Below are 72,089 nucleotides of genomic sequence, written 5' to 3' on the forward strand. Positions count from 1 at the left end.
CTCAGGGAATTTGCACAGGACTCCCCATGGATTCCTAGTTCTTCAAGTGCTCAAGACCCCTGTTTTCCTGATGTGTACCTACTTGTATACTTTCTGTCATCTCTCTTTGATTTCTTTTTTAAATATAGTTTCCTTTTTTAATTAAAAATGTATTATCTTTAAGTAGTTACACAAAGGAGTTTTCGATTCAACACAGTAGTTTGTGAGCCCACTGCATCTTCATCAATGTCTCCCTCTCTCTCCGAACCCCACCCATACCCTCAATTCACCTGGCTCCATTTTCACATGTGTACATGGACTGCCTTCACCCACCCGTCCCCTCTCCATCCACTCTACTTCTAACACATTCCTTGGGGACTCACAAGAAGAAAAATGTCTGTATGTTCATTATAGAGGCCTTGCTTTGCAAATGTTTCCAATCTGAGGTTGGCTGAGTCTGCAGATATATAACCCATGAATACTAAAGAGTCTGCTTCTCAGAGAAAGATTAACATGACTTGTCTATCTCCAGGGCCAAGCACATAGTAGGAGCTTGATAAATCAGAAGTCTGGAAGCTGCCTCCTTACCAGGGCTGTAATAAGAAATCACATCAAATCAAAGCAAATAGTTTAAACCTGGAAGGTGGCATGCCGTGGGCAAGAGGTGTGCAGGGGGTTTCTGGGGTACCTTGGCTGTGAAGGTCACAGGCTTGTGTTGACCTCCACAGCTCCGGAGCACCAGCTTATCCAGACAGAGTCAACCCAGGAAGGAATTGTGACCCGGAAGACGTACCACACATACATTAAGGCTTCTGGAGGTTCGGTATAAAACAACAAGTTTCTTGATTTAATTTGTGTTGGGAAAATCTGCTCTTAAACTGTTGGGTTCACATTTTTATGATCCCTTTAACAATTACTCTCTTTTTGCTAGGGCTGTTTATCAGAGCTCTTATTTTTTCCTTCCTTTAAAAACAAAAGTCTGATAATACAGCCTTTTAAAATGGGATCATTTTTAAAAAAAATCTCCATTAAAGCTTCCGGGCTTGGTTTTCTTGGAGCTGAGTGGGCAGCAGGCATGGGCCAGTGATGGCTCCTCTACATTCTTGCACTCAGACAGCTAAGTACAGCAGCTATCAGCACAGCCCTGTCTTCCACTAGTGGTGCTGGTCTCTCTCCAGTAAGATGGGATTTTTACTGGTTCATTTTCTAGAGAATATGGAGTCACTTCTATTGAAGTGTTCACTGGAGATCTTGTCCAATATGTCAGATGATGTGAAACCATTTTTTTTGGTGGGTCATGGGGCTTGAACTCAGGCCTGACGCTGTCCCTGAGCTCTTCAGCTCAAGGCTACCACTATACCCTTGAGCCAAGCCCCACTTCCCGTTTTCTAGAGGTTAATTGGGGAGGTTCTTTTGTGTCTGGGCTGGCTTTGAATCTTGATCCTCAGATCTCAGCCTCCTGAGTAGCTAGGATGACAGGCGTGAGCCATCCCACCCACCTGGCTGATTTGAACCCATTTTCTAAGCAGGTGGAACACATGTCCCTTATTGGAGTGCCGTGGGCCCGCATCCAGCTAGCTTTAATTAGCTGTGGTGTCTGTTTCTGGGGGTGGGAACCCTTTTCCTGTAGGTTTTGAGATTCCCAAATTCCAAGTGTTGAACCCTGAGGGAGGTAGTCTGTGCCACCCCTGGCATCTATAACCACCGCGGGCCTTGCCCTTCCTCTTGCAGGGTATCTTCTCTCTCTCTTTATAGTGTGCCTCTTCTTCCTGATGATGGGAAGCTCTGCTTTCAGTGCCTGGTGGCTGGGCCTGTGGCTAGACAAGGGCTCACAGGTGAGTTGCCCTCTACCAAACTACGTCTTTGTCTTGGAGCACAGAATGGAGGTCCAAATGTGTCCAGCAGCACGTGATGAGCTCATTGTCTCCCTTTGAACCTTCTCATGAAGAGGAGGTCATTTGCTTACACCGTATCATTCAAATTCCTCTGATCCCCTGCAGATAAGCAGGGCATCTGGATGTTCTGCCATCTGCAGTTTTCCTCCTGATACTGGGGTTTGAATCCAGGGTTTTATACTCACTCAGCTTGCTCACTCCACTGGTGCTCTACTATTTGAGACATGCCTCTAGGCCAGGATTTTGCTGGTCAGTTGCTGACTTTCTTGCCTGCACTGGCTTTGAATTGAGATCCTACACATCTTAGCCTCCTGAATAGCTAGGGTGATAGGTGTGAGACATTGCTGCCCAACTTCATCTACAGATCTCAAAGCATTGGCTAAAATGCCATGCAGTCAAGTACAGCAGTGGGGTCAGCATGTTCAGGGTATTCAGGTCTGTAATCTCAGTCCTGTTTGCTCTGACCAAGGGCAGGAAAGGGCTGAGAAAGCCTAACTCAGACTGATGTCTTCCTTCCTTTGAAAAGAACTGTAATAGTGTCATGAACATTTGCTAAATGCCTGAAGGCCCTACATTGTTTCATCCCCAAAGTCACCACCACTGCAGGCATGGAACATGGAAGATGGAGACTCTGCCCCTGTAAATGCTACAGGTCTACTGGGGCCTTTTTCTCTTGCCTCCTGAGGCTCCATCTCAGCCAGGGCCCCTCCTGGGCAGAACTGATGAGTTTACCTTCCCTGCAGCTCACTATAATCTTTCTCAGCTGCTGGCCAATGATTTCAAAGCTTTTCTCGGAGCCCTGGGGGAATGCTGTGGGGGTTCCTGCCCATTCTCCAAGAATACATTTTGGTACAATTTTGTTGCTATGACAACCAAACTGAGGATATATGAAGGAGGCTTGGGGAAGGAAGAGGCTGTTGGGCACAGCTTTCGGAGGTCATCCCCTAGGGAAGAGGCTGCTCTGTGGCCTGCTCTGGGTAGCTGTCTCTGGATTCTCCCTCAGTTTAAATAACCCTCTTGGAAAATTCCAATAGGGGACGTCTCCAGCAGGCCATTGTATATGCTATAACGGTGGCAGGGTGGCAGAGCCATGTCTTTGTGCCACCTACAGTCCAGGACAGGGTCTTCCAGGAGCTGAGCCTTTTTTCCCGTGAACTCTCCAGGGATGGATTTGCCTTCGCAAATGCTAATCTATCAGCCACCTCTGGTTTACATTTCCTCTATTACTGTAATCAGCAGAATGGCATTTAGAAGAAAGATGTTTGTTTACTCCCCAAAGGCCCACTTGACTTTTAGCACACAGCCTCAGGGAAAAAAAAAATGAAACTGCCATTTTTCTCAGAAGGAAGAAAGATGGCTTCTGCCCAGAAATGCTGGGGAAGTTGTGACCTCTCCCTGGGCATAATGAAGCCGTGATTTCTTCAAAACATTCAAGAGTCCTTTGTATGTGCTAGGTTTCCTCTTTCCTATCTGGGGGCTCAGGGTTGCATGCACCAGCATCCTTCCAGTTGGCCCTTGGAAAGAGCAGGGAGGGGCTATAGAGCTGCTTCATCCTACAGAGAAGCCCATCCATCCACCCTACTCTTCTCCCCATGCCACTCCTTAGCTCGCTGAGGGATGGGTGCTGCTGGAGACTAAAATGCTGTACTGATTTCTGTCTTACCTAAGGGTGACTCAGCCAAACCCCTGGAGTCTAGATTTCCTGTTTGCTCCTTGATCTGCATTCAGCATTCAGCATTCCTTCTGTTCTCTCGAGGCACAGGTGGCTTCTGGAAGAGCTGCCCCATACTTGTTTGTTTTTATTTTCCCCATGGACTATTCTGTGCTCCTAAATCAGGTTCCCCTGGAAAGAAACCACGCAAAGTTCAGAGGTCCTTTGAGGGAGTTGATTGGATTTTTATCGATCTGGATCATCCTTTACATCCTTTCTTCATCCTTTCTTCTCTTGGGAATATTCTCCCGATGCCAGATCTTAAGCTGTCTCTTGTTTGCTCCAAAGATCCTGTGCGGGCCCCACGGCAATAAGAGCACGTGTGAGGTTGGTGCAATCATGGCAGGCACTGGGCATCACATGTACCAGCGAGTGTACGCAGCAAGCATGGTCTCTGTGGTGGTATTTGGCATCATCAAAGGCATCACCTTCACCAAGACGGCACTGAAGGCATCCTCCTCCCTGCATGATAGAGTGTTCCATAAGGTAAATCTAGAGGGTGCTGCAGGCTCATCTCATTTCCCAGTCAACAGGGCTTCAAGGACGCTACTACGTGCCAGACACTGTGGTAGGCCTTGGAGTCTCTCACATGGGAGAGGCAAGGCTACGATCATGGACTCTTAGGCTAGTCTGGGGAAGCCTCTATGAAACAGAGATGTGCAGGCCAAGAAGAAAGTGACTTTGCTCTAAAGCACCTGACTAGACAGACTGCTCAGAAATATTTCTGGCTCCATCTGCCTTCCACTGCTATAGTGAGCATTCGCCATTCAATGGCTGCAAGGGCTCTCATCAAGGTATAAAAAGAGCTGCACTCTTGCTGGGAGTTTGACCTAGTGGTAGCATGCTCATCTAGCATGCATGAAGCCCTGGGTTCAATTTCCTGGAACCATATACACAAAAAAACTGGAAGAGCTGCATTCTTTGGAGGTACAGAGACAAAATGGAACTTAGGTTTCATTGCCTTGGAATACAAGAGCAGCTCCTTCTTTCCACCTTAGATCACCCCCCAAATTTGAAAAGGAAACCTGACCTACAGGGCACCACCTACAAAACACAATTTCCCATATGTTCCCATGATGGGTACAAGAGTTGGGGAGAATCCAGGCTGGATCCTTCCTTCCTTCCTTCCTTCCTTCCTTCCTTCCTTCCTTCCTTCCTTCCTTTCTTCCTTCCCTCTCTCCATCCCTCCTTCTCCTTTCTTTTTTTCTTTTTGCTGATACTGGGGCTTGAACTCAGGGCAAGGGCGCTGTCCCTTATGTTTCTCACTCAAAGGCAGTATTCTACCACTTGAGCCTCAGCTCCAATTCTAACTTTTTGGTGATTAATTGGACACAACAGACTGGTTTCCTACCTGGGCTGGTTTCAAATCATGACCTTTATGTCTCAGCTTCCAGAGTAGCTAAGATTACAGGCATGACCCACCAGCACACGGCTACCCTCAGTTTCTTTAGACTGCCTGGTACACTGTGCTATGCTATACCCTTGAGAAAATAGGCGAGACTCCGTGCCCACACTTCTAGCCCCAGTTGGGGTTTACTAAACACTCAGCTGGAATCCATTTGACTCTCTGCTTTTATCCACAGATCTTAAGGAGCCCAATGAGCTTCTTTGACACCACTCCTACTGGCAGACTAATGAACCGCTTCTCCAAAGATATGGACGAGCTGGATGTGAGACTGCCGTTTCATGCCGAGAACTTTCTGCAGCAGTTTTTTATGGTGGTGTTTATTCTGGTGATATTGGCTGCTGTGTTTCCTATTGTCCTTTTGGTCCTGGTTGTCCTTGCTATTGTCTTCTCTCTTCTTTTAAGGTAATCCTATGCATTAATTTCAGAGGAGAAATTACCAAGCTGCACATGCAGGCACATGCATGTATGTGCAAACTGACATGTACACAGGTCCTATGTACATAGCCAGGAATCAGGTGTGATTGAGCACTTTTGCTCAAGAGCCCATTGATTTTTTTTTGTTTACTTACTAAACTCCAGGCACTATGCTAAGTGCTTCAAATAACCTGGCATTTTCACCCCAGAGAAACCCTGAGAGGTGGATATTATTGAGAGGTGAGATCATGGATCTCAGGCCACGAAGCTAGTAACAGAGGTTGCTGTCTCTCTGCTGATGTAGTCTTATTTTTATTTTTCCCTTTTCTTTTGCATTAGAGCTTAAACTCAGAGCTTGTCCCTGAGCTTGAACTCAGTTCTGTCTTTGAGCTTTTTTTGCTCAAGGCTAGTGCTTTACCACTTGACCTACAGCTCCACTTTGGCATTTTGGAGGTCAGTTGGAGATAAGAGTCTCACAGGCTTTCCTGCATAGGCTGACTTTAAACTGCAGTCAGCTTTACTGATATAATCTTAATAGTCTTAATCTGAGTTCTATCAATTTTGTCAAGGAGAAGGAGGAAGACTTTCTATCCTAAATACCTTAGTTGAGGAAGCTAGAGAAAGGCATGCTTGGCCCTGAGAGTCGTAGTGAGGTAGTTTATTCCCGTCTGGAGGAAGTTGGAGAGTTCATGACCCCTTCCAGGGGAACTCAACTTCCAGGGGAAGTGAGAGTTCTCAGCAGGTAGCATGGGGGTTTTGAGGAAGGGCAGAAGGTTACCAATTGGAGCTCCAGCTCTGCCATTAAACTTGGGAGAAGGGCTTGGGAACAACAAGATAACTACTGCACATCCTGATTTAGTCATCTCCAAAATTTGCCATCACTAAGATGTAAGCTTCACTGTTTCAGAGTTTGGTGAGGGGATCTAATAGGACTAGACGATCAATTTATTCAAAACTGGAGTACAGTGTTACAGAAACTCAAGAGTTGGGTGAGAGTTGACAGGAACAGACATAGGTAACAGCTGTGGGAACAGAAGAGAGGGATGGGTTCAAGGCAGAGTCATAACTGGTAGATTTTTGGCTATTGGGGGAATGGGAGGGTCTAAGGCTGTCTCAAGGTAGAAACCAAGGTACAGAGAGATACTGGTAGGGGAAGAAGCCATTTGAACCAACAAATTGTATGGTTTGTGATGATTTAAATTGGAGGATGGATCCAATAGACAATGGCAATGTGGGTAGGGCTGTGAAGGGGCTGCAGAACTGGATTTGGTACCCCTAAGATATCTGATGTAGCCATGGGAACAGTGCCGCTGGCATGGGAGTCAGGAGAGCTGGATTCTCACTGCAATACTCATTGGTGACTTTGAGAAAAGACATATGGCTTCAGTTTTCAAACTCAACTTTATTGTAACTATAAGAAAAATCATTTCTGAAAGACCTTTACAGAGAGAAGGCACATGGGAGATGTCAGTGTGTCAGGCATTTCCTTGCATCTGTTCCCCCATTTGCGCTGTTAATTGATTTAGTAAAAGCTTTTATTTCCCTGCCCTGCACATCAACTTTTTCCTATAAAAAAACCAGAAAAACCAGATTTGGTCCTGACTGAATTCCCCAACTCTTTCCAAGTAGTATACTTAAACTCTGAGCTAATGAGCTCCCTATCTCTCCTGTTCCTTTGGGTTAGTTTTTGTCCACAGTCTGGAAGTGACATTAGATTCTACTCTGGTAGCCAGCTGATGTGCAAGCAGAGGCCAATAGTATCTGGCCTATTAGGAATCCTGGGGCTTTCAGATAGGAGTGCATTCCAGAAGGATTTTGTTTTGTTTGTGTGCCAGTCCTGGGGCTTCAGCTTAGGGCCTGGGTACTGCCTCTTAATCCCTCCCCTTTACCCCCCATGCTAGCATTCTACTACTTGAGCTACAGCTTCATTTCTGACTTTTTAAATTGGCTAATGGGACTTCAGAATCTCAGACTTTCCTGCCTCAGCTGGCTTTGAACTGCAACCCTCCGATTTATAGCTGTATTCCTAGCTAGGATCCACCAGTGCTCGCCTACAGATTTGGTTTTAAAGCCAGATCCTGGAGCTCTTACGGTGTTTGCTTAAAATTACCTTTGAAAATAAAAGCCTTGCTGGCACTCATGGCTCCTGCCACCAATCAGGAGGCTAAGAGCTGTTTAAAGCCAGCCAGGGTAGGAAAGTCTGTGATACTATTATCTCTAATTAATCACCAAGAAGCAAAAGTGGAGCTGTGGCTCAACTAGTAGAGTGCTGGTTTTAAGTAGAGAAAGCTCAGGAATAGCACCCAGGCCCTGAGTTCAAGCAGAAAGGAAGGAAGGGAGGGAGGGAAGGAGGGGAAAAAGGAAAGAAAGAAGGAAAGAAAGACCTTAGGAAGGTACCATGTTGGCACTCGACAAGCAGAATTCCCTCTTGGTTAGCATAAATCTCTCTTCCTCTGGTTGGGCAGCAAAAAGTGTTGACACATACTCAGGAGCTGCTCTGTACCAACATGTCTGGTCTTCAAAGACTACAAATGCTACATCATTTCTGTTATAAGCAACACTAGAGTCTGAGAGCAGAGTAAGTATATCTACCCCTCAACACTAGGACAGGACATCCATCCCCTGGAGGAGTGACAGAGCCACACAGTGTCTCCCTTAGATGTCACCATCTTGGAGTTACCTGTCACATGTCAGTCCCTGTGCAGAGGGCTAGTTTGCTGAGATCATACTCTGGTCCTCTTGACTCTCTTGTTTTCCTTGCAGGATTTTCCACCGAGGAGTCCAGGAGCTGAAGCAGGTGGAGAATATCAGCCGCTCACCCTGGTTCTCCCACATCACCTCTTCCATGCAGGGCCTCGGCGTCATTCATGCCTACAACAAAACAGAAAACTGCATCAACAAGTGAGTCCCAGGCTCCTCCCCACCAGGCTCTCCCTGCTTCATGATGGCCTGAGTGGGATGGCATTGATTTCTCTGGGCAGCTGGTGTAGACCAGGGGCTAAGGACAGTGCCCAGGTCCAAAATTCAAGCCTCAGGACTGGCAAAAAAAAAAAAGAAAAAAGAAAGGAAGAAAGAAAAAAGAAAAAGAGGGAAAAAGAAAACTATCTATCTATCTATCTATCTATCTATCTATCTATCTATCTATGTCTGGAGTCTTACTGGAAGCTCACACCTGTAATCCTAGTTACTCAAGAGACAAATCTGAGGCTAGAGTTTGGAAGCCGACAAGAGCAGGCAGGTTTGTGAGACTCTTCATTGCCAAGGAATACTAACAAGCCAGAAGTGAAGCTGTAGATCAAGAGGTGGAACATGGATCCTTAGTGAAAAAGCTAAAGGATAATACCTAGGCCTTTAGGCCAAACTCAGTATTGGATTGAGTAGGTGCACGCACATGTGCATGCACCCATCCCCACCACTACAGTCTGAAATCTAAATGACTCCAAAATTTAAAACTTTTTGACATGACACATAAGTGGAAAGTTTCACCTGATCTCATACAACAGGCTGCAGTCTAAACATATGAACACAATAATATACTGGATAAAAATCATGTACAGGTCGTGTAGGTATGGGATAGATGAAACACAATAGAACTTGGTGCTTGGATGTGGACCTTATTCTCAAATGCTCATTCTACATATGTAAATATTTGACAGTCTGAAAACCTACAAAATCTGAAACATTTTTGGTCTCAGGCAATCAGATAAACTATATTCAACCTGTTTCTTTCCAATCATTTCCCAGTTTCTGGTTCATAAGATGTGCATTTTTTTTTTGCCAGTCCTGGGCTTGAGCTCAGGACCTGAGCACTGTCCTTGGGTTTTTTCAAGGCTAGAGCTCTACCACTTGAGCCTCAGCACCACTTCAGCTTTTTTCTATGTATGTGGTACCGAGGCCATATATGATGTACTTAAGGTCATATACGATGAGGCTAAATGAAATGAACTCCAGGATATGGAAACAAGACATGTATCTTTCTGATTGTTGTTCTTAATGTACTATGTGAAGTTATTTCTTTACTCCTATTTTTCTCTTTATGGTTTATCTCATGTTGTTACTGTATCTGACTTTAGTACCTGGTATATTGTGTACACAATTTATTTGTTTATTTGAAATAGGGAACGGAAGGGGAAAACAAGATGATTGGGAAGGGGTGGGTAGAGGGAAAATGGTAGAAAAACACGGGAAGGGGTATCAATGTTCAAAAGTAATGTACCCACTATCTGATGAATGTAACTGTAATCCCTCCATACATTACCACGACAATAAAATACATCTAAAAATAGAAAAAGAAAAAGCAATCAAGCAAACTTAACTCATGCATCTGTATTTGTATTTCATTTTTTTTTCTCACCAACTCCCTACTTTGCCAGCCAGTATCTCAAGGTAGACTTGACCTCACAGATTTCTTTGGATCAGGAGCCAGTCCTATTACTAGTCTGACCTGATGTCAATGTAGCTTTTCTTTTCTTCACTTCTCTTTTTTTCAGCAGAGCAAGTAAGAAAGTGGAGCATATTTCTAGGCAGATTCCTTGGAGGACTTTGAGGCCAGGGTGGGGCAGCAGCACTGGAGGACACTCAAGGCTGGGCCAGTGGAGACACTACGGCTGTTTAGGGGTTTCATTTTCTCCCTGGCAATTCCACCAGGTGTTCTGATCATGCTCCTTACGTTAGCTTGGCATTTTCAATGGCTATTGGAAAGCTGTGTCTTGTGTGGCTGGCTTGGTTTGGTTAACATTTCAGTCTTGGATAAACTCAGTTCTCTTTCCTCCCAGAGGCATGGTTTTCCATCAGGAAGCACCTGGTAATCTTTTCTTTTAAACATCCTTCTTTTATTTCTGAAGCTGGTGCAGGAGCCTTCTAGAAGAGACTGAGAAAGACCTATTTTCAAGTGACTGCCCACCTCTGGGCTGTTCTCTTCTTTTGGTTGCTCCTCTCTGATGACCCAGCTCACTGCACAACTGTGGAGTAGTTTGGTGGAAGCCCTAACAGGGCCTTGATCTCAAGCAGCTCTTCTAGTTTTTTGGGGTTTTTTTTGTGGGTCATGGGCTGAACTTGGCCTGTGCGCTATCCCTGAGCTCTTCAGCTCAAGGCTATCACCCTACCCTTGAGCCAAGCCCCACTTCCCGTTTTCTAGAGGTTAATTGGAGATAAGAGTCTCAGGTCCTTTTGTGCCTGGGCTGGCTTTGAACCTCGATCCTCAGAACCCAGCCTCCTGAGTAGCTAGAATTACAGGCATGAGCCATCGCGCCCTGTTTAGCTCTTCTAGGTTTTGCTGTTGGGTTTTGGCCAGATTTTCTGGGGTTTCCAGGCATCTCTGCCCTGCAGCATGCTGCTTTGTTCCTCAGAGGTGGAGGCCTGCTTGTCTCAGAGGAGGAGACTTTCAGCGCAGCTGCAGCCCAGATGTACTTCCAGCTCTCCACTTTGGGAACTGGCAGGAGACTTCCACAGCCCCCAGGCTGTGCCACCTACCACTTTGCCCTGTACTCTTTCTTCCTCAGCAACCTCCTTCAGTCAGGGGATATGTGGAAGGGCCAGCAGACATCAGCTCTTTCTCCTTGGAAAGACTGTGTCCTAAGCAGTGACTTTGAGCCTTGTCTCTCTGAGGTGGAGAAGGGAACCAGGCAGAGCCTTTCTTCTCTGCTGTCATAAACATCAATGCTCACCAAAGGCGATTTCATCTTCCACAACTCACTTCCCTGTTTTTTGTTTTTGTTTTTTTCCTGGTAGTCCTGGGTCTTGAATTCAGGGAATAGGTAGTGTCTCTGAAGTTGTTTTGCTCAAGGATGGTACTATATTATTTGAGCTACACTTCTGGCTGTTTGGTGATTAATTGGAGATAAGAGTCTCATGGCAGGACATTCTTGCCCAGACTGGATTTGAACTGAGATCCTTAGATCTAAGTTCCTGAGTAACTAGGACTATTGGCACTAGCCAGTCTCCATATCCACTCTTTAAAAAGTCCTTTGTTGAAGCATTTCCCCCAAGTTGGTTGTACCGGGAATTGAAGTCAGGGCTTTGAATTTGCTAGGCAAACCTTCTACCGCTTGAGTCACACTCTCAGTCACCTCTACTTTGTTTATAGATCCAGGGGCCATTGAAGATTCCAAAAGGCCTCTGGAGGGAGGCTGTGGGTTCTTGTTACCACTTGAGGGCCAGAGAGAAAAAAGCTCACTTAGCTTTCAAACGCCACATAGGATTTCTCAAAATATGTGCAAATCAGTTGTTAGAAGCAGGACACATACCTTTGTAAGAGTTACCATTAAGAGATCTTCTCCAAATTAATGCTTCCTTAGTTAATTAATGCTTCTCCAAATTAATGCTTCCTAACTCCAAGTCTGTGAAGCTCCACCTGACCTCTTGTTTTGTCTGATATTCCCCCATTTAGGTTTAAGATGCTAAATGATGAAAACTCCAGCCACCTCCTCTACTTCAACTGTGCCCTCCGGTGGTTTGCTCTAAGGATGGACGTGCTCATGAACATTGTCACCTTTGTTGTGTCTTTGTTGGTTACTCTGAGTTTCTCCTCCATCAGTGCTTCATCCAAAGGCTTGTCATTGTCTTACATCATCCAGGTAATACCTGGCCCAAGGTTGGGTTTGGTCTAAAAGTTGCTGATGTATATCAGAGAGGGTGGTTTTGGATAGAGGCAATAGAAAACACAGCTCAAAGTGTTTAAATACTAAAGAGAATTTAGTGTTTCACATCATTAAGATTTTTAATAGTTGTGGGATTTGGGCATAGCTGGATCATGGCTCTTGGCTTCGTCCTTCTGGGCTGGTTTCTGGTATCTCTGAGGCTTGTGTCAGGCTTGTCTCCATACCATAGCAACTGAACCAAAGAGCTGAAGCTTCACACTATATGTTTTCCTGGTTTTGGAGTTTGAATTCAAGTTTAACTTTCCTGGTTGTGGCTGTCCATCCATCACTTGAGCCATGCAGATGCAGTCTAGTGGACTTTTCTGCCTAGGTTGACTGATAATCACTATTTTTCTTACCTTAGCCTCTTGAGTAGCTAGTGTTACAGGTATGAGACACTGGCATGTGCCTGGCTTGCTTTTGTTTTTTGAATAAAACACATGACATTTACTGTGACTCAGGTTCTGTCCTTTATCTTAGTGAATTCATTTACTCACTAACAACAACCCTGTGACACTGGCTGAAGCCTCATTTTGCACATGTGAAAACTGTCACAGGAAGATTTGCCCAAGCTTACCCTTCTGTGATTTTTTGGGGGGAAATTTACAAATGTTGTTATTATCCTTGGAGCTCTAAATTACTGGACAAGCTGTCTGAGTATGGTATGGCTCTTTTTAATGTAGTCTGCAGGATTCTTTTTTCTCTGTTTCTATTTTCTTGTTTTTTGTTTTTATTCTGAGAATTCTTCTTAGATCTGTCATCCAGTGACTATTTTGAATTTTAAGTTTGACAATATCTATTCACATATATGATTTCCATAAGTTCATATTCTTCTATCTTTTTCTGTTGTTGTTGTTTTATTTTTGTGACAGTCCTGGGACTCAAAGCCTGGGCACTGTCCCTTAACTTTTTTGCTGAAGATTGGTGTTCTACCACTTCAGCCACAGGTCCACTTCTGGATTTTGGTGGTTAATTGGAGATATGAACTTCACAGCCAGCCAGCCTATGCTGGCTTTGAATCTTGATCTTCAGATTTGAGTCTTTTGAGTAGGATTACAACCATAAGCTACCATTGCCCAGAAAAGAATATGAATCTAAATATGTGTATGTGTGAGTGTGTATGTGTGTGTTTGTATATGTTCCTCAGCTTTTTTGATCAAAGCTACAGCTCTACCACTCGAACCACAGCTCCATTTCTGGCTTTTGGGTGGTTAATTGGAGATAATCTTCTCATGGATTTTCCTGCCCAATGATCTTCAGATATCAACCTCCTGAGTAGCTATGATCACAGATATGAGCCACGGGCACCAGGCCAAAAATCACTTTCATATTACATCTGTTTACATTTCCAAATGTTTTTTCAAAAGAACAATTTACTAGTTAACTCAATGAATTATAACACTATCATTAAATATTAAACATGTTGACAAATTATACTAAAGGAAAAGGGATATATTGACATCTTAACACATACCCATTAACCTCTTGTATAGCTAAGATACAGAATACTTCAGAAAGTAGAGATCAGTATAGTCTCATAAAACTAGTAAATAAATGAACCCTGCAGGTGCCAGGAGTTTGGCCTAATGGTAGAGTACTTGCCTAGCATGCATGAAGACCCAGGTTCAATTCCTCTTTACCACATACATAGAAAAAAGCTGAGGCTCTATCCTTGAGCTCTCTATCCTGAGAGCTCTATCCTTGAGAAACCTCAGGGACAGTGCTCATGCCCTGAGTTCAAACCAGGACTGGCAAAAAAAAGAAAAAGAAAAAGGTACCCTGCAAGTATGACTTCTATTTCTGGATGATAAAACATTTGACAGGAAATCAGTAAGGTAAAACTTTGAAAAGTCAAATAAAGCAAGTAGAAAATTATCTCTGTTCATAAAAAGCATAAAAAGAATAAAGCAGAGTGTACAAAAACACCCATTAAACTCTAATATAAAAATATCAACAGCCACAAGATATGAATCACTTCCCCCCTCTCCCCACCCACTCTGGGGTTTGAATTTAGTGTACTTGAACTTCTTTGTGGTCAAGTTTTAACACTCTGCCACTTGAGCCACAGTACCACTTCCAGTGTTTTCTGAGTAATTTATTGGACATAAGTGTCTCATGGAGTTTCTTGCCTATGCTAGTTCCAAACTGCGATCCTCAGATCTCAGCCTCCTGAGTATAAATAGATAATATAGTTAAAAATGTTCTCTGAGGGTATTAATGCAAGTTGCTCCCCCACCCCTTTGTTTGTTTTCACTTTGCCTTTTCTTTCTGTGTATCTAGTTCTTGTGTCACTGCAATTGTTTGTCACACTCTTCCTCTGCTTGTGTGAAGGAAAGGCTCGTTTGGATTATCAGAATTTCATCTGCCTTTGTATATATATGCCTTGCCTTGTCTGCCTTGATAGATTTTCTAGCAATAAATGAGATGAGCACAGGGGGGGTCTTTTTATAGATAGGCTTCACTTTGGTAAAGCTACTAACTGGCCTCTAGGCATAGCAATGCTGGAATTAAAAGGGGTTTTAATTTAGGGTACTATGCTTGTAGAGCACTCCCTCCTCTTTCTTTTGAAGTATACAAGTGATTTTTTTTGAGACAATACCATAGCATAGGTAACAAAAGCAAAAAGATAAATGGAATTATGTACAACTATAAACAGTCCTCAGCAAAGAAAACATTTAATACAGTAAATCCACAATTTACAGAGTAAGAGAAAATATCTGCAAACTATCTTCCAAATGGTTGGTGTAAGGAAATTAAAGTCTCAACAACAAAAATAATCAGTTAGGAAAAGGCAAGTGATAGATGTTTCTCAAAAAGAAATACCAAAAGCAAAGAAAAAGCAAAGAAAAAAGTTCAGCACTTTAAATCAGTTTCTTTAGAAAGTGTGTGTGTGTGTGTGTGTGTGTGTGTGTGTGTGTGTGTGTCTGTGTCTGTGTCTGTGTCTGTGTCTGTGTGTCTGTACATATTCACCCCTGTGCCTAGGGAAAAAGTGTTTAACTACCTCTAGTTAAGAGAAAGAAGAAGATGGAATAAACTTGCTTGCCAGGAGTAGGTGTCCATAGACTGACTGTGGCTTGCTCAGCTTCTTTGTGGAGCCCTTTCCCATTCCTGGATTTCCTCCAGGCTCTGCTAAGCTGAAGGCTGTCTGAACTCTTGTAGCATTTCCGCCTTCCATTTATCAAAAGTCTGTCATCCTCACCAGCTCCCAGAATTCTATAACCCTCCCATCTGGTCATAACTCTTCCTGACATCCTTGATTGTCAAAGATCAATTCTTTCTGAAACCTTCTCTGTTATTGTTTTAATGGTATTTTGGTCAGAAGGAGGAACAAAAATACATTCTTAGTATTCTATCTGAGCAAAGCAAAAGGAATTTTCTCTGGATAGCTAGTATTCCTCAGGGATGAATGTCATCATTTGTTGTTGCTTAGTAAAATACCAGATGACTCTGGATGGTTTCCCTTAATTGGTCCAAGAAAAACAGCTTGCCCCAATGACAGTCATGCTTCCCCACTATAGATATTGTCAGCTTTCTGTGAGGTTGTTGTTCAACACTCCTTGTCAGGTTGAAGCAGGTTTGCACACATTGAGGTCTGAGGGATCGTGTCTTCTCCAGCTGGCTTTGTGGCTTTTTTTGGCATGAGCCCCATTTGGAAAACACAGAATGAAATCACACAGCATCGCTGGAGGATAAACGAGATTCCCTGGGTAGATGAGAATCAGGCGCATAGCACCTTCACTTAGAATAAGCACTTGCTGGGGTCAGTGCCGAGCCCACCCATATGGGGATTCTGGGCCTGGGCCTGTCGGAGCTGTTACTCATTTACCTAAAAGAACACGTAGATGCTGGGTGCTGGCAGCTCATGCCTGTCATCCTGACTTTTCAGGAAGCTGAGATCTGAGGATTGAGGTGTGAAGCTAGCTCAGGCAGAAAAGTCTGTGAGACTCTAATCTCCAATTAATGAGCAGAAAGCCCAAAGTGGAGGTGTGGATCACGAGATAGAAGGCCAGCACTGAGCAAAAGCACTAGCATCATCCACACCCTGAATTCAAGCCAGGAATGATACAAAACATGAACAAACCAGAAGACACAAAGGTACAGAGCTCATGTGCTCAGTCACCAGAGGCTGAACCAGGAGCTGTGCTGCTTGCTGGGATTCGGCAGTGAACTCTTTGACCATGTCCTACTGAAAGCCTTAAGTTATAGGAAGATACTCAGCAGGGCACGGAGAAGCAATATTACATCTAACAATCAGAGAGACTTCTGCTGGGAGGTGACTTCCAAGCTGAGACCCCAAAATGATAAAGAATCACCCATCCAAGGAAGAAGGGGCGAATTGTTATTAATTCTTATTATTTGATGATAGTGGGTCTTGAACTCAGGGTCTGAGCACTGTCCCTTAGCTTTTTCACTAAACACTGTCACTCTATTACTTGTGTCACAGCTCCACTTCCAGCTCTTTGGTGGTTAATTGGAAATAAGTGGTTCATGGACTTCCCGGTCTGGGCTGGCTTTGATTCACAATTCTCAGATCTCAAGCTCCTGATTAGCTAGGATTACAGGTACGAGCCCCTGGCTCCCAGCTAGGAAGAAGGATTCTTGATGCAGAGGGGACAGGCAGGGACTTTGGGGTCTGTCTGAGCTTGGCGTAGATGAGGCTCTGAGAAATCCATGTTTCTTGTAGCTGGGGATAGAATGTATGGAGCCTTAAGTTGGGGCAAGATCCTACTTGTTTAAAGGTATGATTGGGCTTCTACACTTGGATGGTTGGCCACTTCCCTGACCTTTCCCCTGAGATATCCTAGGTTGTTATCCCCAAAGAGGTCTGCAGACTGCCCAGTGGGAAGCCATAGAGCCATGTTTAAGCAGGAGGTGGTGAGGAAGGCCTGCTCCGGGGAGCACACTATTGTCAGCTGTCAGCTGCTCCATGACCCATCTCACCCTCCACTAGAACCCATAGCCTCCTGTGTGTGAGGCCACTTGCTGCTTTCTGAAGCTTTCTTAGGTGGAGTTTGCCTAGGTGGAAGAAGAAAGAATAATCACAAATGTTTCAGCTCACACTGTCTTCCCAGCTATTCCCTTCAAGAGAACCCTGTCCCCATGCCTTTGCCACTCTCCCCTGTTGTCCTGCCCTATCATTCCTGAAGATTCCTTGAGTGTCATCTGGCCAATCCAGTAGGAATGGTAGGTACCCTTACAAATCTGTGGGGTCACCCTCAGACAAACAGTGTGCAAGCTGGGTCCAGTGGCTCATGCCTGTAATTGTAGCAACTCTGGAAGCTGAGTGCTAAGGATCACAGTTTGAAGCCAGCCTGGGAAGAAAAGTCTGTGAGACAGTTATCTCCAGTTAACTAGCTGAAAGTATGGCTCAAATGGTAGAGTGCCAGGCAAGTGAGAGCTGAAAGGCCATCATTTCAAGCCTCATTCCTGGCCCCAAAACAAAACAGTGCCCAACCAGTACCTGGCTCATCAACCCTGCCCAGGAAGAGGGTAGTGAGCAAGGCAGTCCTGTCCCTCGTCAATTGAGGATAAGGCTAGGGATTCCCTTCCCTTCCAGTATGGACCAGTTGACCCTTAAAGTCATTCCATGACTGGCTGCAGGTGTGGGGGAGGGGCTCTCACATCCAATAACAGCCCCAGAAACACCCGAGGGAGTGACTGGATTCAATCAACTGTGAGTTGAAAATACTCAGGAAAAAATAACTGCTTCTGTATTGAACACAGGACTTCTCTTCTGGGAGTTATTCTCTAAGCACTGAGCAATAGCTATTTGTCTAGCGTTCAAACATACATAATCTATATGCATATATGTGTTATATACATAATTACATGTGCATATATATGTAAGGATCTGGCCGTTCATGTAAGGGTATTGAGCATCCGAGGGTTTGGGATATGTAGTGGTATTGTATGTTATACATACAGTCTCCTGGGTACCAGAGGTTCTTTTACACTGGCATGGGAAAACTCTGGGTTTTGCCCCAATGGCATCTCAGAGCTCCCCAACGAGACAGAATCTCAACTGCCTACAGCATAAACTCTTCTGAACTCACCCTGAGTTGGCCAATTATCCCTCTCCTGTCATCTGTCCTTTTGGGGCTTACCTCCTGTATTAGTTTGGTAAGGTCTTGGCTCAAATCCCCACCTCAGCTCCTCCAGTCCTCAGCCTTCTGAGTAGCTGGCACCACAGGCATGAGCTATGAATACCTAGTGTCCCCTCTTTTATTTCTTGTTAAAGCACCTATCATTGAACCACGGCCCATTCAGGTCATCCAGGATAACCTCAAGATCCTAAAGACATGTACAAAGACCATTTTTCTCAATGAGGTAACATTCCCAGGTACCAGGGGTTTAATGTAGACATACTAGTACTGCAGGGCAAGGAGCTTCATTCAACCCACCCTTATGTTTGAGTGCCACTCAGACCTTGTTCTGGCTTCTGGAAAATCCAAGCGTAAAATAGGTCACTTAGCGAGCCACTTCTTCCTCCAGTCTGAATCTTGTCTAATGCAAGCAGAGGGCTCTGTGGCTTTTTGTGGTCTCTTGTGGGCTCTTGGGTTTTAGTCACTTCTCAGCCCTGGGTGAGATAAAGCAGAGCAGGAAATGGTCAGGCTGTAGGACCCCACCAGGGAGTAGCAAGATGATTCCCAGCAGTTGAGTCTCAAAGGGAAAACCTACTTGATAGCCAGGGGTTCAAAGAGGGCGTGGTCAGGTGATTTGGTGGTGGGGTGATCTTCACCCCCTGGAGTATCAAGAAACATGGAATTACCCTTTGTTCCCCAATACAAAGGAAGAGTTTAGCCCAGTAGGAGCATCTTCCATTCAGATGCCTGGCTGGGAAGGCAGGAGAGTGGGAATTCACTGGCTGGCCTGGGTGGTGGGCAGCAGAGCCAGGAGGATAGGGCTCTAACCTGGCCTGTCCCTCCCTCCCCACAGCTCAGTGGACTGCTCCAGGTGTGTGTGCGCACGGGGACTGAGACCCAGGCCAAGTTCACCTCTGTGGAACAGTTAAGGGAGTATATTTTGGTAAGAAATGTGTTTATGAGAGATGAAGACATGTTCTCTTGGCTTGGCTTAAGCATGTCCTAGAAAGAGATCTTTAAAAAACAAACAAAAAACCAAATAACAAAATCTGACTGAGCATCCTTCCTCTTAAAACTTATATTTGTAATATATTGTAAAGCCTATGCTTCCAGTTTTGAACTCCACACTTCACACTTACTGGAACAGTGCTCTACTAGGCTGGCACCGTGGCTCAAGCATGTAATACCACTTACTTAGGAAACTGAGATCTGAGGATTACATTTTGAAGCCAGCCTAGTCAGGAAAGTCTGTGAGACTCATTTCTAATTAATCAGCAAAAAATCTGGAAGTGGAGTTCTGCCTCAAGTGGTAGACTGCTAGCTTTGAGCAAGAAAAGCCAAGTGAGAGAGCAAGGCCCTAATTTCAAGTCCTCCTCCTCCCCCATTCTGCTACTTGAGCCATTCCTCTAGTCTCATCTAACATTCTTGAAGTTCTTTTTTTTCCTAATGATTAAAAGCCCTTTACCTATAGTTTCTATAGCAAAAAAAAAAAAACAAAAAAAACAGTGGCTTACTTTGTTTTATACAAATGAATACTTGATCACACTTGTAAATAAAAACAACACAACTTTTCCATGAAAGTTTTTCTGTTTAACTTAGAAATGCTGCTATTGTTTCAAAACTGAGTCATCACTTTTAAGGGCCTTGGATAGTGTTTGGCTCCACTAGCAAACTTTAAGACATTTTAAATGGCATTTTAATTTTAATACATTCAATTTCCTTTTTAAGTACCTCAATGATCACATTTAAGAAGCAAAACTTCTTGAATTTATATAAATCTAATAAATTAAACTTGTAAATATTTCGAGCCTTAAGTTCTCCTGATAATTCCACCATAAGCAATAAACTTTTAACTTAAAATTATGTTGAAATCAATTATTCAATTATACATTTTAAAGTAGAATCATAAGCCTAAATTCTAAAATATTATAAATGCTTGAAGCCCCAAAGTGTGCAGATACCTCACATGAAAGCTATTGTCGTTATAGCATTGCCTCTCTTAAATATTTTTATTCTTAATTTTAAATCTTCCAGTTGTTGAAATTACTCTGTGTAATTATTTTCTCAGCTAAGTGAAATTGCTTATAGACCTTATATTTGAGCTGGTCAGTCATTGGATGGGGCTCGTGAGGCTTGTATTTCTAGTTGTTAATAGGAATTCAGAAGGTAACAGTGTTGCCAGATTGTTCTCTTCCTTCCTTCCTTCCCTCCCTCCTTCCCTCCCTTCCTCCCTTCTTTCCTTCCTTTCTTGAACTAGGTCTTGAATTTATTACCTAGCACTTTCGTACTCTCATTCTGTTTGTTGTTGTTGTTGTTGTTGTTGTTTTTTGCTCAAGGCTGGCACTCAACCACTTGAAATACACCTCTATTTCCTGCTCTTAGACTTTTCTTCCCCTGGTTGGCTTCAAATTGAGATTCTCAAATGTCAGTCTCCTGAGTAGCTAGCTTTACAGTTGTACTAGAGTTTTTTTAATGTGCATTCTAGTCCTGGGCTTAAACTCAGGGCCTGGGGGCTGTCCTGGTGCTTTTGTGCTCAAGGCTAGCATGCTACCACTTGAGCCACCACAGCTCTACTTCTGGCTTTTGGTGTTTAATTGGAGATGAGTCTCATGCACTTTCCTGCCTAGACTGGTTTTAAATCTTGATCCTCTGATCCCAGCTTTCTGAGTAGGCAGCATTACAAACATGAGCCATTGGTGCCCATCTGCCTGCCAGATTTTTAATTTCTTAAAGGTGCCTTTCCCATTGAACTTGACATCTTGCATTCTTGTCATCTTTCTCCTTGTAATACCTTGATGACTTTAGTAGATACTGAAATAATTGGAATCTGTAGATCTCAAATCTCTGGATTTGTCACACAACCTTAAGGTCACTCTGCTGACACATGCTTGCCTAGTGTAGGTTGTTCTTGTTGAATCTAGTCACCTTTTTTTGTTCATTAAGCTCTAGCTAATTGACTTCCTATTTACGAAACTGTCCAAGTGGTTTGGGCCTCAGGCCCCCTTGCATTAGCTTTCTTCCCTGGAAGGATCTAGACTCAGATATTCTGTCATCAGCAGCTTCTCAGCATTTTTACATCTTGGTTCCTAGGTCACATCTTCATAGATGCCTTCCTTACCTCGCAAGTAAATTCTATTCCACTTGTCCTGCCTACCACACGAGTCATGTTCCATATTCTATCATGGGCCATGCTGCCATTTTCCCTTGTTTATCATTGGACAGTCCCACTGCTATGTGGGTTTCTTGCTTCCAGGGTTTTTATTGGTCTAGTTGACCACCATGAACTCCAACTTTGAGACCTATGTGAATATGTGAGTACATAAATAAACCAATAAGTAAATGGAAGGGCTATTATTCCAACATCGGTTATTCTATCTTTCAGACTTGTGTTCCAGAACGTACTGATCCCCTCAGAGAGGGATCCTGTCCTAAGGACTGGCCAAGCCGTGGGGAGATAACGTTCAAAGACTACCAGATGAGATACAGAGCCAATACTCCCCTGGTTCTCCGTGGGCTGAACTTGAACATCCAGAGTGGACAGACTGTTGGGATTGTTGGAAGAACAGGCTCTGGTGAGGAGAAATCTGCTTTTGTTTCTTTCCCATTATTTTCTTTGAATTTCCCTCGAGTATGTTAGCGAAGGCACACCAGAGAGTCCTTTGTGTGTGAGTGTCTGTGTGTGTGTGACTATTATTTATTCTCAATTCTCTTTACTGTAAATTAGAATTTCAGGAAGAGTGATGTTGGAAGCAAAGACACACTAGCATTTGAATTAATTAATGAGTCATTCTGGTGAAATGATGCCCAGAGGATAAGTTGTGGGCTACAGAGCCCTGTAGAGCTAGGCAGGTTAACGATATTAGGGACTCCCAGTACCCCGTGCCTGTGCCATCATCACACAGCCAGTACTACTGTCGTAGTAAACATTCCCTTGGCTCACACATGGATTATGAAGGATGGACGAAGTGATGTTTGGATTTGTGGTTCTTGCTTTCATGGTTCTCAGGAAAGTCATCCCTGGGAATGGCCTTGTTCCGTCTGGTGGAGCCAGCCAGCGGCACCATCTTCATTGATGAAGTGGATATCTGCACTGTGGGTCTGGAGGACCTCCGAAGCAAGCTGACTATGATTCCCCAGGACCCTGTCCTGTTTGTAGGTACAGTAAGGTAGCTGTTTTTTGATCATCGTGCATTCCTATTTTGTGAATGGTGAAACGAAGCCAATTAGGATCTTTGTGGAGCCCTCAGGGTACCGCAGGCCTGGGCAGGCCTAGGTCAGGGAAGCCACATTCACAAGGAGCTTCGAAGCCCTAGGAAACACAGCTGGTATCTGCTTTTGCATACAGCTTTGGGAGGAGCCAGGGACAGGTCCTGACCCTTACTGGCATTTCAGAAACCGTGTTGTTAATAGGCAAGATGTGTTCACATGGATGGGGAGCGGATATCCACACAGTCCTGGACAGCTCTACCTCATGCCATGAACTTCGTGATGGCCAAACTTGCTGTAGGGTGCACAGTAGAATAAATAGTCCCCTGTTCATATAGACATCTCTTGGGAAATGTATGAATTCATGCACATACAAGAAGAGCAGAGTTGCAAATTTTTTTGGGGGGGGTTAGTCTTTTACTAATGGCCAGATACTCCAGTTAGTACAAACCTGGACCCAAGAAAGTGATCTGTACCAATCAACTATGAGTCAATAATTCTGGCATCAGAAGAAGGGAAGGAGAGAGGTAGTAAGAAGAACTAATAGGTGGTTTACAAAACCAATGCCCTGTCTACGTTCTCAACTTCCCAAGTAGAAAGAAAATCCATATGCCACCATTCCAGACTGCAGCTTAGCCCCTCAACCTACACATGCGCACACATGCATACCCACACATGCACATACATGTACCATTATCTACAAATCTTTAAGGGTTGCAACTTCTTCAGGCTCAAGATCTGATGTGGAAACAGGCAGGGGAGAGGACCATGGCTTCTCAGGTGGTCCAGTGAGAGGGACATTTCCCCCCAGTGATCCCCAGTAAAGTAGGGGGCAGTGTTCACCGCATTTAGTTGTTTGAGTTATGTCTTGAAACATTACTTTTCCTCTTGTCTATGACATGCTCAAGCCTCTGAAAGGTGCTAGGAGCCACAGATGCGCCTCCGGCTTGTGAAGGCCGAGAGAATAGAATGCCAGCTGGTATTGCTTGCCTTACCTATGTCTCTCTGCCAAGAATCTGTGTAAGATCAAACCTGCTTCGCTACTCATAGATATAAAGAAACTCAAGTTGTCTTCTGAGAGCTTTACCTGCCTCTGTGCTCTCTGCTCCTGAACATAACTAGGCCGAGCACTGCACACTTCAACTCTTCTCTCCTATGAGCTGCAGACGAGAGGCCATTGCCTTGCCTTTTTCAGTTTCCAGAGGCGGCTCTTGTGACAGGGCTCACTGTCCTTTCCTGGCATCTCATCTCTTCCCCCTATTCTCATCTTCAGAACACTCGTTCTTGTTCTCATCCCCAGAAAATCCAGCTCCTTCTTTCCTTCATTGCAGGTTCAACTTGGATCCCTTTGGGAGTCACAGCGATGAGGTTCTCTGGCAGGTTCTGGAAAGAACGTTCATGAGAGACACAGTAGGTCTCTGCGGCTCCAAAGGATAACTCAGCATCCCAGCGCCAGTGCCCCAGATACCTAGCCCATTTTAAATTTGACAAGCACATGACCAGGTTTATTTGTGGGTGTCATCTAGGTCAGGAGAAGACAATCTTTGCTTCCTCTTTATTACTAAGGACAACCGATCTAGTTAGGAGCTCCAAATGCATGATTTCTTTTGCTTCTTACCACAGCCCTCCGAACCCTCCCTTTAGACATGCGTAAATTAAACCTCAAGGAAGTATCTAATATACTGAGGTCAGTAAGTAGCAGACTAGAGACTTGAAGCCAGTGCTACCTGATTGTCCAGTGAGAGAATGTCCCACCCCTCCTCAGAGGCACCACAGGCAGATGAGCAGAGGTGGCATGCTCTGGGAATGGCATATATGACTGGTATGAGAACACAGGGTTTGAGGTCATCCACCACCTTTGCAGCCCCATAGAGTCAAGGCAAGCACTGGCCAAAGCCACTTGACCTGGTTACCCTTGCAGAATGCAGACCCTGTCTTGTCCTTCTCAGAAAGCCTACCCTGCTTGTTCTATTTTGTCTGGGGAAATGGAGACTCGGAAAGCCATTTCCACTTGTTTATGTTCTTTGGAGTCATACATGCATCATTTGTATTCTTTTGATGAATTGTCTACAGGGGTTATATGAGTCACACTGTGATGTTAAATTATTAACATCCGCCTACTCCCTGGGCGATGCCTGTGCCTGTTTGCAATATTGAAATGGTGGTTGTTTTGCCCATTCTTTCTTGCAGTAAAATAAAGCAAGCTGATGAATGCAAGAAAAGGGGAAATCAATAGAGACGATGCAGGACAAGTTTATGGATCATCAGCATAAACGTGGCATTTTCTATGTTTTCTAGATAATGAAACTCCCAGAAAAATTACAAGCAGAAGTCACAGAAAGTGGGGAAAACTTCTCAGTGGGGGAACGTCAGCTGCTTTGTATGGCCCGAGCACTTCTCCGTAATTCAAAGGTAAGGAAATAGCACAGAAAATGGATTGGTCAAATTTTGGGCATTTCCCACAGTGCCGCTCAATCTAGGTGATAGAGACATCCTGTGTTTGTCTTTCAGCAAAGACTGAGCAATTGAGGCATTTAAAAACCAATCTGCTTTTCTTAAGACAAAGTTGTGAGGGGATAAAAATTGAAAAATAGGCATTCTTGGCTTCCTCCTAGGGCAGGGCCCCAGGGGATTTTGCTTAGGCGTTCTCTGTGTTTCTTGGTAGTTTGAGTTTGAAATGTCTGCCTCTCAACTTCTGCCCTTTGTTCCTTAACAGTTCTGAGTCCTCAGCAATAGGGCTAAGGTCACCCAAAAGGCCATCAGAATGTTAGCCTAGAAAATTGGTAAAATGTATATGTATTTTTTTCTTCCTCTTCCTCTTTTTCCTCCTTTTCCTTTTTCTCTCTCTTCTCCTTCTCCTTCTTTATCCTGCAGTCAAGTCCTGGGCACTGTTCAGGAGCTTTTTTTGCTCAAGGCTAGAATTCTACCACTTGAGTCATAGCTTCACTTCTAGCTTTTTGATGATTAATTGGAGATAAGAGTCTCACATCATTTCCTGCCCATGCTGGCTTTGAATCACATTCCTCTGACCTCTGAAGACTGCAGGTGTAGCTACCAGGGCCTGACTGTGTATATATATTTTTGGTGACTTAGCTAGTTTCACTCATTGGGAGGAAGAGAATATGATTGTTTTAGAAATACCATCCTCTTTAGAAATGCTACTGGCAGGGGAAAGGGAGACTGGTTGTATTTGGGGTTTGCTGTCATTCTAGTTAACAGCTATGTGGTTGTGAGTTTGGGCTTCATGCTTATAATAAAGTCTAGGTAATTTATTTTTGTCAGTCCTGGGACTTGAACACAGTGTCTGAGCACTGTCCTTTCTATAACTTTGTTAGATGTGTTTCAGCTTTTCCTTCCCCTTTCCTTTCATCTCCCCTCCCCTCCCTTCCCCTCTTTTCTCCTTTCCTCTCCTCTTCATCCCTTGTTCCTCCCCTTCCTTTTTAATAAAATCAATCTGAGACTATAAGTTTCCCTCTTGGCACAGCATTGGCTTAATGTGACATTTCTGCCTTACTTGACAGATCATTCTCCTTGATGAAGCCACTGCCTCCATGGACTCCAAGACAGACACCCTTGTTCAAAGCACCATCAAAGATGCCTTCAAAGGCTGCACCGTGTTGACTATCGCCCACCGCCTAAACACGGTTCTCAACTGTGATGTCGTCCTGGTCATGGAAAATGGGAAGGTGCAGGAAGCTCTGTGTGGCCTCCCCTCCTCAAAGGTTCGGGCTTTATGGTGGGAGGATCATCTAAAAATGTCCATTTTTTTTCCCTCTGACTTCCAGGTGATTGAGTTTGGCAAGCCAGAAGTCCTTGCAGAGAAGCCGGATTCTGCATTTGCAATGCTACTAGCAGCAGAAGTTGGGTTTAAAGGCTCTGGCAGCTGACTTGAGAAGAGGAAGAAGGGGAGGAGGAGGAGGAGGAGTCTGCTCTAATCTCAGCACGCAGCTTGGTCACAGCCTCCCACCTATGGAGCACAGGGGAGCTGGGCAGCTGGGGTCTGGCCCCTTCCTTGCCCAGCCCATGCACCTTACCTCACCTGGCGGGCTTGGGGTTGGTTCTGAGTGGTGAACAGAGGCAAGTGAAGCTACTGAATCAAAAGAAAAAAACTGCCCTTCACCTCCTGACACCTCAAGGGTCCCTCACATGTCCCAATATCATCCTCATGCCTCAGAATGGAAATGCAACTTCCTGTTGAAAAACCAGTCAAAACCATCAGAACAGGGAAAGTACCTATGGATGGATTATCCTTGTCTTGTCACCAGAGGGAAATGAGCAAAGCTCTTCTATTAACTTCATTTGCATCTGTCTTGATATGTGACAAACTAACTCCACACATCTGTAGCATGAGAGATTGATTATAGCGTTTGGCAAAACAAAAAAAAAAGTAAAAGTAAAAAAAATCATATTGTATGTTCCAATTGATCTGTTAAAATAACCAGGAAAACAAAATGTTGGTGTTTCTCTATAAATGACATTTTTATATCTTCTTTATTGGTCATTAAAATGCAATAGGAAATTAAACTACCCTGAAATGTCATCTTGCTTTTTTTTTTTTACTGAAAATATTCTGATTTTTTTGTACTGTTTTTCTATAGACTCTTACTGTCTCCTTTCTCCTTTGACTCAGTAATAAACCCACACAATTGCTCACCAAATAAAAGGCTTTCTTTCCAACCTCAAGGTTTGCTATGAGGGCTGCCACAAAGACATACTCCAAGTAGCCTCAGGAGCTACTTCTGATCACATTAGCAGAGGTAATAATCTGCCAGGCTCGTGCAGTATTTGCCAAGGGACACACCCACAGTTCTGGCTAGTTCTCCTGCTTTGGCATTGAAAGCTGTTACAGTGTTCCTGTGAGGACTAAAAAACCTTGGAGTGTTTCTGTGGATGTGGAAGGTCCCCCTGGTATTTCTGAGAAGGGTGAATATTTCTGAGAAGGGTAATATTTCTGTGGGTGTTGAGGGCCTCTGTAGTATTCCTGAGAAGGTATAGGCCCTGGTGGAGTTTATGAGAGGACTGAAGATGCTCGGGGTATTCTTGATAGAACATAGGCCCTAGTGGGGATCCTGGGAGGACTTCAGTTACTCCTGGAGCTCCTGTGAGGATGGAAAACCGTCAGCATATTCCAGACAGGATGAAGGCCCTGGTGGAGTTTCTGTGAGGTGTAAAGGTTCTCACATGTTCCTGAAAAGACTGAATGCTCTAGGTGGGTTCCCGTGAGCACTGAAGGCCTTTGTGATGTTCCTGTGAAGGCTGTGTACTTTGTTCCCGGCCAAGCACAGCCCTAAGTATAGCACAGAGCAGCGTGGTCAGCAGAGCTTTCCTTGGATCATTTCTGCTTCCCTCCCTTTCTGAGTGTTGGCCACCCACTTGTCCTATCCTTGCAGACTTGGAGAAAGCCAGTGCCTGGCATATGGGAATAGTCAAGAAACACTGTGGCATGCACGATGGCAACCGCTGGCAAGCACGCTCAAACACAACCAAGGAGCGTGGTGAGTTCTTCCCCTAGTATACCCGCATATTAGGGCTTAATCTGGAGATTGTAAGGTTTCTAGGAGAAAGCTAACAGTCAGTCCCTCAAGGGCTGTCTCTGTGGAGTTTACCCTCAACCATTCATTCTGCAACTCACTTCTGGTTAGACCCCCGGCAGGTATGTCCTGGACCAGAAGGGAGGCCACAGTGCGTCCTGAGGTGGAGCTAGCTCCAAGTTTGGTGAGTTAAAACCCTGGTTCATGCAGTCCAGCAGCGGGTGAGCTCTCAGGATGTGGCTTGAGTGAGAGGAGTCTTTATGGGCAACTCTGCGCTGAGTGTGAAGTCCCTACAAAGGAATATGGTGTATTTTTATGGGATTTGTTTCCCTGTTGCAGTGTCATTAGCTTTCACAGGGCCCTTGGACAGGTTGAGAGATGTCAGCTCTTTGATGGATATCCAGTGGTTCCCTTAACATGGCACTCTGACCTGACAGCATCTCCTCCCTACCTCCCACACTGGTCCCAGGAGTCCATGCCATCACTGATTGTGGTGGGAGGAATACTTAGTTTTCTACCAACTTGGCACCGGGCAGACAATCGGTCTGTGACTTCAGTGAGGCTTATCCTCAGGTACCAAGGGAGGCTCTAAAGATCTCAGTTGTTCATTCAAACTCCTCAAGGCATGAGTCATCTCCTGCAGCTCCTTTTTCTGCCCACACTCTCCTTGGCTGTACTGGCAGAAAAGAATACTCATATTGATCTTGTCATCTGCTGAGCCCTTGTGGTATGCCAGACACAGTGATAAGCAGTTTTCTTTCATGAATCATTTCTCTGAATCCTTACTTTACCCCATGAGTTGGTATTTGAGGTTTACTAAAGTTTGAAACTTGGCTCTAGCACTAAGGGAAGGGACCAGACATCATGACCAATTAGATTTCGGGATTCCTATCCTGACCCATCTACCATAAAGCCCTTTCTGCCTGTTCCCTGTCCACTTGCAAGGACAGTGATAATTTCAGCAGTATACATGGGAAAGAGAAAATTCTGAATGGATAGCTTTGGGGGTATAGAATGGGGGGGGGTTCTATGGAACACTGTAGTAAAATCTCCTGACCCTCACCACTTACTGCGACTACAGTATCTATCAGGAAGAATCAGAGCTGAAAAGAATAATGACCATCAAGCCAGGGTCCTCAGAACACAGGTTTAGTTCTCTGACCCTGGGGTGAGTGACTATTATGGTATGAAGATTTGTGTTGCACGTTGAAACCCAATGGCTAGGGTAGCAGCACTGGGAGGCAGCATAACCGAGTCTATCCTAACTCAAACACTGAATTCACAACCCTGATCACTGTTTTTATCTTATTGGGAGAATCTTAGGGTGTTTGCCATATTATATGAAATGGAAAAACAATGAGGAAAATAACTTGAGCAAGGCTCAAGTGAGATTTGAAACCTGGCAGACTGATCCTAAAAATTGTGCTTTGCCATTTCATGTAATATGGCAAACACCCTAAGATTCTCCAGATAAGATAAAAAACAGTGATCGGGGTTGTGAATTTAGTGTTTGGGTCAGGACAGACTCAGTTGTGCTGCAGTAACAAATGAACCTCGGTCTTGGTGCTTATTTCTTGATCATGTCTATGACAGGCAGTCATGCTATGCTTCTTATCACCTTCATTCTGCAAGCCAGGCAGACAGATCCATCTCTGTCTGGAGCATTGCCAGGCTTGGGGCAGAGGGCAGACAGACATGGCATTCAGACGTGATACGTGGACGGTCACTCATATTTCCTGAGCAAAACTGATTACAAGGCTACTTCTAGATCCAGCACTGTGTGGTAGGAACACCTTAGGGACAAGCAGCATGAGGCACAAGAGCCAAGTTGTTCTTGAGGAAGTTGTGTGATCATCCTCTTTGAAGGGGCAGCAATTACTCTTGGTGTTATTTACAAACTGTTACAGCCTAGTTTGGGGTTTGGGTCCTGCTAGCAAATGGCTATGTGGTCTTTGAAAATTAGCTCATCTTTTCTGAGCCTCTATCCCTTCATCTGCAAAATCTGAGTTTGGCCTCTGCCTTTTCAGTCTTGACTTTCAATTTAGCAAAAAGAAAAAGAGACAAAGGGAGAGAAGAACAAGGAGAGGACGAGGAGAGAGAGAGAGAGAGAGAGAGAGAGAGAGAGAGAGAGAGAGAGAGAGAGAGAGAGAGAGAGATCTGAGAGTTGTTCCCAGAACTTAGACAGTGATATTTAAATATTTAGAGCAATGAGGGACCCCTTTGGTGTAATGAAATGTTTTCCTAAATGTTCACTTTGTAAAGTAAATTGAACAAAGTGTAGCCAGGTTCCCAAGTCTTCCCTTAGCATCTACTTTGATGCTCATTAGGAAATGAAGTCTTTGAAGTTTTATTCTCATTTATGGCTATGCTCTAGCTTTGGTTCTGGATGATCCTATGCTCAGGGTATGAATTAGGGCCTCCTGAGTATCATTTGTTACAGGCCAGAGGAGTAGAGGGAGCCAGTTACATCAGTGTTATAAATCAGACTGCCCGTGATGCGTTTCATACCTGACTGTGTCTGGTATTTGAGGAGAACTGGTCTCCAGTGGTGAGTGATTGCAACCCACTTGCTTCTACACATAAAGCTTTATTGGAATGTGTCCAGGCTAGTTGGACAACACATTCATTACCTGTGATAGCATTCACATTCTAAATGTTTACCATCCTGACCCCTTTGTGCTGGATTTGAACTGAGGTTTGAACCCAAAGCTAAGCAAGGGCTTGGCTCTTTCATTTAAGGCTGGCCATCCTGGACTTTTCAGACCAAATTTACTGACTCCTAGTTTCTGGGACTCACACATGTGTGATTCTTGTGAGAGGGAAATGGATTTGTTGTTGGGGTTGGAAGTGGAAGACATTCCATCCCTCACCTGGTTGATATGCGGCATCTGAAGTCAGGGCAGCGAGCTTGGAGCCATTCGGGAAGGGGTCATATGGACAGATGCTGATCTTTGCTTATGAAACTGGGGTGCTGATTGTCAAGTCCACAGTCATTCCTGCATTGTTATAAAAAGAAACTCTGGGGTTTAAGTCAGTCCCAGTTAGGCTTGGGGTTAGTTACCTATAGACAAAAGCATCTTAATGACGCAGAAGACTCAACCTATCTTCCCCCTGGGATGCAACCCATCTTGACTTGAGAAGAGAAGCACAGCCCGATCCTAGAAGTTACCTGTTTCCTGTTCCTTCAACCAGATGTGGCCCCAGCAAGCCTCAGTTCACATCTAGTTCAAATCCTCCTTCCCCTCTCCACACATACCTTCTGGCCTCTCTCCTGCCCTAGGTCAGAAGGTTGGCACTCACAAGGTTTTAGTTTTATTATTCAAGTAAAAAAAAAAAATCTGAAATTGGCTTCCGAATTATTGGGGGAAAATGTGAGCTGTTCTTTGTGTGAAAGCTGGAATAGCTTTGGCCAGTACAGCATGATTTAAAATGAATTGAAAAATGTAGGTCAGTTTAGGGTTAGATAGATGAGTGAAGAATTCACTTTTCTTTTGGCCCCATGTTGCAGGTCATCTTGAATAAGGCTAAATTGAGCACTAAACTCTTCAAATAAATGCTGATTTCCATGGAGAAGCCCAACCTGGCTACATGATGTGGTATTCCTGGCTCTGCTGAAAGCTTTGCTTAGAGGGTGGGGGTGGGAGGTATTAAAGGGCCAGATCAAATCAGCTTGTAGTGTTTTAGTTTGCAACATGGATGAATTGGGTTGGTCTTGACTCTCAGGGTCAAAATGAGGCTCTAGGCCCCCTTCACCTGGCAAAAAAGAAACCTAAGACTAGATTATGGCAATTGTTTTATATTGTCTTAATGTGTAGGTATATACATTATCTATCTGTCTATCTAACTATCTGTCTATCTATCTATCTATCATCTGTAATTCTAACTACTCAGGAAGTGGAGATCTGAAGATCAAGATTCAAAAGGAACCTGGGCAGAAAAGTCCTTGAGACCTCATCACCTTTACTCAGGAAAAAGCCAGAAGTGAAGCTGTGGTTTAAGTAGTAGAGTATCAGGCTTGAACCAAAAAGCTAAGTGAGAGCACAGGCCCTGAGTTCTAGTTCCAGTATTAGCATGCACACACACACACATACACGCACATATATACACATACACATGTATACATCATAATCACATATATTTGCATGTATCTTAAAATTTGCCAATTATTCAATAGCATTACCCTTGTTTGTACTGTGAAACCCAACCTTCTACTCTTAGAGATGTTTTGTTTCTCCAAATTCAAACTCTGTCTCTATCAAACTCCCCATCCCATCCACCTGCAGCTACCAGAACGCAAGTTGAAAGTTTAGACCTACTGTGAGCAATTTGAAGGTAGGATGTTGAAGAGATCGTCTCCAAGTCTCAGTGGATTAGTTCATCTCTGTTTTACACTAATGGGTCAGTGGTTTTCCTCAGAATGAGTCTGTGGCAAAGGTCCATTTGATGCTGTCTCTGGCATGCAGCCCTCTTGCTGTGTGATGCCAAACTCTGCAGGGACTCTGCAGGGTCCCTGCCAGCAAGATGTGGCCTTTCATGGATGTGGCTCCTTAATCTTGAACACTTGGACTTCCAGAACTGTGAACTTAATGAAACATTTATTTTTATTTTTACCAATTACTCATTCTCATTTGGTTTTGACACAAAAGGCACCTACTGAGTTCTATTCTACCTTCTGCATTCGATGATGCCAGTGACTCACATAACTAGCAGGATCTGTCCTTTGTGTTGGCTTGTTTACGTCTTCAGGGTTTGTTCATGTGTCATTTCTTCTAAGGCCACCCCTACAAGTGCTATAATGACTCCATTTCTTTCACTTTAGTTCATTTATTTATTTGGGGGAGACAGAGTCTTGATTATGAACTTGAGTGGCCTCAAATTTTTGATCTTCCTGCCTCAGCCCTCTGAATGCTGGCATTATGAGTACGGGCTAACACCCCTGGCTTCTCCCCTGCATTTCTTTCAAAGGAAGTTTCTCTATTTATCTTTACAGTTACCATCTTATTTTTATTGTGAAGGTGATGTACGGAAGATTATAGTTACATAAGTCAGGTATTAAGTACATTTCTTTTTGAACAGTGTCATTCCCTCCCTCATTTTCTCCCGTCAAACAGAAGTTTCATCTAGCATTTTTGAATGGTTTCTCTGCAGCACTGTGAACAAGAATGCAGAAAGTGTAGTTCTGAGCTATGAACTAAGTATGACATGAAATCTATGATTCATGAGGAAGGAAGGAGTCTTCCCATTTCTTCTGATTGTTGGGTATTTTCCCAAGACTACCAAGGTGGTAGATAAAGGAACCTGAGCTGCTCCAGAGCTGCTGCTTTTAGTGTAATCTCCTCACTTTACGCATTAGGAAATGCATGGGAAAAACTCCACATATTTGAGCCTCAATTTTCAATTTAGTGTATGTCTGTAATGCCTCTTTGTATCAAATTGTTTCCTAAAGGGCCAAACTATAAAGAAAAACAATCATTCTTTGCCTCCAGGAAATCTATAATATTATTAGAGATGATACCAAAGAGTATAAAGTAAAATTTCAGAGGATGCAGTATAAAATCAGGTAATACAACTCATTCATTCACCTTTTCTTTAGTTCACTCACCATTTTGCCAGGTCATTGATTTTTTTCCCTTTCATTCTGGAACTTGAACTCAGGGCCTGGGCATTGTTGTTGAGCTTTTTTGCTTAAGGCTGGCACTCTACCACTTGAGAGCAGCTCCTCTGTTGGCTTTTTAGTGTTTAATTGGAGATAAGAGTCTCACTACTTTATTGCCTAGACTGTCTTTGAACTGCAATCCTCAGCTCTCAGCCTCCTGAGACAGGGGTGAGCCATTTCCCTGCCAGAAGCCCCTGAGAAGGGTGTTCCTGGCCTTGAGGGTGAAGCCTAAGCTGAAGTGGTGATCTAAAATATTGAAGATGCTGAGGATATGGAACATATGCCAGGAGAGCCACAGGCAGAAAATGGAGCCAGCCTAAGATGGAGACAGGTGGGAAACAAACAACAAGACCCCAGCCCTTGTGTCCTGGATGCCTGGGCTCCAATTTACTTTGCTCCCATTCAACCCTCTCATTCCTCCCTTTTGAAATAGAGATGTGTACTCTGTGCTATTACATCTTGCAAGTATATAACTTTTTGATTTTTACAAAGGTTTCTAGCTAAGAGTTTGCTTTTCAAAGGTGACTTTGATTTTAGATTTTTGAACAGTGTTGGCATTGTTAAGATGTTGAGGACTCTTGGAGATGGATTCAATGCATTTTGCGTTATAAGATAGACAGAAATCCTTGGGAACCAGAACCAAATGTCATGGCTTGAATATGAAACTTCTCCTGTTGGCTCATGTTTTGAAAGACTGGTCCCTTGATGGAGGTATTCTTTTAGGTTTCTAGAAACTTTTGAAGATTAAGCCTTGCAGAAGGAAGTTGATTATTAGGGATAGAACCTTGAATCCTCAGTCTACTCTTGTCTTTGCATTCTTGTCTGTCTTGTCTTTCCTCCCACAACGGGCTTCAACTTCTGAAACCTTGAGCTCAAATCAACCTTTCCTCCCTTGTTTTGTTTTTTTTTTTTTGGCCAATCCTGGAGCTTGAACTCAAGGCCTGGACACTGTCTTGGACACTTTTTGCTCAGGGCTAGCACTCTGCCACTTGAGCCACATCATACTTCTGGCTTTCTCTGTGTATGTGGCATTGAGGAATGGAACCCAGGGCTTCATGCATGCTAGGCAAACACTCTACCACTAGATTATGCTCCTGGCCCCTTCAGTTGTTTCTATCAGATATTGTTCCACAACAATAAGACAAATAACTAATAATAATATATTGGCTTTGCAAGGAGAAAAAAATCAAGGAGGGATAGATCTGAGAGTATAGTTCAGCAGCAGCAAAGCATGTACAAATCTTGTTGACTCCTCAGCATCTCTCTCTCTCTTACACACACACACACACACACACACACACACACACACGCACACACACACACACACACACACACACACACACACACACACACACACGGAGCAGAGGGATGAATAAAGACTAGAAAATGGGAAGGATTCTAGAAATGGCCAATATCCATCATCCATGGATGGAAGACTGGAAAGGGTTAACTATCCAAGCAAGACCTCAGAGAGAAGATGAGCCTAGTTTTGGAAGATGGCCTTGATAGCCTGACATGGACTGAGGAGCATTTGGAAAATCGTTAAGTACTTCACTGTTTGTGAACACAATTGGTGACCACCAATGAGTGGTGATAGAAGAGTTTGCTGTGGACATAATTTGGATAAGCACTTTAGAAGAGCTCAGTAACAATAAGAGGAGTCTGGCCAACAAAAAGCCCAGACAGTCTTTCCACAGCAAAGCCAACTCCACTCCCTGGGAGAGAAATGGTGTCGTTCTATGATATCACCACCTGAGCCAAGATACATGTCCTACAGAGTACCACTGCCAGGGACACACCAGTGTCATGCTTGCACTTGTGTGATTCCCTCATAGGGAAGCTCATTCCCGGGCACAGGATGGAAAAGACAGGAAAGCCAAGTCCTCTTCTGGTGTGTGTGTCTATTTAAATCACTTCACTCTTTGCTTCTGCAGTTGGTAAAGTTGCCCAGCAGTATCATTAAGGAAATGATGGGGCCACTCTGGGCAGAGAGCGCATTTGAATTGGCAATCGTGTGGCTTCTTTGGTAAGTGGTCATAATGACTCTATAACCTCCCTCATATTCCTCAGTGGTCTCCAATGTGAGACATTAGAGCCAAGTGTCCTCATTGTAAGCAACAGCAACATGTTAATATCTGGACTGCTGAATTAGAGCGCTTGGAAGAGAAGCATAGAGAAAAAGGGATGGGCTTTAGGATTCTAGTAAACACTGTCTGGAGTCCTCTGCCCAATTTCTGTGCTGACTATGTACTTCTGTGTGTTTCTTCTTCCCAGAGCCATTCTGACCTACTGGAGCCAGGGTGGCAGTAATGTTTAGAAGTTTTTTTTATTCCTTCTAGGCAGCTCTGAGCAGAGACTCAGCTCTGTAGTTTGGAGATAATTCTAAGTGTAGTTCACATGTCCTTGTGGTTTCAGGCTGCAGTTAATCTCTTTAGAACTTTGCTGAAATTGGCCCTTTTGTAGACATTTCCTTTCCCTTTTTCTGCTTGTTTTCCCAAACATTTCCTTGCACTTCCTTGATAAATCAGGAACATATGAATCCTCCTCTCTGGGTAAATTTCTAGGAAATCTCACTCATCACTGTAGGGTGGGAGTGAGGAATCAAAGAAATTGAAGCTTCCAGTCAACCTTATATTTCCCACATCTCTAACACCTTAGGGACCACCACCAATTCTATTCTCAGCCTAGCACCTAGGAGGTTTACTGATAGCCTAGAGAGGGCTGGGGTCTAGAACAGACCAGTAAGAATGTCACATCTCTGTGGTAGGCCTGGTATGCACACCTGACCCAATCTAGGTTACTTAGAGTTGACCCTAGGTGTTAGCCAGCACTAAAGGAGAAAATGAATTCTCTCCAGATGGTGGGTAACTCAAACCTTGAAGATTCTAGATGCCATTTTTAATGTCATAAAGTAAGAATCTTCCTGAGAATGGAGCCCAGCAAGAAGAAGGTGGAATGGAGAAACATACATGATGTGTTTGTATGTCCCGGACATCCTTCATCTGCATGCAGTTCCTTTTTGTTCATGTAGTAGACAGACTTTTTGTTTCTTATTATAATAAACTACCCAAGGTATAACTTATGACAAAAGGTTTATTTTGGCTTATAGTTTTAGAGGTTCCAGCTCAGATTGGTTGACTTGAATCTGTGGCAACGTGAGGAACACAAATCGAAGCCAAACTGCTTGCTTTTTATGGCAAGGAAGAAGAGACCAAGGTTTCATTATCTCCTTTAAAGGCTCTTCCAATGACTTAATGACCTGCCACTAGGCTTTGCTTCCTGAAAAAGCTATGCCCTGTTATGCCCCAAATGGGGTTGAGGACTGAATGAAATGCTGTTTCAGGCCCAAGCCTCCTCTGAACAAAATCTGCTTCTGCAAGTCAGCCTCTGAATATTGCCAGGCTAGGTGGGTACTCCAGCTATACTGCTCCACCCTTGAAACCCACAAATAAACACGGACAGTGCTCGCCATTGCTAGACACTACTTTGAGTAGCTAGAGGAGTAATTGCTGTTGTCATCCATGTTTTGGTGGCGAGGACACCGCTTGGAATTTCTTATTTTCCCTCTGTTTTAATTGGAACACCAGATAGCCTTCTCAGACTGAGATCATGGTAAATGCTTGGCCTCTAGGTGGTGGTGATTATTTTGGAAAAATCTGGAAGCTTTAGTAGTTGGGGCCTAGTTGGAGGAAGTCAGTAGGGGCATCTTTGAAGGCTCGGCCTGGTTTCTGCTCTTGTTCTCTTTCCACTTCCTGGAAGCTACAAAGTGACTGACTTCATTCCTTTATGCCTTCGTCCTGGTGAGTTTTGCCTCACCATGGATCCCAAACACCAATGGAATAGACCTTTAACACTGGGAGCAAAAGAACTCTTTCTCCCTTGATTTGTTTATGTCAGGTAAAAAACAAAAGTAATGGCCAGGAGTGCCTTTATAAAGGAGGCTTGAGTGTGGAGGCTTGTGTCTGTCCACCGCCATGTGAAGACACATGGCAAATTCTGTTTGTGAAGAATGGGTCTTCATCAGACACTGCTCTGGATTTCTTTCTTTTTTTTTTTGTCAGTCTTGGGGATTGAACTCAGGGTCTGAGCACTGTCCTTGGCCTTTCCTCAAGGCTAGTGCTCTACTACTAGCACCACTTCTGCCTTTTCTATGTATATGGTATCAAGGAATTGAACTCCGGTCTTCATGCATGCTTGGCAAGCACTCTACCCCTAAGCCAAATTCCCAGCCCCTGATCTGGATTTCTAATCTCCAGAACTGTGAACAACAAATTTCTGTGGTTCATAAACTCTTTATTATAGTAACCTAAACAAAGACATAACGGTACAGGCATGTTAAGTAACTCACCTAAGGGACTTACATTATTAAGTACTGTGAATATTGCTAGTGATTTGACATTTTTAATTTCCTTTTATTATTGTAATCATTTGGAGGATTGGGATTACCAACCCTCAGTTAGATTAAAAAATTCAAAATATAAGAAGTTGAAGTAAATTTTCCATGACCAACAGTGGTCCTTATATCAGCACTCATGCATAAAAGTATAGGTGATCTGAGCTGGAAGGGACTTTGCAACTACAAAATCTGACTGCTCACTTAACTGACAGCCAAGCAAGTTGGGATCATCATTTTACCATGCCTTGGAACAGTCTCTCTGTATCTATCTCCATGCCTGTTTCTTTCACATCCAGCCCCCAGCCCCCATTCCCTCCTTCCCCCTACCAGGACGTTCTACTCACACTATAACCACCACCACCATTACCACCACCAATCACCTCCCCCCCGGCCCCCCGCCCCGCAGTCTTTCTTTAGATAATGACAAACAGAGGAAAACCATTATTGCCAATAAGTCAGATAATATCTCAGATCAAACCAAAACAACAAAAAGATTTCTGGTTTGAAATTTTTTTCATATATTTTTATTGTAATTAATAGAAGGGTTACATAATATTCACCAGATAGAAGGTGCATTACTTCACATACATTGATACCCTTTCTCATGTCTTGGTCCCCATTTCCCTCCCCCCACTCCCACCCCTCATCTTGTTTTCCCCCTTCCCTATCCAATTTCAAATAACCAAATACAAATATATCCAATATATCAGATAACAAAGTGAGATACTGTAACAATATGAGATAACCAAGGGACAGCAAAAGAGATGAGAGAAAATATAGTACATTAAGGACAACAATCACTCATTATATGGCTTTTGTTTCTATATCCTAGAGTTCCTTTCATTTAGCATCATACTATATGGCCTTATGTATCTAGGTTTTGCTCTATTGCAAATCTCTGCTAGGAGAGCTCAAGGTTTCTACTGATTATGACAAATGAGGGAAACCATTGAGCCTATGTTCCTTTGAGTCTGGAATACTTCACTTAATATGATTTTTCCTAAGTCTTTCCATTTCCTAACAAATGGGGCGATGTCATTCTTTCTGACAGCAGCATAGAATTCCATTGTGTATAAATACCACATCTTGTTGATCCAATCATCAACTGAGGGGCATCTGGGTTGGTTCCATATCTTTGCTATGGTGAATAGTGCTGCAATGAACATCGTTGTGCTAGTTTTCCCTGAAATTTTAAGAAAGAAAAGTCAAAGAAGGGAGCAAGTACACAATAAGGAGCTCTGCCTCATCAAGGAGTGACAAGGGTGGCTCTATCCCATAGGGATGTCTAAAGGACTCTTGTCTTCTTCTGGCCTCATACTTTGGAATGATGAACAAGAGAGGGCTTGATTAGTCACGTTAGACAAGCTGCTATGCAGCTGCAGCCAGCAAGCCCCATGGCCATTACAAGCACAGAGGAGGCATGGTGACTGTCTGGAAGAAGACTAAGAGAAGGTCAGAAAGAGAAAATGCTATAAATCAAATCTCCCATTGCACTATGGGAGTCCTAAGAAAGCCAATCAGCAAAGGCAGTGCAAACTTTTACCAGTGAGGTCAAAGGCTGCTAATACCTGGGGTATACAAGTATCTTCTGACAAGTTCAAGTCTCAGCATAAATGAAGGCAACAGGAATGAAATGTGTTGTATTAATAGACCCAAGCAGAAAACAGGTTAAAATGACTTTTGTAAATGAGTATGTGTATGTGAGTGTGAAGGTGTTGAGAAGACAGGGAGAGAAGATACTGAGAAATGGTTATCCCAACTGATTTTATTTGATGCCCTTAGTGACAGCAATCCCAGAGATGAATTATCTCATCAAGCAATAATATCAACAGCAAGAATTCAAGGGATGAAAGACAAAAAATTCCATGACAAAAAAGAATGAAGACAAATGCAGTGGAGAGCATGCTGTGGCATAGTTATGTTTTGCATTTCTGTGCAAAGTACAGAATTCCACTGGGGATGCTGGGACATTGATGGATGCAATGTTGATGATCAGTTTCTGGCACCACATACTCTATCCGCTTCTCCCACATCCTCTGCCAACCCAAAATTATCAGTCCCCTTGGTGTTAGGGGAGGGACCTTTGAAGCACTTTTGTAGTTTTGAAAGACTGAAGTAGATGCGGTATCTCTCAAGAGGGGTTGATGCATGGAAGTACCCAAACATGCTAGATGTCTCTTCCCACCCATGGGTCACAAATGACATCTCAAATGGTAGCACCTCCATCATCCCAAACTTCCCCTCCTGACTCCTACCACTAGGTGACCTAAGTAGAACAGTTGGAATGAGTGGGAGATACATCTTTATTGGGCTGAGGTTGTTTTAAATAGCAGCATGGCCCAGACTGAATGTGCAGCCTAACAGGTACTCACCACTATTCAAACTGAGGCCAGAAAAAAGAATTCTGACATCAGTAAGCTAGCTTTGGATTCAATAAGCAGTAAGTTCCACGTCTTGTTCTATCTTGGGGCTACTGAACTAAACAAGATTCATGGCTTTCTCAGGCATCTGAGAGGCAGGTTCATGGGTACATAAAAACAATGCAGTTTGAGGGATTTTATGAGATAGCCAGAGAGCTTAATCTCAGCCATTTTAGGGATGTGTGGGGTTCAGGAAGCTCCTTCAGACACCATAGCCTTTGAGCTAGACTTTATGGGAGATGCCAGCTAAGGAGGGCTCTGTGTGGCTCAGGACAGAGAACTGAAGCAGATTAGAACATCTTTGTTGATTCTGTCATGCAGTCACTTACATCCTCCTCCTCGCTCCTTCCCACTATGGTGCCTCCAAAACCCTGACTTCAATATAGGCTGAGGGATCCTTTCATGTGAGCCATAACACGCCCCCCTTGTCATTCTCGTGTGGCTTGCCTTTCTTCCCATTGTTTGGAAACCTCTTCATGGTGAGTCTGACACTATATTTCAGCAAACATCTCAACACATATTAAATAATAAAAACAGTCATGAAAAAAAACAAAACCCTGGAAAAATGATCTAATCCAAATCACTGGAAACTTCATCACAGACATAAAGAATTCTTGGTTTAATGTGGCTCCAGTTCCTTGGTATAAGGAGAAGGAAGAGTGGAGAAGAAGCTACATAAGACAGGAATCCAGGAAGCTCAAGAAAGGGCATCCCAATTGGGAAAAATCAACTGAGCCAGGAGAGGTTTGACCTTTAAAAGTATAGGAAGAACGTCAATTCCATGTGGTAAGGCAACAGAGGGCCCATGAGGTATTGACTTTATGAAATCATTAGTGGATTGGCAGTTGACCAGAAAATAGCATCTCTCTTCCCTATCATTTCTAATCTGTACAAGAGCATTTCTGGGTTTTTGGAATGCATGTGGACACATTTCAGAGACTCAATGGTAAATTCAAAGTGTCAGATTTCCTATTGATGCTTCTCTCATGCTGAGACCTAAAGCAGGTCTGCAGATTGGAAATTACTAGATGTTCCACGAGCCCTTGCCACATACCAGATACCAGGAGAGACAGGACACAGAGGTTGACAACCGACAGGTGAACACTACGTAGCAAGGTGAGCCCAAATTGGAGCCAAGTAAAACTGGTGCTCACATTAGAGGCTCAGGATAACGATATCAAGGATGAATAATGATGAAAGTCAATGTCCATCCTCAAGTACAAACAGGAAGTGCAGGGACAAACCTTTGAGAATTACTTTTCATTGTTATTATGAAGGTGATATGTACAGAGGGGTTACAGTTCTATAAGTCATGTAAAGAGTGCATTTCTTGGCAGGCACTGGTAGCTCATGAGTGTAATCCTAGCTACTCAGGAGGCTGAGATCCGGGGATCGCAGTTCAAAGCTGATCTGAGCATGAATGTCTGTGAGACTCTTACCTTCAATTAACCTTCAGAAAACTGGAAATGGAGCTGTGGTTCAAAATTGTAGAGTGCTAGCTTTGAATTGAAGAGCTCAGGGACAGTGCCTAGACCCAAATTCCAGCCCCACGACTGACCAAAACAAAAAAAATACATTTCTTTTTTTTTTGTGCCAGTCCCAGGGCTTGAACTCAGAGTCTAAGCACTGTCTTTGGATTTTTCAAGGCTAGAGCCCTACCACTTGAGCCACAGCACCACTTTTAGCACCCAGTGGTGTCTAGTGAGTACCACTGCTGCATGTAGTCACCCCCTTTTAGGATTAATAAAAAGGAAGAAGTTAGAAAAGACTGGATAGAATTGGCAGAGAGGACCAAGGACAGAAGAAGACAGGTAAACTAAGACAGTTGTGAATTAGGCCATTGTTCAAATCTCCAGAATTCAGATAATCTGTGTAATTTTTACATTTATTTTTTATTATCATAGTTATGTGTAGAGGTAAAAATTACATTTGTAAGGTAGTGGGTACATTACTTCTTTTTTTTCACTTATTATTTTTTTATTGTAATTAGTAAAAGGGTTACATGATATTTGCCAGATAGAAGGTGCATTAATTCACATACATTGATACCCTTTCACATGTCTTGGTACCCATTTCCCTCCCCCCCCCACACCCCCCACCCGGTACATTACTTCTTGAACATTGTTAGCCCTTCCCATATTTTTCTCCCACTTTCCCCCGCTCTGTCCCTCTCAAGTTGTAGAATTCATTTCCAACATATTGTCTTGTGAATATCCCTGTTTCATTGGTTGGTCATTTGTACTTTGACTCATCATCTTGTTTTTCTCCTTTCCCTTTCATGATTCACATAAGCAAATAACTATTTATATACAATGCACCAGGTACCAAATGCCCCTCAGTAGATAAATGGATCAAAAAGCTGTGGTACATTTACACAATGGAATTCTATGCTGCCATCAGAAAGAAAGACATCGCCCCATTTGTAAGGAAAGACTTGGAAAAAATCATATCAAGTGAAGTAAGCCAGACCCAAAGGAACATAGGCTCCATGGGTTCTCTCATTTGTCATAATTAGAATGTGCCTAAGATTTTCTTAGCAGAGGAGTGCAATAGCTCAAAAGCTATGTACATTAATAGAAGGGTTACATTATATTCACCAGAGAGATGGTGCATTACTTAACAAACGTTGATACCCTTTCCCATGTTTTGGTCCCCATTACCCTCCCCACATCCCTGCCTCTCATCTTGTTTCCCCCCCTTCCCTATCCTATTTGAAACAACCAAATAAACATATATACAATATATCAGATAACAAGGTGAAATACTGTAACCATATGAGATAACCACGGACAGCAAAAGAGAAGAGAGATAACATAGTACATTAAGAACAACAATCACACATTATATGGCTTTTGTTTCTATATTCTGGAGGTCCTTTCATTTAGCATCATACTACATGGCCTTATGTATCTAGGTTTTGTTCTATTGTAAATCTCTGCTAGGAGAGACTAACGTTTCTACCGATTCTGTCAAATGAGGGAAACCATTAAGCCTATGTTCCTTTGAGTCTGGCTTACTTCACTTAATATGTTTTTTTCCAAGTCTTTCCATTTCCTAACAAATGGGGGGCAATGTCATTCTTTTTGACAGCAGTGTAGAATTCCATTGTATATAAATACCATATCTTGTTGATCCACTCATCAACTGAGCGGCATCTGGGTTGGTTCCATATCTTTGCTGTGGTAAATAGTGCTGCAATGAACATCGTTGTGCTAATGGGTAGAATTATATTAATTGACTTGCATATGTTGAACCAGCTTTGCATCCCTGTGATGAATCCTGTTTGATCATAGTGTATAATTTTTGATGAGTTGCTAAAGATGGTTGGTCAGTATTTTGTTGAGAAGTTATGCATAAATATTTATCAAAGAAATGGATCTATAGTTCTCTTTCTTTTATGAGTCTCTGGTTTTGGGATGAGAGTTATGGGGGCTTCATGAAATGAGTTTGGCAAAGAGCCTTTGTTTTCAGTTTTGTTGAAGAGCTTGAGGAGTATTGGTGTGAGCACTGCTTTGAAGACCTTATAGAATTCAGCTGTGAATCCATCTGGCCTTGGGCTTTTCTTGGATGGAAGATCTCTTATTGCCATTTCTATTTCAGTGCTGCTTGAAATAGGTGTGTTTAGTTGGATTAGGTCTTCTTGGTCCAGTGTGGGCATGTTAATATTTGCTAGAAATTCTTCCATTTGTTCTAGATTCTCAAATTTGTTGGCATAAAGATTTGAAAAGTATTCCCTTATGATGCTCTGGATCTTGGTAATTTCTGTCATGATATTACCATTCTCATCAGTGATTGTGTTTATTTGGGTGTGCTCCCTTCTTTTTTTGGTAAGATTTGCTAAGGGTCTGTCAATTTTGTTAATTTTTTCAAAGAACCAACTCCTTGTTTTGTTGATTCTTTCTATAGTTTTTTTTTTTACTCCAATCCACTTAATTCTGCTTTGATTTTTTAATAATTTGCTTCCTTCTACTGGGATTGGGATTGGTTTGTTGCTCTTTTTCCAAGAGCTTAAGGTGCAACATTAAATTGTTTGCGATTTTTCCAATTTATTAATGTAAGCACTTGAGCTATAAATTTTCCTCTGAATACTGCCTTTGCTGTCTCCCAAAGGAGCTGATATTTTGTGTGGTCCTTTTTGTTAAATTCATAAACTGTTGAATTTCTGTTCTGACCTCCTCGATGACCCATTGGTGATTCAACAATGTGTTGTTCAATGTCCATGAGTTACAGGGATTGGTGTTCAGTTCAAATTTGATGCCCTTGTGGTCTGAGAGAATGCAGGGAATAATTTCAGTGTTTCTGAATCAGTTTTATGCCCTAAAATGTGGTCTATTTTGAAAATGTTCCATATGCTGCTGAGAAAAATGTGTATTGTGATGTTGCTGGGTGGAATAATCTATAGATGTTTGTTAGATGTAGTCTATTTTTGCCTGCTTGATCTGTCCATAGGTGAGTGTCCATAGGTGAGAGTGGTGTGTTAAAGTCACCACCAAACACTATGTTTGGATCTATGTGTGGTTTTAGTGAAAGTAAAGTTTGCTTGATGAAGTTTGGTGCTCCGAGATTAGGTGTGTAGATATTTAAGATGGTTATGTCCTCCTGGAGGAGAGATCCCTTTATTAGTATGTAATAACCTTCTTTGTCTTTTTTCACTAATTTTAGTTTGAAATCTATTTTCTCTGATATGAGGATGGCAACTCCAGCTTGTTTATGGGGGCCGTTAGGCTGATAAATTTTATTCCAACTTTTCATTTTCAAAAAATGTTTGGTTTTTTGGGGGCAAGATGTGTCTCTTGAAGACAGCAGAACGATGGATCATGCTTTTTGATCCAACTAGACAGTTTATGCCATTTAATTGGAGAGTTAAGTCCGTTGATATTGAGGGTTAGGATTGAAACATATTGACTAGTTCCTGCCATTTGTAAAAGATTTCGTTAGGGCCTGTGGCTTGACAGTTCTTGTGGTACTTAGCAGGTATGATTTTTAGGTGCCATTTCTTTGTCAGTACCATGTTTGTGTTGGTTTTCAATGTGTAGAACATCTTTGAGGATTTTCTGTAATGCTTGTTTGGCTACTATGTAATGTTGCAAATTTTCCTTGGAGTGGAAGGTGTTTATTGTTCCCTCGGTTATGAATGAGAGCTTAGCTGGGTACAGTATTCTTGGTTGGTAGTTATTTGTCTTAAGGGCATGACATACATCCTTCCAATCATTCCTTGCTTGCATGGTCTCTACTGAGAAATCTCTGGTTGTTGTGATTTGTTTTCCTTTGTAGGTGATTATTCTCTTCTCCCTGGCTGCTTTTAGGGAGCAGCCTAAATGGTGTATAATATAATATAATATGGTGGTATAATATGGTGGTGGGATGTCCTTTTTTTTGTCAGGTCTGTTTGGGGTTCTGAAAGCTTCTTGTATCTGGATGTGCCTGCCCTTCTGGATATTTGGGAAGTTCTCTGAGATGATTCCATGAAGTATATTTCCAATATCACTGACCTTTCTCCAGGCCCTCCTCAATAGCAATTAGCCTTAAATTAGGCTTCCTAATTATACCTTGGAGCTCCTGAAGCTTTCTCTCAAATTTCCTAGATTTTGTTTGACTCATTTTCTGTTCTTTCTCTATAATAACTAGATTATCTTTGACCCCAGAGATTTTCTCTTCTGTATTTTCTAACCTGCTATCAATACTTTATACTTTGTTCTTCATCTCCCTTCCTTTCAATTGGTCATTTTTGATGCCTTGCATCTCCTGTTTTAGATCATGTATGGACTTCTTTTAACAGCTTGATTTCTATTTGAGTGGTCTCTTCGAATTCCATTAGCTCAGCAGCTTACTCTCCTTGGACATTTGTTGGAGTTCATTCAGCTTTTTGTTTGTGGATTCTATGAATTCATCATTTTTCTTTGTCTAGCTTCTTCACGTTCATGTAAATCCTTTTTTATGGCCTCTTTTATGGCTTCCTCATGTTCACATGTCTCCTTTATTCTTTCCTCTAGTTTACATATATAAAGAAAAGAGGAAGCTACATATATGATAGATCAATGATACAAATATTAAAAAAGTAAAAAGAAAAAAGAGAAAAAAAAGGTGGAGAACCCACACAATTGTGAGTTCTTAAAGAAGAAATACTAGGGTTAAATACCAACAGATTAAAAAGCAGGTGACTGTATCAATAAAAATATAATTTGTATCCTAGTCTGTTCCCAGTGCTATCACTAAGTTTCTAGGAATGACTACAATGACAGAAGGAAAGCGAAAAAAAAAGAAAAAAATGGAAAGAAAAAACATAACATTAAAAAAATAAAGAAAGAAAAAAATGGTGGAGGTAAAGTGGCAAAGAAAATAAGAACACATAAAAATGCAAATGAAAAAAGGTAGTAAAAAAAGGAAGGGTATTCTTCAGTTCGTTTTTTGGGGGGGGATGGAGTTGGAAACTTGTGTCTCCACTAAACTCAGGATCCAAACACTTTAAGAAGTCTTTTTCTCCTGGGATTTGACTTTGCAGTTTTTCAGATCAGTTTGCTGATTAGGCAGAAAAAAAGCTGGTAGAGCCCAATGGCTTTGTTTACCAGGAGTGCGGCCCCGCCCAGGAGGAGGAACTTCCGCTATCACCGGAGGCGGACATCCGACTAAGCTGCCTCTGGGAAAACCTTTGCCCTATTGAAGGATGGCATTGCCAGCACCACTTCTCAGGGTCCAGTTGGTTTGGCTGGGTCTTTGCCAGCAATCAACATGGCGCTACTCTCAGCTGGTGAGGGAGGAGATTCCTTCCCAATGCTGTTCAGCAAGCATAGGTGGAAACGTCTCCATGGAGGTACTCACAAATTGCTGGGTTTTCTGGTTCTGTGAAGCTGGCAGGTCCCTTCCGTGGCTGGGTGATGGCTCTGGGCTCGCGCAGGCTCTGTGTGGCTCTGTCTGGAGCCGGCAGGTCTGCGCTGCCGAGAAGCGCTGTTTGCTCAGGTGCTGAAGGGAGGCTTTGTCTCTGCCGTGGCTCTGAGTGGCTGGGCTCCACGCTGTCTTCTTGAGTGGCCTCCTGCCTCTTTCCTCTCTGACTGAGATCTCTGTGGTGCTAAAGCTTACTTAGAGTCAATCTTTGGGTAGAAACTTTCTGCTACAATGCTGGAACTGGTAACTTGGTGAGTGCTCAGAAAGTCTCACACTGAAGCACCGCCATCTTCTGCCGATCCCTATTTATTCCCTTGTGTAAGTTTTTAAAGCCAATCTAGCAAAACCAAATTCTGAGATGAGGCTAAGAGAATCCAGTCAAGCCACCGAAAGCAATGTCCAAGTAAGCACCCCTCTTCCCTACCTGTGTTTTCAGCTTCTTACAGGCCTCTGCTGTGATTTAGTACTTGAGGATAGTCTTCTTGGACATAAGATGGAAGACTCATTGAAGGTCACAGACTGAATGTTTTATTTGTTCACTAGCAGAACTGGCCCTCCACTATGTGTTTGTTCATTGGCAGAGGGAAACTCTGACCTTTTCACAGAACTATTGTGAGAGAAGGGAAAGGCAAAGCCTATGACTTTGCCTGGTATAGCAAAGACCACTCATTCCTCTCCTTCTACCATCAAGTTAAAAGTTCCATTAAGAGCCAAGCCTCAATGGCTCACATTTATAATCACAGTCAGTCAGGAGGCTAGCTGAGAACCATGGTTCAGGTTCAAAGACAGCTCAGCCAGTCCACGACTCCTATCTCCAAAAATCTGAAAGTAGAGCTGTGGCTCAAGTGGTAGAACATTAGTTTTGAGAAACAAACAAATCCCAAATCTCAGGGATAGTGCCTAATCCCTGAGTTCAAGGCCCAAGACAAACAAAAAACATTCCATAAGAAATCCAGCCATGGTGGGTATAAAATTAACCCTCAAAAATCAACTGCTTTCCTGTATGCTAACAATGAGGGGAGCAAGGCAGAAATCAGGAAAGCAACTCCTTTTGCAATAGCCTTAAAGAAAATAAAGTACTTAGGAATTAACTAAGAATGTAAAGGGCCTTTATGATGAAAACATTAAAAACCTGAAAAATGAAATTAAAGCAGAACTGAGGAAATAGAAAAACCTCCCATGCTCCTGGATTGGAAGAAATAACATTGTGAAAATGTCAATCTTGCCAAGGGCTATCTACAAATTCAATGCAATACCCATCAATATCCCAATGTCATTCTTTAAGGAAATAGAAGAAGCAATCCAAAATTTCATATGGATAATAATGACCCCATGTAGCAAAACCAATTCTTAGCAGAAAGAACAGCACTGGAGGAATTTCAATATCAAACTTTAGCCTCTATTACAGAGATATAGTAAGCAAAACAGCTTGGTACTGGCATAAGATCAGGCCTAAGAACCAATGGAATAGAACTGAGGACCCCAAAATCAATCCGCAGATCTATAGCCACCTAATCTTTGATAAGGGAGTAAAAAAAAAATAGAATAGAAGAAAGACAGCCTCTTCAACAAGTGGTGCTGGCAGCACCTGCAGAAAACTAAAGTTGGATCCTTCTTTGTCACCCTGCACCAGGATTAACTCCAAATGGATCGAAGACTTGGAGGTAAAAGCAAATACACTGAAAACTTTACAAGAAGTTATAGGAGATACACTAGGTCTCCTTGGCACAGGTCAAAACTTTCTTAATAAAGACCCAGAAACACAACAAATTAAGAATGTTTGGACAAAATCATATTAAGTGAAGTAAGCCAGGCTCAAAGGAACATAGGCTCAATACTTTCCCTCATTTGTAACATTTGTACACTTCTAGGACTCTCCTAGCAGAGGATTACAATAGCTCAAAACCCAGTATGTCATACAGACATACTAAATGAAAGGATCACTACAGTATGGAAACAAGAGCTTTATCTTGAGTGATTGTTATTCTTAATGTACTATGTTATTTCTATTCTCCTTTGTTGCCCTTTGGTTAATCTCATATTGTTACTGTATCTGACTTTGTTACCTGGTATATTATATATATGTTTATTTGTTTATTTGAAATAGAAAAGGGGGAAACAAGATGATTGGGAGGGGATGGGAAGAGGGAAATGGGGACAAAAATGTGAGAAGGGGCATCAATGTGTGAAAAGTAATGCACATACTATCTGATGAATATAACTGAAACCCCTCTGAATATTACCTCAACAATAAAAAATAAAATTTAAAAAAAAGAAAAAAATTCCACCATGGAGGGCAGCTGGAGCACAGCCTAGTGGTAGAGTACTTGCCTAGCATGCGTTTGATTCCTTGGTACCACATACTCAGAACCAAAAGTTGTGCTGTGGGTCAAGTGGCAGAGCACTAACCTTTTGCAAACAATGTTCAAGGACAGTGCCCAGGCTGTGAGTTCAAGCCCCAGGACTGGCAAAAAGAAAAGCCAGAATAAAGTAATTCAGCCATGGAAGCAGAGTTCTGGTCAAGTGGTAGACAACAGGCATGAGTGAAGGGAGACCTTCAGCTCTGAGTTCAAGCTCCAATACCATGAGAGAAAGAGAGAGAGAGACGGGGGGGGGGGGGAGAGAGAGAGAGAGAGAGAGAGAGAGAGAGAGAGAGAGAGAGAGAGAGAGAGAGAGAGAGAGAGAGAGCAACCAGCCTGTGGTGACTTTCCTGACCTGCCTCAAGCCTCCAGAGAGTTAAGAAGGCAGGAAATTTTTCAGAAGCGTAACTCAGAAAATTGTGCTTTTCGGTTGATAAGAAATAATAGTTGTCCTTTGTTCCCAGACTCAGAAAAATGGATTAGCTCATTGGGAATTTGCAGACTTGGTTTAAATTAATCTCCAAAAATGTGCTGAGAATGTGAAGAAGATGAAACAAAAAACAAAATCCAGACTAACAACGTAAAAAAATTGAAATACTTGTCAGAGAAATATTTCAAGAAAACAAGGAAATCGAATTCCCTGAATCCAAGCATCCTTTTCCTTTTGCTCAATTTCCACAATCAGAACAGCCCAGGGTACCAGAGTGGCTTTATCTCAGTTTACACAGGGCTCTAACACTTACAAATGAGAAAGTCCTTTCCCACAGAGACAGCATTCTGTCCCAGCTCAGGGGACACACTTGCATTTGGGAAGGAGCTGTGAACTGCTTATCTTCCCTCAGGCCCAATCCTTGTGTTCTTTGTTTCACTCAGTATCACAGAAAACTGCATTTCCAGGGTTCCCTGCCTCCCCTCGCCCCCACACACACCTTGCTCTTAGATGGGATGGGGGAAGGAAAATCCAGGATCATTTTCTGTATCTCCTGCTTACTGTGGTCCCTCTGGAACGTCTCTTCCAGAGCTTTAGCTGCCACTGGACAGTCTCTTCCTACATTATTGCTGGTTCTTTCCTTGGCATGTTTAATCTCCCAGCTGGGGTTTCACTGCTCGTTGACTCCCACTCCCCAGGTGTCACTTCTTGTTGTTGCTTACTTCTACCATATCTCATCAACCCATTCTCTATGTTGGACTGCTTTGGTTTGGAAGACTGAAGTAGTTTCTGCTTTCGTGACTGCATCCATTAACACAGTGTTGTATATGTAGGGTAGGCAGAAGAAATACTTTCTACCCTCAGTGAGTCCATGCAGTCTGAAGCTAGTTCCTCAGAACACATGCACAGAATAGAAGCCAGGCTGCCAGGAAGAAAGGTTTGGGTTAACCACAAGAACCCTAAAGGACCCTTAGTACCATAGTTCCCTAGAACATTCTAGGATTCTTGCTATCGCTGTTATTAGTGTATTATATAAACATGGAAACCAAAGCCTGAAGGTGAAATCTGTTGCCCAGGTCTCTGTGGGCTTGAACTTGAGCATTTGACCCCAACGTATGAGCTCCGGTTCACAGTACCACTCTGCTTCTTTGCTATATTGTTCTCTAAGCTGTCTGTCTCCAAAGTAAGCACTACTCAAGCCTTTCTGTCCTGATCAGCTCAGATCTGCCCTGGAATCTTCTGGCTTTAAATGGAAATTGGGCTAGTGAAAAAGTATGCTCTAATTTTGCATCACAAATCTTATTCTGTCATTTAACCAAGTCAAGTCCTGAATCAGATTGGCTATGAAGTGGCATAAACAGTCACCAAGTAGTGAGTGTTGGACTGCAGCCACCCCTACTTGGAGAAAGGTGCTCTCTCTCACCTCCTATCTTTTTACTCTTTGAACAAATACTCTGGAGACACTCGACAGGCACTGAGAGAATGAAAGGTGAATCCACTCAGAACAGAACAAAGCTTGCAACACTATGGCCATGATTCTGGCCTCATTAGTAATCTCTAGACAACTGGGGACCACCACTGACACAAACTCACTCTCTTCCAAGAAAGTTTTAGGCCACAGACTAAAAGCCACTGTCCCTACTCATTCCCTAGGAGCCAGGCCTCATTAAGGAAAGAACTTAGTTGTGTCCAAAAGTTTCTCAGAATGACAAATGAACTAAGCTTTTTATAGAAGGGGGCCTTGGGATAAGGAGGAACTAGGTTAGTCCCGGTGAATCTGCTCCACTCATGCAGGGAGCCTGACATCTTGCCAAGAGCCCCGTACAGAGTGACTGCAAAGCACGAGGGAAGGAAAGGACTTGCAAATATCAAACTGGGCCAAACCTGGTTTCTTATTGGGGAACTATTGTCAGCAATGCAAGGGGAATTTTTTTTCAGGTTCTTATCATCCTGGCCCTTATGACTGTGATCAAACATAACATTTTCTGCTGCACATGGTATTTATTAAGTCTGCCTGGCTAAGTATCTGGTAATGCTAACCAAATAATTTGGAGTAATTAATTATGAAATTTGGTCCACACCTGGACTAAAAATCTGAAATCAAGTTTGTAGATCTCAAGCTCAAAGTCCAGGATTCTTACATTATGTCCTGCCACTAATACCTGTATATCAAATAAAGAGGCATGGTGAAGAATGCAGAAAGGGGATTCATTGTGTGTTATTGTGTTAGCTATAGGAAAATAACACGAGTTCAGGGGGTATGGACACTGGTCCCAGCTTAAATGGTGGAGGGACAAGAAAGGTATACATAATTACAACAGTCCCAAGTTACAGGTAATAGTTGGGGTGACCAATAGCTTAGTGTCTGGAGGCCTGGTGTGTGGTCTGTAGTTTTTTGGCTGTTCTCTTTCAAATGACAAGAAGAAGGCATTGCCAGTCAGAGGGACAACTTTTCCTTTTGTCACAAGATGCTAATCATTGAATCCTGGAGCATAAGGTGATTACAAAGTAGCTTCAGCAAGGGATGGTTCAGGTCAAAGAGCACAGATGCAAAGTGTGTGTGTGTGTGTGTGTGTGTGTGTGTGTGTGTATGTGTGTGTGTGAGAGAGAGACAGAGACAGAGAGGGAGAAAGACAGGCAGGCAGGCAGGCAAACAGACTATCCAAGTTTTAGTTAATGTTATGTTTTCTCTTGTAAGTCAACCATTTACCATTTTCTGGACATTTTGTGCTATGCTAACCAACTGGCTCCCAAGTCTGGATGCACATTAAAATCAAAGATTTAAAATACAGCAATGCCTGGGCTTTACCTCAGGCCAATTATATCCAAATCTCTGATCATGGGACCTGGCATTTGTACTTTTTAAAAAGCTCCACTAAAGATGCTAATATGCAGCCACGGTTGAGAAGAGCTATTATAAGAAATGTGCTGGGACTGTCGAGAAATTAAAGTCTCATTCCTGACCTCTAGTTACTTACTGCCCAGTTAGGGAAATCAGACATAGTTAAATAACAACACTGATGTTGAAGGGTGAAATAAAACAATATAAGATAACAATTCAGGGTAGATTGATGACTGACACTGGTAATCCTCATTACTCCTGAGGCTGAGATCTGAGGATTGTGGTTTGAAGCCAACCAGGACAGGAACAGCTCTGAGACTCTTAACTACAATTAACAGGTGAAATTGTAGCTCAAGTGGTAGAGCCCCAGCCTTGAGTGGGAGAAGCCAAGCAAGAGTGAGAGTCCTTGAGTTCAAGCCCCAATACCAGTACTCATAGGCACAGGCATAGGCACACACACACGCGCATGCACACACACATATACACACGCACAGAGTTCACATCAGATAGTGATGTCTTAAAGGAACATGTACCTGACAGAAAAGGGAGTTCCCCAGATGAGCGCAAGGTTGAGGAATGGAGAGTTGAGAGCGGGTAAGAGCATTAAGAAGTGCTTGAAGAAAGAACTGGAAATTGAGAAGGAACCTAAAAGAGAACTTGAGAGTAGCTGAGTCACTCCAAGAGAACTGTTCTCAATATGTCCAAAAAAGCAGATTAAACCTGTTCTTTTCTGGAAGTAGTAGATGTACTGACAATGCATTAGATATTACCTTCAGTAAGAAAAGAAGATAAGAAAGGTAAGATGTTGGACTGTAGTCATTTTCACATGTACATGCACATTAAAATGTCCTGTCAGCAGGCTGGGAATGTGGCTTAGTTGTAGAGTGCTTGCCTAGCATGCAATGAAGCCCTGGGTTTGATTGCTCAGTACCATATAAACAGAAAAAGCCGAAAGTAGCGCTATGGCTCAAGTGGTAGAGTGAGCAAAAGAGGCCCAGGCACAGTGCCAGGCCCTGAGTTCAAGCCCCAGGACTAGGGGGAAAAGAAGAGGAAAAAGTCATGTCAGACATCTTAAACTCAATAAGTCAATGGGCTAGCTGAAAACAGCCCAGGGGGCAGAGGTTTGTCATGCCTGTAATCCTAGCTACCCAGTAGACTGAGATTCGAAGATAATGTGAAGCCAACCTGGGCAGAAAATATGCGAAATTCTTATCTCCATTTAACCTGTAAGAAGCCAGAAATGGAGCTATGCCTCAAGTGGTTGAGTGTTAGCCTTGAACATAAAAATCCAAGTGAGAGCACAAGGCCCTGAGTTCAAGTCCAGAAGTGCAAAGCAAGCAAGCAAGAAAAGGAAGGAAGGAAGGAAGGAAAGAAGGAAAAAAATGAAAGAAAGCAAAGAATGGTGTAGCTAAGCTGCTTGGCTTCCATTTTGTAGAAGGATGTGACAAGATACCGAAATTTTTTTCTTTCTGTTCAAGATACATGAGTTGTAGTGTAGACTGGAGGAGGGAAGGACCTAGACAAGAAGACATTGTGCTAATTCAGGAAGAAGAGCTTGGGTGTAAAGCATGGCTGGGAAGAGAGGCTCAAGAAGAAGAGTTTGTGAACCTAGTGACCAGAAGGATATTAGAATTACTGGTTTGACGAATGACAGCAGATGCTGGAGGGGATGTGGCCAGGAGGGATCACTACTACACTGTTGGTGGGAGTGCAAACTCATTCAACCACTATGGAAAGCAGTGTGGCAGTGCCTCAAAAGGCTAAACATAGAACTCCCCTATGACCCAGCAATTCCACTACTTGGCATTTACCCAACCATCCAGAAACAAGGACATACTAAATCCACTAGCACAACAATGTTCATTGCAGCACTATTCACCATAGCAAAGATATGGAACCAACCTAGATGTCCCTCAGTTGATGAGTGGATCAACAAGTTGTGCTATCTGTACACAATGGAATTCTATGCTGCTGTCAGAAAGAATGACATCGCCCCATTTGTTAGGAAATGGAAAGACTTAGAAAAAATCATATTAAGTGAAGTAAGCCAGACTCAAAGGAACTTAGGCTCAATGGTTTCCCTCATTCGTCATAATCAGTAGAAACCTTGGGCTCTACTAGCAGAGATCTGCAATAGAGCAAAATCTGGATACATAAGGCCTTATAATGTGAAGCTAATTGAAAGGACCTCCAGGATATTGAAACAAAAGCCATATAATGAATGATTGTTGTCCTTAATGTACTATGTTGTCTCTCATCTCCTTGGCTGTCCCTTGGTTATCTCATATTGGTATAGTATCTCACTTTGTTATCTGATATATTGAATTTATTTGTATTTGGATATTTGAAATTTGATAGGGAAGGGGGGAAAACCAAGATGGGTGGGGGGGGTGTGGGGGGGGGAGGGAAATGGGTACCAAGACATGTGAAAGGGTATCAATGTATGTGAATTAATGCACCTTCTATCTGGCAAATATCATGTAACCCTTTTACTAATTACAATAAAAAAATAGAAAAAAAAGAATTACTGGTTTGAGTGATGGAGTTAATAACCTAATAAGAAAGGCAGCTCAACTCATGTGCTAGAGAGAGGCTTTTAGGACAGCCATCCTAGGTTAATAAGTTAGTCACTAATCAAGTGAATGTGGACTCTGATTGCCAGTTTCATTGTCAGCATGAGGAGAAATGGAATATCTGACTGGCCTGTGAATTGGGGAGCTTAAGAGTCATGTACCCAGGGCCTGGTGCAGGGTAAACTCCACTGGTATGATTATTTAATTATTTGTTAGTTAGTGCCTATACTGGGACTTGAACTCAGAGCCTCTGCACTGTTCCTTGGCCTTTTCTGTCAAAGCTAGTACCCTACTTGAGCCATACCTCCATTTCTATCTTTTTGCTAGTTAATTGGAGATAAGTGTCTCATGGAGTTTGTTGGCTGAGCCGGCTTGAACTGTGATCCTAAGATCTCAGCCTCCTGTGTAGCTGGGATTACAGATGTGAACTCCCAGCACCTAGCTAGTATGATTGCTTTTATTTTTTTAAAAAATTTTATTTTATTGTCAGGGTGATATATAGAGGGCTTACAGTTACATTCATCAGATAGTAAGGACATTACTTGTGGAACATTGATACTCTTTCCCATGTGTGGTTCACCGTTTGTCCTTTGTCTCATCATCTTGTTTTCTCCCCTTCCCTTCCCTAATTCAAATAAACAAATAAATGTATATACAATGTACCAGGTATCAAAGTCAGATATAGTAACAACAGGAGATAAACCATAAGGGGAAAAAAAGAACAAATGAATAAAGAAATAACTTTACCTAGTACATTAAAAACAACAACCACAAAGACAAACCTCTTGTTTCCATATCCTGGAGTTCATTTCACTTCGTTTCATCCTATATGGCCATATGCACATAGCTTTTGGGCCATTGTGATCCTCTGCTAGGAAAATCCTAGAAGTATACTAATTATTACAAATGAGGGAAACCATGGAGCCTATGTTTCTTGGTGCCTGGCTTATTTCACTTAATATGATTTTTTTCCATGTCTTTCTATTTCCTTACAAATAGAACAATGTCATTGTTTCTGATGGCAGCATGGAATTCCATTGTGTAAATATAACACATTTTCTGACCCATTCATCTACTGAGGGGTTGGTTCCATATCGTAGCTCTGGTAAATAATGCTGCAGTGAACATGGTTGTGCTGGTAGCTTTAGTATGTCCTTGTTTCTGGACGTTTGGGTAAATATCCAGAAGTGGGATTGCTGAGTCATTAGGGAGCTATATGTTTAATCTTTTGAGGAACCTCCATATTGCTTTCCAGAGTGGTTGAGCAAGTTTACACTTCTACCAATGGTGTAAGAGCATTCCCTCCGCCAACATCTGTTGTTATTAGATTTCTTGATTATGGTCATGTGGTCATTCTAACTGAGGTGAGGTGGAATCAGTATGATTGCTTTTAGTGTTATGAAGCAGAAGGTATTGGACATGTGAGAATTGCAGGATATTGTGGGTGGTATGTCTGGTAGGCAATAGGACATATGTACTTAGTGCTAAAGTTTGATTGTAAAGTGAGGCTGTGTGTGTGTGTGTGTGTGTGTGTGTGTGTGTGTGTGTGTGTGTGTGGAGCGAGAGAGAGAGAGAAAGAGAGAGAGAGAGTGTGTGTCATGGCCTTAGAGGTGATGGCAGAAGCTCTGGGAAGTAGGTGAGGTAGTTGAGGTTGAAGAGGAAAAAGGGTCAAGATGGCCTTGGGTTTTGTATGTAAACACTGCTTATAAGAGAAAATAAAAACCACTTTACCAGCTTAAGTAAAAGAAGATGAAAAGTTCATGAACAGGAATAACCAAAACCACAGGAGAAGACGTGTATGGTTTCATACATGGTTACATGCACAGTCCTGGTGCTCAGTTGGTGGTTTGAAAACCATGAGGATTCATCACCCAGCGTTCCTCTGGGACAGCTTCAACTTCCAACAATGTACTGTGGCTAGGACAGCACCCAAGAGCCATTGTCAGCTTAGACATCAAAATAGAAAAAGTGTATATTTTTTTTCTAATAAGACAACACCTCCCACCACTAACAGATAACTAAATGTATAAAGTAAAACAGTCATGTGCAGTTGTTTATGTTGTCTATGGCTGCTTTTGAGTTATCACCACTGAAGGTGTAGTTTAGAGACCACATGGGCCACAAAGCCTAAAATATTTACTATCTGAGCCTTTATGAAAAAAAGAAAGGTTGCCAAAGTCTAAACAAGCAAGCATGTTCCTCACTCAGATTCAGTGTTGTATTCTAGTACTGGTAGATGGTAGGAACTTAGAAACTAATCCTAGGATGAAAGAAAAGAAGGGAAGTGGGGACTTGTTTGGTATAAAACCAAATGTCAAGTACCAAAGCACATGAGCACTCAAAAGAACTGGCTTAGCTGGGCACTAGTGACTCATAACTATAACCCTAGCTATCAAGAGGCTGAGATCTGAAGATTACAGCCCAAGAAGAAAGAAATCCCCAAGACTCTTATAACTGACCAGCAAAAAGCCAGAAGTGGAGCTGTGGCTCAGTGGCCGGATACATTTTGCCTTGAGCAAATGTGAAGGATGGTGCTCAAGTCCTGAGTTCAAGCCCTAGTATTGGTACACACACACACACACACACACACACACACACACACACACACACACACACAGAGTTATACACACACAAACTGGCTCAGTAGGGCTTGATGAAGGACGCTAGTGTGAACAAACTTGAGAAGGAGCTCGATGACAAGAGCTCAAAGAAGATTTATGTCTGGAAGACCCGAGAAAAGGTTTGTGGGTATGGATGTCGATAGGATGCTGGTGAACTTCCCCAAAACCACATCAGAGGTGTAACCTGCTAGGAGATAAGCTAGCTGTGCTATGTTTCAAGCTCAGGGAGAAAAATGGTTGGGAGTTAGGTCGAATTGGAAGTGTGCATCTGCTCAGCTCACCCAGCCACACTGACAGGTAAGGAAAGGACCTGCCAGGATGAGAGAAGGCTCAGTTTTTCAAATGTGTGGATACCTTGGGATCTTGGCATGGAAGTTAACCTGGGTGCCAGTTTGTTCTATCCTTCAAATACTTTGGAAGCATGCCATACAAAACCCAGGATCACAAATGGTTAACAACGTCTAGGTTTCCTTTATCTACTAATTCAAAAATCCTTCCACCACCCAGAGCTCTGGGCTTTCCCAGTGGGTTTAACATCTTCCGAGTCTTGATAATAAGCCCTGGGGGAATTTATGCTCACAGAGAGTGTACAGCCTAATTCTTTTCTTTATGCCTTAAGTTTAACTCCAAGTCCTTCTCTGCTAACTTTAATAGGATATATTAATTGATGCCCAAATTGCCCAGCTCAATTTCAGTTGTATTTGAATTAATTTAAATATTTGCAGAGCCAATTAAAAGTACAACTAAGAGTTACAGTTTTAAATCACTTCTTTTCCTAAAGGGATTATTTACATGCTAACTTTTCCTGTATAAGTCTGGAGCGAGTTAAGGTGCTGTGGTTTAAATGTCCTGTGAAAACTTATGCCCACAGAGGTGAGACTACCTTTTATAGGTTATGGTACGAGGATTTCCAGTTCCAGACTAGCCTGAGTGATATAGTAAGACTCTTGTCTCAAGAAGAAGGAAGAGAAGAGAGGGAGGATGAGGAGGAGAAAACGGAAGGAGAAACTGTGAGATAGATGGATCTTGATGGTTCTGCCTTCCGAATCCATTTGCAGCTAGAGTGCCAATGAGCTATCGCGAAGTGGATTTGTTATAAAAGCCACTTTGGCTCTGTCTCCTGTATGTATCCCTCTTGTCATGTGATTCCCTGTGCTGCTACCTCAGAACTCTACAGAATACTCACCAGCAAAAAGGCCTCACCAGATACAGCCCCTCCATCTGTAAGAGGCAACTTAATAGATGCTTTTGCTGAGCCCTGAGAATTAACTCAGCCTCTACCTTGCATCTGTGCCCTTTGATCTGAGCTATTCTCTGCCCCAGTCACTTTACAATTACCTTAGGCTCCAGAAAGAATAGGATTCATCGATAAGTACCTTGTGATGAAAGGCAAACTGCCTCTGAAACAGACAACAGAGAACAGCCTGTATCCCTGAAGATGGCTGAAAGTGTACTGAAGTGTTGTGTTTCTGGCTGCCTTGTAATAAACGTCCTTTCTCTGCCCTTCCCCCATGTCTATTTATTTGGCATCTGAGGACAAGTGGTTAGACCTTATGTTGGGACTCCTAGACTTTAAGCCTGAGGCCAAAAAATCCAATTTTGCCACTAGGGATTTCTTAACCTTTAAAACTATATGAAACAATGCTCTTTTCTTTATAAATTATTTAGTCTCAGGTCATTTTGTTAGAACAGAGAATGAACTAAGAAAGAAGTTAGCGAGACCGCCCAGCATCTCAGTACTCACGGGTGCTCCCAAGTCCCTTTCCCTCCCTCCCCATCCTGTGAGGAGCCTGCTGCTTCTGCCCTCCCCCCATACCACCAGACACTTTTTTTTTGTCATTAGTAGGGTCTGAACTCAGGGCCTTGGTCCTGTCCCTAAGCTTTTCTATTCAAGACTAGCACTCTACCACCTTGAAGCCATAGCTTCACTTACAGTTTTCTGGTGGTTAACTGAAGAGAAGAGTCTCGTAGCTTTCCTGCCTCAGCTGGTTTTGAACTGCTGTCCTCAAAACTCAGCCACTAAAGTAGCCAGGATTACAAGTGTGAGCCAACAGTGCCAGGCTCTGGCCACCGTTTTATTATGAGAGGGACATTGTGGAAGGATTGCCTTGTTTGGGCATTTTTTAGGGAATTCAAGCTTGATGGCAATTCGTTACATGAGTTTACATGTCTGGAAACTTTTTTTTTGGTGCCAGTCCTGGTGCTTGAACTCAGGGCCTGGGTACTGGCCTGGGCTTTCTCAAGGCTAGTGCTCTATCACTTGAGCCACAGCCCCACTTCTAGCTCTTTCTGTGTATGTGGTACCAAGGAACTGAACCCAGGGCTTTGTGTGTGCTAGGCAAGCACTCCATCACTGGGCCATACTCATGGCCCCTGGAAACTCTTAGAAAGCAGTTTCCAGTAAGCTTATTTTTTGTTGGTGGTAGGGCTCGAACTCTGGGCCTAGGAGCTGTCCCTGAGCTTTTCAGCTCAAGGCTACTACCCTACCCCTGGAGCCATAGCACCACTCCCGGTTTTCTAGTGGTTAACTGGAGATAAGATTCTCATGGACTTCAGTGCCCAGGCTGGCTTTGAACTGTGATCCTCAGATTAGCTAGGATTACAGGTGTGAGCCAGTGTACCTGGCCAGTAAGCTTTTTCTTAAGTTTTAAGACAAGTTGTTTCAGTATCAGCTAGGAGAGGCATTGCAAGTCTTGTGAGGTCCTTCCTGAGGAAGAGAGAAGCTTGCTGTTGCTTAGCAAATGTCTATCTCCTGGATAGTGTCTGATTTGAGCACCTTGGCTGGTGGCAGATATTTGTGGGCATGTGTATACAGAAGCAAAGCCATGAGCTACTGAGTGAGGCCTGGTATCTGCCCTTCACTCTCCAATGGCTGAATCTTCCAGAGAATGCCTGTCATCCTAGCTACCCAGGCAGCTAAGATCTGAGGATCTTGGTTCAAAGTCAGCCCAGGCAAAAAAGTCCATGAGACTCTTAATTCTAATTAACTACCCCAAAATGCTAGAAGTGGCATTGTGCCTCAAGTAGTAGAATATTAGCCTTGAACAAAAATGCTCAGGGACAGTGCCCAGATCCTGAGTTCAAGCCCCAGGCACAAAAATCAATCAATCAATCAACCAATCAATCAATAAGCTGAGTCAGAACTGAGCTGCAGTTTCCTGCACACAGTGGGGCTTTGCTTGAATCTCCTCCCTCCCCTAACTTGTGTGCACACTCACTCCACTATCCAGATGTCTCCCCCATTTCCATACCTTACAGTATTAGCACCAGCACATTTTTGTGTGTTGAAAATCAGAGGGCTAAGCTCATATTCTATGGAAGAAAACTGATGCCAACAAAGTGAGTGGAGAGAATGTGTTAGGCTCTCCGTCTTGATCCTTCCTCAGCCCGGCATGTTCAGCTTGCTGCCACTAGGGGCTGCTGTGGCCAGGGGATTTCCAAGAGCAGAGATGTTTACCAAGAGGGGAAAAAGAAAAAGAGACAAAGAGATGGTTATTTCAGTTCATGACTAATTTCGTGATTTCAGAGGGTTTGGGTAGTGTGCTTGGCCCTTGCCCTCATTTTTGCACAAATGAGACTTGTTTCTTACACAAGCTCCCTGCCAGAAAGGTTTCATCAGAAAGTCCCCTTGGACACAGACAGGCACAAGCTGCCATGGCTGAAAGCCAGCACCCAGCTTCTTCTCTGACACGGGATTTAGGGAGAGAGCTTCCTTCTGGCAGCTCTTCCAAGAAGGAAAGCTGCATTCTCAGTTACAGTGTTCAGGTAACAAAGGAAGAGGGAACAAAACAGAGTAGGGAAGCCAGGTGTGATCTGATCAGTACATTCCCCAGACTCTGTAATTCCCTATCAGGCTAGGAGTTAAACAAGGAATGATTATGGCTGTAAGTTTACATTACTCAGCATTGATGGAGCGCCTACCATGCGCAGAATATCTTGCTCGATCTCACTAGTACCTAAGCTATTTGGAAGAGCTGGGTTAGAAATGTGGGTGGAGGACTAGAAACGTTGCAAAGCAAAGCAGGGCCCACAGGAGCCAGGACAGTAGGAGCAATTGCAAATTGGTGCTATTTAATTTACCAGGAAATAGAATTGGTGACTGAAAGGGCAGGATGCAATGCTTTATTTATTTCCTGTGGCTCAAAAAACATGAAAGCTGGAAAAAAATGAGTCCCTGCTGAAGTGTGATTTCCTCCATGTTGCTAAAAGGTCAGAGTAGCATTGTTATTCTTTATTATTTTTGTCATTCTTATCTTGTACATTATTCTTTTTGGCTGGTGTGAGCATTACACGCATCATTGCTTATCAATTTAGCCCTTTTTCAGTTGAACAAAGAAAAGCAAAACAAAAAAACTGATCGAAAATAGACCAGAAATCAGCAGCATTTAATAACAGGCTCTTCAAACTACAGTATTTTAGTCTGGACTTTGGCCCTTTAGGCACAAGGAACGGAGAATTGTGTAAGGGCAGAATCCAGGCAGGACTGACAGCAGATGGTGCTGGGAGTAGGACAGGTAACTTGGGCAGTTCCCATGTTCTGGGCAGGCTTTGGTATCTGCCTTGGGCCCTCAGGGTTCTTGGACAGAGTCAACATCAGGACTTGTGTGCTGGGAGGATGGGAGAAAGCTGGGAATTGCTCTGATGCTTTTGCATCAGGAAACACGTTTTCTCTTTCCACTGCTCTCTAATAAGCACCCAGAACAATGGATGCCCTAAGCCCTATTTGTCATCTGCATTGTAGCGAGTACTTGACAATGATGATGCTTCATCCTCTCTTCCCTTCCCTGGCATTTGCAGTTCCTATCTAGAGCAGTTCGTTCAGTAGTCCCTGGTGAAAAAGGGCTGGCATGACCCTGTGGCCAGGAAAGGATTGTGTGCTCAGCTCGTGAGGCCACAGACGGCAAGACTGGCCTTTGTGCTCTCCAGGGCCAGGTGGGAGAACAAGCTCAGGATGAATGTGAACATGTGAATGGAAAGCTGATAAGCAGAGAAAGAAACTCATTAGAGAAGCTGTGGAGATGTGAAAGCCCTCATTTTACTGAGAGTAGCAGCAAAGCACTCTCACTATCTTCTGGGTTCTGTGAGTTTTGTGTTTTCTGTTGTAAAGTATTTGACAGGTTGAAAATGCATCAAACTGAGCACATTTGTGGGGAAATGCAGTCCACATATGCTGAATATTTTAGGAGACTCATAGCCACCAGGAACGCTTTTCTGCTAGTGTGAGAATACAAAGACACATACCTCCTCTTCCTTTTATCACGGTTCCCAGAACAGAGATCTCTGGGTTTACATAAATATAAAGATGAATTTGTATGTCTGGAACTCACACCCTGCCAGATTTCTCATTTTTGTCTTTTTGGGGAAGGCTCAACACTCAAGACTCTTGGAGAGAAGTGATCTGAGGTTGCTTCTGACACTGAAGTCTTTCAGGATTTTCATGTATGTCTGTCCTGCCCCAAAGGTCATCCAGGAATGCAGCATCTGCCTTACCCAGAAGCCCATGCACTAGAATCTCAGTTCCACCCCAGACTGGATGGGCCAATTTGAGTATGTCCCTTCCAAAGCAGGTGCTGGAAATGTAATCCTTATTGCAACAGCATTAGGGGAGATGGATGGCTTTCTAGAGTGGCTGATGGATTAATACTGGTTACAAAAGAGTTAGAGGGCCATATGCATATATATACAGACATTTTAATGTAAGTATGGTATATGCAGGAATGGTGTAACTCCTTTGACTTTAGAGTTTAACAAAATGAATACCAGGAAGCTGGAGCATGTGTTGTCATGGAATGGGAATAGGGAAAAATCAAAGAAGCCACAGGTAGATGGAGAGAGGAAAGGTTGGGAAATATTGCCCCAATATGCATTGTACATACGTGAAAACGGAACCAGGTAAATTGAGGGGATGGGGAGGCTGGGAGAAATGAAGAATGATGAAAGGGATGACAGAGATTGAGATGCATTATACTCACACATTGCCATGTCAAATTGAAACCCATTTGTACAACTACTTACATTTAAAATTTAAATAACGAAAAACTTACAAAGGCTCTTGCTTTCTCTTTCTTGCACACATAATGCCATCTCCCATGTTATATCACAAAAAGAAAGCCCTCATTAGATGTCGCTTCTCATCCTCTAGAAATAAATTTCTTTCCTTCATAAATTTCCCAGCCCATGAGATTTTTTTTTTATAGTAACACGAATTAGACAAAAACAATCCGTCAGAACCTGCCTTCTAACTAGGCTACCATGTAATCTCTAAGCATGGAAATAAGAGTAGCTAGCTTTTCCCAAGCTCTGACACACACCTCCCCAGTTCTAGAAAGCTTTCCTGCACATCAGATATTAGCCAGCTTTCTGAAGTAGCGTGTAAGTCAACCTTCACTTCTCTGTTCCAATCAACAAATGTTTAGGCAGCGCTCACTTTGAGCAAAGGCCTGGGGGCTGAGGAGGGCTCTGTGTGAAGGCAGTAGTTTTTGCTTCATTGCTACCCTTTCCTCAGGTATCCCACAAACCTGGCCAGTCCTTGACATGACATGGTTTCTAGATCCTTTGTTCACAACCCCTTCAGTTCACACAATTGTCAAAGTAATTTTTGCACTACTTATTCAGAAATGATTTCTTTTTTCTTGTGGTTATTTTTTTAAATCACAGGTTGTATATACGCAACAATCAATCAAAATTCTTGTTCACCAAACCCCAGGTTTTTCAATAACTGGCTCTATTCAGCACCAAAATCTCCAGTCTGTGGCAGGCACACATAATATTGTAGTTGATTGAGCAATCCATCAGGCATCGCTTAGTTTCAGGACTTGCCCTCCTCTTCAGAAAAGATTTCTTGAATCTCAAAATCTGGCACTTGAGCAACTCCATATTTCTTCTTCTTCTTCTTCCTCTTCCTCTTCCTCTTCCTCCTCTTCCTCTTCTTCTTCTTCTTCTTCTTCTTCTTCTTCTTCTTCTTCTTCTTCTTCTTCTTCTTCTTCTTCCTCTTCTTCTTCTTCTTCTCTTCCTCCTCCTCCTCCTCCTCCTCCTCCTCCTCCTCCTCCTCCTCCTCCTCCTCCTCCCCTTCCCCTTCCCCTTCCCCTTCCCCTTCCCCTTCCCCTTCTTCTTCTTCTTCTTCTTCTTCTTCTTCTTCTTCTTCTTCTTCTTCTTCTTCTTCTTCTTCTTCTTCTTCTTCTCTTTTAGTTGGGGGCTTGAACTCAGGGCTTGGGCACTGTGTCTGAGCTCTTTTTGCTCAGGCTAATGCTCTACCACTTTGAGCCAGAACGCCACTTCCAGTTTTATGATAGTTAATTAGAAATAAGAATCTCACAGACTTTCCTGTCCTGGCTGGCTTTGAACCACAAGCCTCACATCTCAGGCTCCTGAGTAGATAGGATTATTGGCATGATTCACTAGCACCCTGCAAGTCCACATGTTTCTAAAGTAACTTAAATTCTAATAAGATGTATCTTGCTTCTGTGATTGGGTTGGATTGTCTAGAAGTTTCTAGGTTAAGTCCTTCTTTATGAATAACAAGCTGTGAAGCATGGCATATGGGCAGATTTGTTTCACTTCCCTGGGTATCTTCAACTTGAAATGAAGTAGACAGAACTAAGATCCCTTTTATTCTGTATTTTCTTCCTGCTGCCTGGTTGTATGGTCCCCTCTTAACTTCCTTCCCACCGTACCTACTAAACTCTCAGTGTCAAGTGTATCTTGGCACTGACCACAGCTTTGGCTTTGCCTCTGCCTTTGCTGTGGACTCCTATATTGTGTTTTTCTCTACTCTGTCTACAAGCAGCCTTCTAGAGAAGGAAGGAATGGAGAAGGTAAAAGCTTTTTGTTTTCTGTCACAGTTTGTTTTTATTTTTATTTGGCACTAATTTCTTTTCTTGTGTAAGAAGAGGAGGAAAAAGAGAGGAGCAGAAACTCCACAGCTTCTTGGAGGCTTTGCCTTCCAAGGGAGAGGCTGAAGGCCCAGCAAGACAGAGCCCAGCCAGGGGAAGGGAGTCGAGTGTGATTTACAGAGACTGAGTGCAGGCTGCTCCAGTGAGTGCTGGCTTGGGAAACAAGATTTGTTTTCTATAAGGGAATGAGCCCTTCCACAGGCCTTGTGTTAGGGAATCTCTCTGGAATGTTCTCATGCAAAGCCTGTGTTATCTCCTTTGGGAAATCTAGCATAATGCAGCCTTTAGGCTCAGGTGTCCCCCCAGGATAGGGGCTCCTCTGCTTGGCACTCTCCTAGGCTGTTCCTGCTACCTTAACAAAATTCTACAAAATAGAAATGTATTTCTTACAGTTCTGGAGGCCAGAAGTCCAAGATTAAGGCACTGAAGTCTGAGGAAGCTTTTCATCTCCCCTCCTCACAGTCCATTTTCATTTGTTCTTGCTCTGATTTGTTTAGTTTGTTTTACCCTGCTTTAATCCTCAGAGGGTTTGTTTTTCAGGCAGCTGATTTCCTTCCTAGTTTCCCAGCAGGCTAGCCTTTGTTCACATCTTGGCCTCTGAAATTTCAGTGCAACCTTTGTCCTCCTTCAGATACAACAGATCCAAGAGCTGGGACAAATACAAGGTCAGCCTACTGCTGGGCAGCCTTTCCTCATCACCCAAGAGGCAGGGGACTTACAGAAGACCGGCCTGCCTGCCTGCCTGCCTGCCTGCCTGCCTGCCTGCCTTCCTTCCTTCCTTCCTTCCTTCCTTCCTTCCTTCCTTCCTTCCTTCCTTCCTTCCTTCCTTCCTTGCTTCCTTCCTTCCTCTCCTCCCCCCTCCTCCTCTCTCCTCCTCTCCATTTCCACCCCTTTCTCTGTTCCCCTCCCTCTGCTTTCTCCTCCTCCTTCATGTTGACAGCATCTCAGGCTGGTATAAAACTATCAGCATGTCAATCTATGCTCTCAGCATCGGCATGAAACAGTTTCCTAATCTCTCGTATTCCAACAAGATATCAGTTAGCTGTGGCAATAGCTAAAAGAGACTCTCAATAGGACAGCATCCTGGGCAAACAATATGCCTGAAGTATCTTCAGTATCCCTGAAGAGAAAACCCAACAAAAGAAAAGTCAAAATAGGGGATGAAGATGGTGGAGCCACAAAAGAACAGGTTCTGGAATTACTTAAATAAAAATCAGAATTCAGAGAATTGGAAATTGGACTTGTAATTCATTTAATTGTAACTACTATTTATTTACTTACTTATTTATTTTGTTAGGTCATGGGACTTGAATTCAGGTCACTGTCTCTGAACTCTTTTGCTCAAGCTTAGCACTCTATTACTTTAAACTACGATGCCACTTCCAGTTTCCTGGTGATTTGGAGATAGAAATCCCACAGACTTTCCTGCCCAGGATGGCTTGAACTGGGATCCTCAAATCTCGGCCTCCTGAATCGCTAGAATTACAGGGGTGAGTCACCAGCGCCTGGTTCAATTTATTCATTTTTGCAAACATAATTGCTTGCAAAGGTCATAGCTGTGAAAACATTTAAAAAATAAACAGGCACTAAAATGGGGGAGGTCAGAGTGCTAATTTCCATATCTTCCTTAGAAATGGAGTATGTAAATATTTAAAATTGACACAGACAGCTAAAAATAACTTCAACCTTTTCAAAGTTAATTATCATTATCATTTTAAACTAAGAAGGATCTTTTAAAAATTAATGCCTACAGAAACTCTTACTTGAAATTTATAAATTATTCTATTAAATTCAATGAAATTAAGCATATTTTTAAATATCATGTTTAACATGTGTTTCATAAACTATAGCCTAGTAGGTTTTCATCTGATCTTCTGTCTGTATTTATGTAGACAATAAGGAGATGCCTCAGTGATATTCATGTGGCTATAGTAAAATCTATTTCTGATTAGTTAGATTTAGAATCAATGTTTTGCTTTTTTTCTTTATAGATTTGGCATCATCTAAATTCTTTTGATGAACCCAAACTATTAAACTCACAAATATTACTCTTTTTTTTTTTTGCCAGTCCTGGACTTGAGCTCAGGGCCTGAGCACTGTCCTTGGACTTTCTCAAGGCTAGCACTCTACCACTTGAGCCTCAGCACCACTTCCGGCTTTTTTCTATGTATGTGGTACCGAGGAATCGAACCCAGGTCTTTGTGCATGCTAGGCAAGCACTCTACCACTAGGCCAAACTCCCGGCCTTCCCCCACTTAATTTTTAAAGCAGCATATGCCAGGTGCCAATGGCTCATGCCTTATAATCCTAGCTACTCTGGAGGCTTGATTCTAGAATTGAGATTTGAAGCTAGCTGGGGCAGACAAATCTGAGACTCTTTATCTCCATTTAAGCCAGAGTTGTGGTATGGTTAAAGTGGTAGAATACCATCCTTGAGTGTAAAAGCTAAGCAAGAGTACCAGGCCCTGAATCCAAATCCCAGTATTGATGCACACACACACACACACACACACACACACACACACACACCAGAAAGCAGCCTAAAGATCACAAACCTAGATTAATTGAAAAAGGCTGTTATAGGAACAAACCATTTAACATGGATTCTTGTGGTAAATACATGATTATTCATTCACATGTACACAGATTGAATATATCCATAAATCCTTCTAATTTATAATGCAGACAGGTTTCTTAAGCCTAAAGACTTCCCACTAGAAATTTCTCCATATGTTAGTATATGGAGATGTCACTATTCTGACATGACATCCAGGCTTTCTTAACTCATGATGGGGTACAGAGCTGATGATAAGCTTGGGGCAGGGAATGGAAAATGAACCTGTGATATTAAAAGCAAATGAATTTATGATGATCCATTCTACCAGAGTGAAGCAAGAAGAGAATACACAATAGATTCATGGTGTGAAGGAAGGTCTCCCACTGGAGTAAGAGCAAGCCTAACACTGTGATGTCAAGTCATGTTTTAATGCCTCCGTCACTACCAGCTGGGGCTTGATACAGTGACAAGCTCATGTTTTAAGTTGCTCTCTTGTCTGAGTTATTTTTCCCTGTGTGACAATTTTTTTTTTTGGCTTTCAATTCAGGGACAGTGAGCTAAGAGCAAATGTGTTGTTGAAAAAGGCTAGGCCTGTGTAAATCCAAATGGTGACCTGTCTCTTTTCAGCATCCCCAGTCTCACACAAGAAAAAGCACCAGGGAAAATGGATAATGCAGTGTCCTCTGTTATAACAGGCAGTTTTAAATTATAATTGATCTAGGCTAATTACATTTTTACAAATTTATGCCAAACTCATTCTGACCTCAGCCCAGACATTGATAACACAAAGCACTGATGGTTAGCCAGGGACTTAAATTGATGTCAAAAAGCAAGGAACAAATGACCCATGTGTCCTGTCCATTTTGACAGGCACCAAGGGAGATCTCTGAATTGCTTTGCTGTGAAAAATCAAGGGATTCTATGCACATATATTTACCCATGGAAAACACATGATGTTATTTTGTATGTATTTTAATACAATGTTTTATCATACTGTGTTTATGTGTATATTTCTTGTCAGAAAATACTTCATTCTTATTCAAGAAAGAATTTCTGGAGTCACAGTTTTATATGCATTTGCATACAAAAAGTTCTGAAAAAATAATCTCCTCTCATAACAGAAGTATCTTTAAGGAGAAGAGAGGAGACCAAGGTAGGCATGGAAAATAAACAAACTTGGTAAAGGGACATGTGTAATGTCTTAACTTTTAAACATTGTTTTTCCTTCCTTCCTTCCTTCTCTCCCTCCTCCCCCAACCAAACTGGTGCTTGAAATCAGGGCCTTCTGTTCTTGCTTGCCTTTCTCATTCAAGGCTAGTACTCTACTACTTGAGGCATACCTACATATTCTTCTTTCTCCTTCCTTCCTTCCTTCCTTCCTTCCTTCCTTCCTTCCTTCCTTCCTTCCTTCCTTCCTTCCTTCCTATTTTTGGCTGGTTAACTGAGAAAAGTCTCTCATTGTCTGCCCAGGTTGAATTCAAACCTCAATCATTAGAGCTCAGCTTTCTGAGTAGCTAGGATCATGGCATGAGCCACTGGTACCTGGTCCTTTTGCTTTCCAAAGAAAACTTGGGGAGAGAGGGAAGGGGGGGATAGTAGGAAAAAAACAAGGGAGGGAGGGGATAACTGTGTTTGAAAAGAAATGTACTTATTACCTAACGTATGCAACTATAACTCCTCTGTACATCACCTTTACAACAAAATTAAATTTAAATTAATAAAGCTGATTTCTACAAAGTAACTACACTTTGTGATGCTGCTGATTCCATATGGTCACTGAGATGAATGAAAATGTCAGAGTTTTGGATTTGGTCTGATGTTGTACTCAGATAAATGTTACTTACAGCCAGGAAAAGCAAGAAATATAATCATGAATAGTACTCAGTAGTCATTCAACATTTTCTTGAATGAATGAAATGGGTGGATGTATGTATGTATGTATGGATGTATGGATGGATGGATGGATGGATAGATGGATAGATGAGTGGGTGGGTGGATGGATGGATGGATGGATGGATAAATTGATGGTAGGTGGGAGGTAGATGGGTAGGGTGAATGGATAGATGTATATATGTAGATGCATGAAGAGTGGATGGATGGATGGATAGATAGGCATATTAAACTAATGTGATAATTACTTTTTAAAGACGACATTGAGAACAAGCCTTACATATTTCCAAAAAATTAAAATGAATCCCCATTCTCACTTACTCTTGGCCAAGATCTAGATTTGAATAAAATGTATTTCTTGCCTTTAAAAAATCATCAAAATGAGTGGTTGGATGAGATGATCTTAGTCTAATTCTAAGTCGAAACTGAGATTCTGTAGGGACACACCCAGCGAAAAATAAAATGTTTTCTTCTCTTCCAAAGAAACGAGGGGAAAAATACAAATAAGCAGTGAAATCATTTAGAAATATAGCAGGGTAATCACACAAGTCACAGAGAGAGCAATGGTGCCCAGAGGGGCAGCAAAGCAGTTAGGAAAACTGAGTCTGCTCCATAAATATAGGGCTGTTATTCCAGCAGGGACATTTGAAGGAGACAGTCACTGAGAGCCAAATTTTCTGCCGCCAAAATGTGATGATGGAACCAATAATCTTGTAAAAAAAAAAAGTGGCAGAGACTCGTCTTCTCCTGGCTGTTCAGTGGAATGGGATAAGAAGAGCCATATTTGTTTGAGTGGCATCCTATCCATTCCTGAATCGACACCTTCTCTACCATTCCCTCCATTTCCCAGTGCAGGGTCACTGCCCTTTCTTCCCCTCCCCTCCCTTCCCCTCCCCTCTTCTCCCCTCCCCTCCTCTTCTGTCCTCAAGGGACTTTTTATTTTTGCAGTTTCAGATGGGCAGAAAAGTAAAGACAGAATGCGGACCATGAAACTTTCATCTTAACTCTGTATTAGCAGCTCACCCTGTCTCAGCCCCTTGAGGAGAAGCCTCCTTTCTCTGAATGCTCGAAGGCTTTCAGCAGGCGTCTGACCAGAAAATGCTCCTGGTTTATGCAACAATGAATCTCTTGGGTCTAGTTTGGCATTGTCCTGGAGCTTTTAGCTTTCCTGGGAGCTGGCAGACATTGTTACAAAGGGAATGACCAGAAATTAATAGGAGGGAGTGACAAGTGAGTTTGCCTATTACATGCAGCCATCAGAGGGGGGCAGACTAGGGCTCTGGGTGGAAAGAAAGAAGAGAAATAAAGTCACCCTCACTCCCATTCCCACCCCACATAGAAGCTGGCTGCGACTGACTTTGCAAGTGCCATACATGCATCTCCGCTTAAAAAAACACATTGTCAAATTTGTTTTTCTGCGTCTTGAGAAATTCTGTCAAATGCCATAAGCCCTGCTGTCAAGAAAACTCCATTTTTAACTGCCAGATCCTTTGCCTTGGCTCTTTCTTCTTTAGAACATTAACCTTCTTCTTTGGCAGCTAGCCAATAAGATGAGGAAACGGAAACTAGCCGATCTGAAGGATCTGATGTGTTCCTTGGTGATGTACTAAGTAGGCTGCATAGCTAGTACTGAAATGCTGGCAAGGAGCCAGGTAGGTAACACAATGAGTAAAACTGGCCTGATGGAGACTTAACAAAGTAGATG

General features: G+C 42.8%; 1 protein-coding gene across 1 annotated transcript; it reads left to right on the forward strand.

The window, feature by feature from the left end:
* The first annotated feature begins 3,874 nt into the window (after positions 1-3,874).
* On the forward strand, positions 3,875-26,857 carry LOC150047169 (ATP-binding cassette sub-family C member 12-like). The gene is made up of 11 exons (XM_090357680.1): positions 3,875-4,071; positions 5,169-5,395; positions 8,171-8,308; positions 11,796-11,982; positions 18,982-19,071; positions 21,511-21,700; positions 22,135-22,294; positions 23,666-23,744; positions 24,633-24,746; positions 25,856-26,020; positions 26,120-26,857. The coding sequence occupies exons 1-11, from the start codon at positions 3,925-3,927 to the stop codon at positions 26,219-26,221; spliced, it is 1,599 nt and encodes a 532-aa protein (XP_090213806.1). The 5' UTR covers positions 3,875-3,924; the 3' UTR covers positions 26,222-26,857.
* Positions 26,858-72,089: the final 45,232 nt, after the last annotated feature.

This window comes from Megascapheus bottae, chromosome 24 (genome assembly GCF_031878675.1).
Source record: "Megascapheus bottae isolate mThoBot1 chromosome 24, mThoBot2.hap1, whole genome shotgun sequence".
Taxonomy (NCBI): Eukaryota; Metazoa; Chordata; class Mammalia; order Rodentia; family Geomyidae; genus Megascapheus; species Megascapheus bottae.

Coding starts and splice junctions, on each gene's coding strand:
- LOC150047169 (XM_090357680.1), top strand. CDS start 3,925: ATGGCAGGCACTGGGCATCACATGTACCAGCGAGTGTACGCAGCAAGC. Junction 8,309..11,795: donor ACAGAAAACTGCATCAACAA/GTGAGTCCCAGG, acceptor TCCCCCATTTAG/GTTTAAGATGCTAAATGATG. Junction 19,072..21,510: donor AGTTAAGGGAGTATATTTTG/GTAAGAAATGTG, acceptor TCTATCTTTCAG/ACTTGTGTTCCAGAACGTAC.